The following is a 72089-nucleotide window of genomic DNA, read 5'->3' on the forward strand; positions in this document are numbered from 1 at the left end:
TTGTGAAAAGTAAGCCTAGGGACTTGTTTGATATACCTAAATAATTTGTTTACAAATTTTATAATTTATTATAGATTTGAGTTCATAAATTTTGATGGGTGTTTATTTTTATATTTCATTTAGTTATTCTAATTCATCAAAGTTTGTATTTTGTTAACTTTATTTCTGTTTTTGTTAAATGAATTCTAGAACTGAAATCAGAACTAAAATTCAAATCTGAATTTCGTTTCGATTTCAGCTCTGGATATCAGAAATGAATTCTAGAACTGAAATAAGAACTTAAATTGAAATCTAAATTCAGTTTTCTAATTCAGTTTTGAATTCAGCTCTGAACATCAGAACTGAATTGCAGCTCTGAACATCAGAACTGAATTGCAGCTCTGAACATCAGAACTTAAATCATAGGTGAAATTCAGAATGCTTGTGTGTGTGTGTGTGAGTGTGTGAAATTCAGAGCTTATGTGTGTGTATTTTCAAAATTCATGGCCTAAAGTGTTGGGTTATTTTGTAGATTTTTTCTTAAAATTTTTGTTATCTGCTTCTCTGTTAGAACATATTGTCCACTTAATGTATCATTTCTTGTGAAGTTTCAATAAAATTTATTTTTCTAAAAAAGGATGATGACTATAAAATGTGTGGGCAAACTTTGTAATGTAGAATTATTTTTTTTTTTATCCCGGTTATTTTTTTATTTTATTTATTTATATTTTGGTTATCAGCTGATAGATTATGCAAAACTGAAAAGTTGGTTGACCTTTTACTAAAGTTTGATAAATATCTTTTATCACTGTATGCCATTTGTTACTGGTAAATGAATTAATAAGTTACATTGTGGGCTTGTGGATATGTTATGTTGTTAACAGATATAACACCAATTCCTGTAATGCTATCTTCTAATTATAAAATTGAATTTCTAATCCTTGCTCTCAGCTTCACCTGCTTTAAAAGGCATCGATACAGCCAAATACTGTGCTGGCCTGCTGGGACATCTTGTGCTTTTTGTTTTTCTTTTTCATTTGTTAATCTTTCTTGATGTGTTTACATGTCTTCATGCATTTTATTTACACTTGCTTGTGCTTTATATTAAACATATGGATTATGGTATGTACTAGAAGCCTAAAAGTGCTAGAAAACTTGATTGCAATGACTACTTGGAACTTTTGGCTGAATATGATTGTTTCTTTTGTGCTTTATGGATTGTTTTAAACCTGAATTACCAACTCCGTTTCAAGTTTTCAGAACAGCTGTCTCTAATGCCCTAAATTTACAACCAGCGTACATTATGCATAGTTTTGTGTGAATCAGTTGTTTTCTAACTAGGCATGCAGTTTCTTTTGCCTGGTTAACTGATGTGTGTGTATTTACAGATGTATAGTTTAGATGTACATATATTGGCTTGTGTTTATATCAGTTTTGACATAATTATATAGCTTATCTTATGGTTTTATCAGGTAAAAGATGACTTATCTAAGCAAGAGAGCAAGGGAAATACTTGTTGCCACAGCTAAGTCGCATGATCCACTGTTAGCACAGTCACCAATTACAACTACTGCACGTGAGTCATCTACTACTGAAGTTGTTTCACAACCCACCAAAAAACATTTTGCTAAGTCTGTTAGGTCTAGGGAGAGGTGACTTTATTAATAGTTTCTGGTATCAAACTATTTTCCTATCTGAATTTTCATCATGCTTCCCTAGGTAGAGGAGCTGGTGTATTGGTGATTACTTGAATTTTGGTAATGACTTCTCTAGTTCTAGTAAAGGAATAACTTCTAACTTAGGAGACTTAATGCACTTTTCTTATTACAAAGCTTCTGAAAACTTCCTAACTACATCTATTATGTTGTGTGCTGTGATATGCTTTTCCATTCAAACATTACTAATTCTATTGTTCTTGCATAATGTTTGTGCTGTTACATTAACCTTAATAAATTTACAAATTGTGTGAAAACTAGCGAGGTGATAACCCTAAATACAATATAGGTTCTGAAATTCTGGCATTACTATGCTAAGGTACATATAATTGAGGGTGAGGCCTCTAAATTGTTTAATTACCTAGCAGGACCACTAATTAGTAAAATGATGATGTACTAATTACATATAATTGAGCCTATATTGTGTAATGTACAAATTTATACTTTGTATATATATATATTTTGAAGATTGGAAAAGGCAATGTAGGTGCAACAAGAGAATAGGCCAGGATACTTGAGCATAAACAAGCGACTATATCGTCTATAAGTCCATCATCTATCTATTTTGGTTTTTAGTCTTATATTAGTGATGTATTTATTTAGGGACAAGCTATTATAATATGCGACTTTTTTTTTTTAGTAATTGTGTTGATATTTTCATTTATAAATTTGGTAATTAACTACGTACTCTTAATATTGTTGATTAATTATTGTTTTTTTTTTTATTCTAGTTATATAAAATATTTGTTTATTTTTATTTTAATGTTATTAATTAAATTTAATTTATTAAAAATTTAAATTACTATAATGTATGTATGATGGTAATAATTTAATAAATAAAAGGAAAAAAACATAAAAAAATTCTAGACGCTTTTTAATGTCTACATATTTGCACATTTTCAAATTTCAAAGTTTTTACCACCATACCATATGCTGACATGAATAAACGCAAGACAACATAAAACGTCACTAAATTTGAGTATGTGGACATGTAAAAGAGTCGCAAAAAAACTACACAAAGTTGGGAAAGTACGCGAAATTAGTATTTTCCAACACTTCGTATATTAGTTTAGATACAGAAAAGCGTCGAAATTCTCGACGCTTTTTTTATGTCCCTAAAAAGTTCTCGACTCAAAAATCGTCGAGAATTTTTTTCGACGCTTGTTAGCGTCGAAAAAAGACCTAAAAAACGTCCAAAAACACGCTTTTTGTAGTAGTGATTCCCCTTCTTATAGTTTTTTTTTTTTTTGGAAAATAAGATTTTATTACCGAAAAGAGAAAGTTACAACTTACAAAAGCTAAGTTATAACTACCACCAGAACACCAAAAGACCTGAAAACAACAGGCCACCCCACGACCAGTTCTAGACCCAAACCTAGCCACCTTCTAGGAAGGGTTCTAGGAAAGGCCTAGAACAACTGGACTCAGATTTCCGGCCACCTTCTAGGAATGGTTCCAGAAACCAGGACCAGACAACAAAAAAAACCAGAAAACAACACAGCCAAACACCCGAAAGTCACCAAAAACTACAGCCAGAAGCAGACAAGCCTGCAAACCGACTAAAAAAAAACCAAAAGAACAAAGATAAACAACAAAGCGAGTACCAAAGAAACACTAAAAACAAACTGCAGCAACAAAGACAGCACCAAAACAGTCGTGCAAAAACAAAATCAGCAGGCCCCCTTCTTATAGTTATTCTTAGGTTGATGATGATGATGAGGTTTGTTTGCTTTTTCTTTAGCAAGATCATCTTCAATCCTAGTAGCCACAGAATAGACCTTTTGAAAAGTGCCTAAACCAAGGTAACGTAGATGTTTGTTGTAATTTTCTTGAAAGTTGTCAATGAACTTTTGTACTAACTCGAGTTCAGGCAGCCTTTAGGCAAGGTGGGCCGCCTTTTCTCGCCATCTACTACTGAAATCAAGGAAACCTTCATCGTCGCCTTGCTTAAGCATCTTGAGTTCACGTAAAGTTGACTTAAACACTACGTTACATATTGGGTAATGAAAGCCGAAACTACATATTCCCATGTTGCCTTGAATTTTGGATCTAGCCCATAGTACCACTCTCTCGCGGTTGGGTCTATAGATAAAAGGAAAGTCAAAGCATAAAGTTTAGGATCAACTCCCTTTAATGGCATGGTGCCAGTAAAACACAATAAATGGTTTTGTGGATTATTTGTCACCTTAAATATTGGCAAGTCCGCAGCTACGAACTTTTCCGGTAAAGCAAGTCCTGCGGGAGGAGCAAACTATTCTGCGTCAAAGTACTTGTTCCCCACTGTAGAACGAAGAACTAGCTTCTCCTACGATATTTCTTTGATGGATAATTGTTCCAACTTTTCCTACAAGGCTTAGTTTTCAGCATTTTTCTTGTCAGCCTTTTCCATTTTCTTAATTCTTCTCTCCTCGGCCTCTTGAGCCTTTTCCTCTCTCAAACGAAGAATCTCTTGTTGAAGTTCTTCGATGGTTGGCATTGTTGTTGGACTAGGATTAGTTGTCGAAGAAAAGTGGTTTGAAAGGGGTTGATCTTTGGGTGGTAAACGTAGAATGCGAGTGCTCAGGAGTCTTCTTTCCCAAGCTTGGAAACCGGCCCTAAAGGAGTATGAAAGGATAAGTAAATCGATACGCTTGTTTAAAAAGGGATAAAAAAAAAAATAAAAGACGCAAAATATATTCAAATGGATAACATCACCCTTGACAATTCTTCAATGAAGATATTGTTCGGACGAGTCAATTTGTTTTTTGAGAAATCAAAATTGACTCGTTCAGTAAGCACACGCAATTGACTCAGATGCGCGCGGGTATCGCGTGCAACGGAATCTCTTGCGATGGGAGGGGTCGCGCAACTCACTGAGTTGCGCGCGCCACCTGCTCGTAGGATTTTTTTTTTAAATTCGAGCATTTTTTTGTCATCTTTTTTTTTCTCTTGATTTTTTTATTGCTATCCTTTGAATATGACTCTAAATCACGAAGAGACAACTTCGTAATTGCAAACCTAGACAAAACTAAGAAGAAAAAAAGAAAACTATCCTAACACGCTGCATATAGTCATATAATCACATAAGCATGCCATAAGTCAAGATTCACGCAATGCCATTTTAAGGTTAAAAAAGGCTTGGGTGTCCAAAGGTACCATATCTTAAGAAACAACGCACAAATTAATCACTCAACATTTTGTTGGCGATATGGGTGGGATGATTGTTATTGATTTCGGGATAGAAGCTCTATCAACACGAAAACGCTCTAACAATAAGGGTTCATCCGAGATTATAAATCCACCCAAACCATGTAGTCGAGTTTGATTTCATCACAAACTCGCGGAACCGCCCGTTGGTATACACCCTCAAGAGAGGCTGCCTTGCAAACACGTCTAAACTCTTAACCATGGTACTTTTGACAACTAAATAAGCTTGACCATAATGGAACATAGAACTCGACTCTAGGTTGCAAACTTCATTGCATCGTGCGTGACAATGTGCTTATATGTGCATTTTTTTACTAACTTATAGTACTCATGGAAAATTAATAAAACACAATAATGAATTATAAAAACAATTTTATTGCTAGTACAAGTTTAGACAATCACCACTACTATTAATAAGTAATCTAACACCAAAAGCCAGCAACACATCCAAGCACCGCCCCAATCAGTGATACAACCACCTCTTATGCACCTGCGTTCTAATTTCTGCAACAACAATTCTCGCTTCTAGTATGGTATAATAATCTTATTTACCTCTATTTTACATTGTTATATCAATTTGTAGCGAAAATTTGATTATTTGATGATTGTGAATAGTATTAGTATTAATTGTGTTAAATATGTTGATTCATTGAGTAATTGAGTTGATTATATGTGTTGTTGTTGCTCAATTATGCCTTACATTGTGTTGTTGTTGATTGTGCAGCTTATTTGTGCAATTCGGTTGCAGTTTTTGGAAGGTTGATTTTGGTAGTAATTGGTAGTAAGTGGTGATTTATATACGTTGTTGGTCGAACCAAGTCTTGTGGTAGTTTTGTGATTGTGGTGATTTATGGAGTTGTGATTATGTTTTTGTTATGAATTTGGTGAAGCAAAAATGTCTAAAATCATTGAAGAACCTTCACCAACAGACACACCCTCTTCCCAAAAACAAAATGAAGAGCCTCTTCCTCTACTAAAAACCTGATTCTCCAATCCAAAACATAAGCCGCTTTGGGCTAATTTCAAGAAAAGAACCATAAAGCCCTCACGGCATTACCATTAATTAAGCATGATCAAATTAGGCATTGATGAGAACTTATGGGTTCTATTCGACAACCTTAGGTTTGGTAGATTTGTTAACAAGTGCCACCGAACCTACCTTGAGCCAAATAGAGAATTTTTGCTTCTTTGACTACTACTCCGGTTGGTACCAAGGACTTCCAAATCACCTTCTGTCTTTTCAACTTTAATCATGTCATGTCCTTAGTCGAGTTCAATGGGGCCCTTGACTTCAACCCGGGGGCGGATATTATCTTCTCCGAGCATGAGTAATTGGATGGGTATTCTTAAAATTCTTAGTGGCATGCAATCTCGTGGAAGAATTAGTTCTCTGCTCACTATTCCCTTGCAAGCAACATATTCCAGCCATGTCTAAGAGTGCTTCATCGGTTGTTGGGGTATTCGGTGTTCCCTAAAAAGATTTGGGTAAGATATCGCAAGCTGAGTTGCAAGTTTTATGGATGGCAACTAGGGAAGAGTTGCGTTGGAGGTTGAACTTCGGGCATATATTCATGAGGAATAGTATGGACATAAGGGGCAGTAGGTCAGGAGACATTCCTTGTGGTAGCATGATCACGAGGTTTGCTACTAAGCTTTGCTATGGGAGTTATCTTCTTTCTTCCACTATGGTAAGGGATCTCAACACCCTTTACCTCGACACCGCTCAAGTAAGGCAAGTGCAACTTATAACAAAGAGCGATGATGAGGAGGTGTTTGATTGGCTTATAAGGAACTCTCATCGTTGCTATCTTCCGAACCCCTTCTTGATCTCCTATCACCGACATGCCCAGAATGTATGGTTTGTGCTCGAGAGAAACCGCATTCCAGTGAGGATGAAAATATAAATGATGTGCTCAATGAGGAGCAAGAAATTCAATGAAATCATCAACAATAAAAACAACAACAACAAGAGGAGCAAGAAGTGCCTCAACCTCAACCTCGACGACATAAATTCGCCAACTCCGACATGGAGGCTTCGATTGCCTTAATGGCGGGCATTCAAGTCCGAATGGAGGGGGTGTATGGCAAAGATTTTGAGGCCATTTTCAACCAAATTAGAGGCGTCGCCAAAATGCAACATGGTTTCTTCAACAACAACAACTATATGATGCGAGTGTTAACCGTGGGGATATCACTCCCTCGTTTAACTACCCGTACTTTTGTCCTTAACTAAATCCCGTACTGTCTAGAGGAGGTGATGGGAAGCCTACTTACCCATATTCTCCAGGGCCTAAAGGATCCAACACCAAGACTAGGTCATTTCCCAATGAGCACGGTAACTAGAGGAGGTGATGGGAGCGACAGTAAGGGTGATGAAACTACCCCTATGTCGATCCCACCCATTTGTTACCTCTATAGTTGCCCGGGAAATATACTCCTTGGCCCCTTGGCAACAATATAACTTTCGGTGCCATTATTAAGAATGTCAATGGGGCGGGGCAGGGCGGATGTTGGTCTTCCTATCCCCATCTACACCTAACATTTTTCATCCTAATCCCCATTCCCATCCCCGCGGTGGTACCTATATTCATACTTATCCCCGCCCTAGCGGGTACAACTTCAAAATAATCCGCGCCTTACCTACCCACATGGATATCCATCTCCACATATTTCCCAAAAAAGACCCGCCTAAATCTTATCTAAGACCCACCTAATCTCCGTCTCTCAAATACACAATCCTACATGATTAATACGAATAATAATTAAAAAAATTCTTAATGTTATACAATTTTTTGTTTATAATATAAGTGTAGTAAAAATTATTATAACTACTATTTTATTTCACGTAATTATTTTATAAAATAGTATAAAAGTATATAATTTTGCTTTAAAAGATTATAGATGTGGGCATGAGGTTGGGTGGGGTGGGTACAACTTAAAATCCACCTCCGCCCCATAACTCATGGCGGGTATGATTTCTTCTCCCCATCCCCGCCCCACAACCCGCAAAACCGAGACCCATCCCCGCCCTAGTGGGGCGGGGATGGGGCGAATCTCCTACTTGAGCCACCCCGCTAACATGCCTAGCCATTATGGTTGGCCACCCGGCTACACTGAGGGATGGGATCCTTGTAACACCTCGACCCCAAACAAATTAGGGAGGGGCCTATTGTCACGAAATGCGCATCGAGGGCCAACAACTGTCCTCACAGACCAACACAAATCCTTCCGGCGCATTTTGTCCTCACTCATGCGCACCCCGAGAAAACTTCCCAGGAGGTCACCCATCCCAAGACTACTCCCAGCCAAGCACGCTTAACTATGGAGTATTCTTAGCATATGAGCTCCCTAAAAGGAAGATGCATCTTGTTGATATGAGTAGTATATCAAACTCCTTTAAAGCAATAATGAGGGGTATTACAATCCTTATGGTCCCCCATCCGATTTTTCATACGATAGGGATGATGATAGTGATAACTCCAGGCCTAGTGGTAACTAGTTCCCCCCTCTTTGAGCTTTTACCTTCATCCCTTTTATCATGTGATCTTTTTTTTGTATTGATGGGAAGTTGAGATGTATTTTTGTTTAGCTTGGGGGACACTAGTCTAATGAAGAGTCTCGATGGCAAATTTTGTTGTTGTTGGATATTCTTGATTTTTCTAGTCTTGATGGTGTATGATTGCCTATCTTGATCATACTTGATGTCTTTAGTGTTTTAGTTGTTATCCATGATCATATCATGTTATTCTTGTTGAGAATATTTTGTTGACTAATGCATGTGGATCCTAAATTCTTTAGTGTTTTGATTATTGATTTCCATTTGTTAGTTTGATTGAATTGATTTCAATAGCATAGACCAACCCACCGTTTTAAGATTTTGAAATAGCTTAGCTTAGACCTTAGCAATACCGTCTAACCTTGGGTTTGACCTGGACTTGCCTCTATACCTAGGGTCAGGTTTGTGTTACAAATTTTGTTTTGACCGGAAAATCTAGTTACCAACGACCTAGGTTTATCTGTCATAGTTGGCAACACACCACATGGAAACACGCCACATGGCAGTGTGCCACGTGGCATCACGCTATGGACTCGGGTGACGGTCATGGAACGCGGACTGAAGGGTGGCAATGATAAGGGAATAAACGCGTCGTAAATTGTCTATCCCTAGATCAAATACAATTTATACAACCTAAATAAACCTAATACGAGTATAAGGCAAGCATAGGGGTCGAACCACAGAGAACGGATAAACACCACCAAATGTTATTGACAATTAAGCTAGACCGGAATAAGAGATGAATAAACTAAAGTCTAAAGATACTAAAACAAGAAATAAAACATTAAGGGAAATGGTTTAAGTATAGCATTAACTTGAACATAAACAAAGGCATAGAAATTGAATTAATTATGAACTAAACATGCATGAATATCGAAGTAAAGGGTCCAATCTAGCAGCCTTCCGGGGTCAATTGGCTTCTCCTAACATAGCCTCTATGTTTCCACATTAGAACCATATACTAGGAGGTACTATTAAATAACAATCGATAGTAATGAACCTTAACAAAGTCAACTTCCGTTTCTTGTTAGCAAAGATTCACCTTTAATCAACTAACAATGTGCACTTGCAATAAGATTAAAGAATATCAAGCATATAAAGACTTTAATCACAAAAAAATCAATTCTAAACCCTAGAACATGCTCAAGATCCAACTAGACCACAACCATCCCCTAAATGGGGAAATTACTCACTAATCATGCTAATAACAAGATTAATTAACAAATAATCAAGAATAAACATGATAAATAAGCAATACCAACAACTAAAATAATAATCAAAATAAAGCAAATAAAAATAGAGGAGAGAGAGTTAGAGATTTTCATTGATTGAAGATGAAAGTCTATAAAAAAGATGATCAATTTCTTCTTCAATATCCAAGTTCATCAATGGTGAAACCATTACTTTCTCTCTCTAAACAATCCTAATTTTAACCTAAACCTAGAGAGAGAAGCTCTTCTAAAACTAATTAGAGAATAGAATAGATGTCCTTCCCCTAATTACCCCAAAAATGGGTATATATACTAAGCTAGGAAAAATAGAAAAATAAAAGAAAAGAAAATCAAATAAATTAAAAAGGAAAAGTAAAATAAGAAACTAAATTTAAAAATAAAATAAAGAAATAAGAAAAAGGGAAAAGAAAAGAAATAAATAAAAATAAAAGAAAAAGAAAACAAAAACAAAAAAAAACTAATTCCCCAAAAGCCACCTCTTCTTCTTCGACTTCTCTTAGCTTCTTTGAACTCCATTGAAGAGCCTCACCGTCACCACCGTTCATCAACCTTCATCATCAAATCGAGGCCATTCTATCTTCATTAAATATCATGTGTGAAGCTCGTGCTACGGTTCAAAATGACCCTAGAAGACCGCGCCCGCGAAAGACTAGGCCGCGCCCGCGGTGGTCTAAGCAGCGCCATCTCCCAGACATATCCTCAGCATCTACCGAAAGTTGGATAAGGGCTGGAAGGACAGGGACGCGCCCGCGGCAGAAGAAGACGCGCTCGTGGCGGCCTGGGTAGCTTCTTGCTGTGAATTTGGTTCGATTTGTTGCTTAATTGTTGCTAGTTGTTGACGGTGGTGCAGGTGTGTGGCTGGGTTGTTGTTGCGATTGGTGATTGGAGAGGCTGTCATTGCTGTTGTTGTTGGCGCTGTGTGGTGGTGTATTGGTTTTGGCGGAGAGGTGTATTGTGGTGGCTGATGAATTCGGGGCTAATGAGTTGTTGTGAAATGGTGGTGGTGCGGCTAATTGCTGGTTTGTATGGTGAAGGGGGGGCAGCAGTGGTGTTGGTTGCGAATCGGTGGTGGTGCGGCTGCTGGTGCTGTTGCAGTTGGTGTTGCGGGTTGGTGATGCGGGGAGGGTGAGTGAGTAGGAGAAAGGTGGCTGCAGCTTGTGTTGGTTGGTGATGCTGCAGGTTTGCGTGGTGAAGGGGGCAGCAGTGGTGGACATTGTGGTCATTGGTGGTAAGGTGGTTTGGGTGGCTGCTGTGGCTGTGTGGTGGTTGCTTGCAGTTGCAGTTGGGGTGGTGTAGGATAATGAGGAAGTGGTTGTGGTGGTCCTTGGTGGTGGTGCGACTACTGAGTTGGAGTGGAATTGGTGGGTGCTGGTGGTTGCAGCAGGGGTTGATGTTGGTTCAGGGGTGAAATTGGTGGTGTTTGACTTGGACCTTGAACTCGAGCCTACACACAAACAAACCCGAGGATAAAAGTGTGAAACCGAGACAAATAAAATAAAATAAATAAAAAGGAGATAAATAAAAAAAAAAAAAAGAGAAGTAACACTAAACTAATAAAAAAAATTAAAGTAAAATAGAAATAAGAGAAATAAAACTAAAACTAATAAAGACATAAAACTATACAAGTAAATAAAATAAACTTAAAACTAATTAAAACTATGAAAGTAACAAAGGAGAGAAACGAAATAAAATAAATCGAAAGCAAATAAAATACAAAGAAAATTAATTCTAATTAAATAAAGAAATTAAATTAAAACATACTAAAACTAAGAAATAAACTAGAAACTTTATTAAAAAGAAAATAAGAGAATAAAAGGGAAAATAAGGGAAAATAAACATGAAAATGACTCTAAAACTACTCCCTAAGAGTGACATAAATGTCACTCATCAAACAACCGAACCCATCTTGGGGCTCAAGGTTGGGTGCTACATGGTTAGCTCACAATGGATGTGAGTTGCCTCTAGGAGTAAGTGGGGAACTGGTCCTCACTTTACCATGTGACACTTTTCTTGTTAAATAGTTATTCCTTGGTTTATTTAACTATGAATTGAATTCAACATTCTTTCCATGTGGGATGTTTTTGAGAAAAAGACCCACATTGAAAGATGAGAGGAATTTACAAGGAAGCACTCCTTATAAATAGCCAAGTTATATCTTGGGATTGTTCACTTGAGTAGGAACTCGAAAAGGCATCTCTACTTGAGAGAAAACCTTTAATTTCATATAATACTTGAGTAGTGTTTTGGTTCGACCCCTAGCTAAACTCTAGGTAAAAGAATGGTCGGGTCTAGTTGCGGGCGGATATCGTAGGAGGTCTCTGCACTTGCAAGACTTGGCTTTGAAGTAAGAGCTCCTGGTGTGAGCGAAGCACACGACAACGGTAAGATCGTCTTTTATCTCTTTCTTGTTATTTAATTATATTAATTATGAGAGGATCTTGGGGGTCGGGCATTGTTCCGCGGTGAGTTAAACTTACCGAAACACAACAATCATAAACATTATTCAAAGTGAATTAGACAAATAGTGACAAAAGTCAAAACGTTTTATTTATTTAAACACGAAGAAAGTAATATGTATTGATTACAAAGTTACCACAAAATGATTCAATTATCCCCAATATATATAATTTATATCACTACAACAAATTAACCTTTGTGCCACGAGAAAAATTGTGGCACAAGCTAAGTTAAAAATACCCGCGGCTATGAAATCAAGTTCGCTAAGAGAATTTTTGAAATTTAAATCTCGTCGCATAGGAGGTTGTGGCTATCAATTTGCCACAAAAAAATGAATGTTATGGAATTTTTTGATTTTTATGTCACTTATATTCATGTGGAAAATAAATTTTCTGGCAACGAATACTGACATGGCTAATAAATTATTTGCCACAAATTCTACAGCGACTAACAAACTTTGGTGCCACAAACATCACCATGGCTAGTAAGTTTCTTTCCACAAATACTATCGTGGTTAATAAAGTCTATTACAAAAAAATATTATTGTGAGCGATTAAAATCTAGAGAAGGTAATGCGTCATTGCGAACTGACCAAATATTTTGTCATTCCAATAGGTTTTTGATATCTTCTATTGGATAGATGATATCCTCTACTGGCTGGATAATATCATCTATTGACTGGATGATATCCTCTAATGGATGGATTATATTCTCTATTGGCTATATAATATCATGGATGGACAATATCATATAGCCAATAGGGGATTCATCCAGCCATGATAGCATATAGCTAATAGAGGAAATCAACTAGCCAATAAAGGATATCATAGACACAATCATAAATGAAATCATATAGCCAATAGAGGATATCATCCAACCATGATATCATATAGCCTATAGAAGATATCATATACTTCCTGTGTTCTTTTTTACTTGACCTGTTTCTTTTATCACGCGTGCCAATGCAAAACTTTAACGATCAATAACTTAAATTCTCCATAAGTAAAAATGATAAAATATATTATGATAGTACTTATTGAGACGAATCCAAAATGAACATACATGAACATATTTTTCCTTAAATATTATTCACAGAATACGGTCAAAGAAGGGTTGGTGAATAGTGTAAAATTCAAAGCGGGTAAAGTAATAAAGAATGGAGGGAGTAATTAATAGCGGATATCATCCAGCCAGTAGACGATATGCATAAATTATTGGAGGTTATAAATTATTTAATGGATGATATGTATAATTTTTTTGTAGATATGTATAAATTGTTTGATGATATGTATAACAATGATGGGACCTCCATTGAAGAGGTCGTACTAAAGGTCATAGGTATAACATAACTTTCTAATTTCTCATGCAAAATACATGAATCTGTCATCAAAATACAATCATATGTGACAATCAATTTTGACAATTATACATCACATAAGAAAGCCCCAATTTGATTTTTTGAGCATTTTTCGAAAAATTCGAGAATCTCAAGCAATATCAAAATTCAATTTTTGTCCTCTCTATAGTCTTTAATTCACTGAATCTTTTTTCTATCTTTCGCCATGAATGACCTCTCTTCTCTCCTTCGTCGTAACTACCACCATGTTGTGATTGGGTGGAAACTTGTTCTTCATCGTAGGAAGATGACAATGATATATTTCTAATATATTTAGGATTTACTAGTTGTCCCATCGCGCGTAAGGCGAGCGATAGTCCAAAATGGTTAATATCGGGTGTTGATATTGTTGATCGTTTTTCTTGGTTTTAATTTCTGTATATACTTTGAGAATTTAGTGTTTTCCTTTAAATGTAGGAATAATGTGTATTGTATAATGAAATAAAGTATTGTTTTTTTAATAAAATTAAGTGGTATTACAATCTCACAATAATGATATTTTGATGTGTTGGTTAAATATATACTTCGTATTGTGTAAGTAAGTTGTGCGTATCATATATGATTACTTTAATAAAATTAAAAAAAAAAATCGAGTGATTTTAATGTGTGTAAATGTTTTGCTAGTTGTAAGTGGAAACTTTCGTGACTTTTTTTTAAAGACGAAAAAAGTTAGTTTTTGAGTGAACTATTCAAACTTAGAAGTCTATGTTGCTAAGTGATTTTTTGGCGCAATATTTTTGGGGTACGCTAATTTTGTACTAATTAGATTGTACATAGTATATTTTAAGCTTTTTTGCTATTTTTAGAATGTTCTTATTCTTATTCTTGTGTAGTACGTTTGCAGTGTTATTACAAACAGAATAAGAAGAAACATGCATTACGATTTTCAATGGCACTAATTCACTGTTGCAAATTGCAGATGAAGAGACACGAAATTTACATAATGGTTTCATTTTTCTATTTATTTCTTTTTTTAAGCGGTTTTCTTTGTGAAATTCTTCTTCCTAAAAACGATCTCAAAGAGACACACTTTGAGTTCATCTGAATTTCATCTACTGCTTAAAATGGTTGATTTAAATGGTGTTTCTTCGTCAAAGTTTCCTGTGGTTTCAAGCAAACATGAGAATTCGTATTTCAAGTCGTTTGCTAGGAGGAAAGCTAAACTCGAAGATTTCTTAGCCGTGAATTTGCATGTCCGTACAGAGGCTGATCGGAGATGTGATGTTTTACAGGGGGAGTTGGCTGAGTTGGAGGCTGAGATGTCTCAGTTTAAGTATTTTGAAAAAAATAAGATCAGGGCATAAGAGGGTTAGGGTTGATAGTGACTATGTTGGTGTAATAGAAGTTGTTAGTGGTAGTGATAGTGAGGCAGAAGTTGGTTCTAAGTCAAAGGTGTCTAGGTCCGTAGGTGTCGCAGGAGAGACGTATGGTGTGGTTGTTAATGTCAAGTGTAGGGTTGTTGACATGGAGATTTCCTCACATGATTAGGATGTTCAGTTTATTGCAGAGGTTCCTTGTCGAGTTACCGAGGAGGTGCAAGGGGAAGGTGCTGATCAGGCTGCTTTGGTGGTTCATCAGGAACAACAGAAACCACTAGTGGTTCATGAGGAAGTTTATCCTAAAGTAGAAGAGCAACAGGAAGATGATGAGGAAGAAGATGATGAGGAAGATAAGGAAGGATATGAGGATGAGGCACATGAAGAGGAAGAAAAAGTTGAAGAGGACGAGGAGGGTGAGCCTCAACAAGAGCAGGTTCAGATGGAAGTGTTTGAAGAAGAGGCAGGGGATGATGATGATGAGGGACAAGAAGTGGATCCCGGGGAGTTTAATGTAGATTCCGAGGATGATTTTGGAGATAACATATATCATTTCTCTCTCGGGGATTCTGATGTAGATTCGAAAGCATTCAAGTTTCCCTCGCCCTAGTAGTTCGGGTAGTAATTTGTTTAGGTTTTTTTTTTGGGCAAGCTTTTGAAGTTTAGATTGTAGTTTTTTGTATTAGTTTGAAGTTGTTAGTATCTTTTTCGTTTATTAGATGTAAATCTATATAGCTTTATTAGGTAGTAGGTTGTAATTGAAAATTCTAAGTAAAAGAAATATGCTTAATATTCAGATTATTGTTTTTGGAGTTGTGTTTTGTTCTGTTTCTTTGTTTTAAAAATAATATATGTATCTTTTGTAACATTGTGTGTTGTGATAGTATTTTGAGATGTGTTATTGGTTTTTTCATGGAATGCTATTATTTTTCTTCCAAAAGATTTGTTGTTTTGAACTTGTATGGCTTATTAGGATCATTTTGCATTTCAAGCAAATTTATGTTGTGATTAGCTATCTTGAAAATAATGATGAGAGTGTTGAGGTAATAAAAAATGAGGTCTAACTTAACTATTGTGGTGGAGTGGTAGAAACTTTAATAATTTTAGATTATTTGAGCACTCTTAAGTATTGGATCAGAAATTTTAGTGGTGACACAATTCAAAGTTGTCTAATGCTATACATGCTTCTAGAGAAACTATGTTATAAAAGCTTTGAAAGTTTAATATTTGTAGCATGTTTTTGTCTGACTTTTAATGCTATATCCATGAAACATGATGCTAGGTATAGAATGTCAACCTTTGAAAAAAATGGATCTTTTCCAAAATTTCAGGTCTTTTGATTAAGTATAATATCAATCTACAAAGTCTGAATAAAAAAATCCTACATTTATGCCTTTAGATGAGTGTGATTAGGTTGTATGAGCTCTTAAGTCTAATATTTATATTGAAGATGTTATTATAATTAATTGCATGTTTGACTCACGCTTAAACTCTTTCATAATTAGTTGAAATTCTGGATATAAATTGAATACTTCTATATATTTTTTTTGGTCTTGTGGTCTTTATGCGTAAGGATGGTAAAAAAGCGTGGGCGAAAGCCTCTGATTCAAGGTTCGTCGTCTTCGATGATTGAGGCGAATGCTTGGGCAAATAGTATGTCAGCTAGCTGTGAAGGGGCAAATTTTTATTTTGTATTTTCCGAGCGCTACCATTCAAATGGAATTATTGTATGTGTTGTTTGGACAATTGGATTTATAATGTAGTCTTCTTATGTTTTAGTCAATAATTTTTTTTTTCATTGACAGGTTTTCGCGATGCAGAATGTTCCATTAGATTTTGCTAGAGAGCATTTTTTTAGACTTGGGAAAACGACTGATGTTGTGCTGCAACTTTATCATACAGAGTTCAAAGCCAAATTGAAGATAAAGACTTACGAAGGAAAGAATGGTGCAATGTTTTATTAAGGATGGAGTTGATTCAGTGATTGATGAGTACGAAGTTCAGGTTGATGAAGGTGCTGTAATTGAGCTTTTGCAGCGGAATCCTATTGTTTAATATATAAATTTACAACTGAGTACTGATTCTTGATGTATCAATATTGTAGGCAAGAGTGTTGAACTTTTATATATGATGATTTAATAAATTTAAGATTTTTGATGATTTTGGTATTTTTGTTTATATAGTTTTGTAAAGCTTAAGTTTTACATGACTTGATGTTTATTGTTTTTAGTTTTGTTTGAAATTTTTCTACTTTTATTAATCAAATATTTCATTTTTCAAATTTTCACTACCTATATTGTTGTATTTGTCTTTTTGTCCATATTCAGGAGTTTTTTTAGATCTACAGATAAAGAAATATATAATTTAGTGATTTAAAGAAAAAGAAATGTATAAAGGAGGAAAAAAAAAGGTTGTGAGATAAAGTAAGGGAGGGATGTAGTGATGATTTAAGAGAAAAAAGAGGTTCTGAGATAGAGAGAGTGTGGGATATAGTGATAATTTAGAATGCAATTAAGATATCTAGGGGAAGATGTCAGAGTTAGTTAGTGATGAGTAATAACTTGGAAATGCTAAATATCAAGGTGTTTAGAGAGTATAATATCAGAAAATTGATGTCTGAATGGTATATATTGTGGCTTATTAGTTTGCTAGTTTTCAGAGTTTAAGGCTAGAAAATATGAGTAAAATCACATATAAGACAGTAATCTAAATGCATGCACAAACATATCTTGATGCTGGGTGGTCAGATTTTGTAGAGGATAATGGTGTAGCTACTGGTGATGCTTTGATATTTACTTATTTCGAGGATAGCTCATTTGATGTTGAAATCCGCAGACCCAGGGGAAGTAAGAGAACTGAGGAAAATGGATATGGTGGAAGTTCGGGTACTTCAGGTAAAAGGCGTGGGAGGAAACCTGCTATTAAAAGGCCCTCATCTAAAATGATCGAAACTAATGCTTGCAACTGCCTGTCGTTAACATCATTTCTTATTCACTTTTACCAAAGCTTATGTTGATCAAGGAGTTATAGTATGATTTTTGTTAACTATCTTCAAGTTTGTTTTTTTTTTTTCATTCTATTCTTCTTTCTCTTGGCATAATTATTTGATTTTGTGTTTTATTTTCAATGACAGAATGTTCCATTCAATTTAGCTAAACAACATTTAATTGATTTCCCTGAGACTACCGATGTCATTCTTCAGCTTGCCGATACACATTTCAATGTGCAGCTGAAAGTCTTGAAGAAACAGAGAGCTATCAGTAAATGTTCCATTAGAAATGGTGTTAGTCAGTTCATTGATTTCAATAATGTTCAAGTAGACGTAGGTGCTTTTATTAAATACCGAAAAAGAGTCCCTATTGTGTTTGACATTGATTTAGTTTTAATGTAAACCTATGGAATGACCATCTTAATTAAGGCCTTGTTGTTGTTAGGTTTCCCTTTTTTTTAATATAATAATGGTTATAAATTGTTTTTGGTGGATCTTACTTTTTTTGTTCCACACATCTGAATAACTACATGATACATATATTTATTTCAAGTGGAAAATGATATAATATAATCCAATTATATATTTTTATATAACTAAAACATGGGTTACATCTTCAAGCATAATATATACATAACTGCTGATTTTTCATATCACTAATACTTGATATTGTAGATTTCTACCTATTTATATGTATAGCATACTAGATAATTATTACATTAGTCTTAACACCAAAAAGCATTGTAGTTCCTAGCCGGTTGTAAAATATTTAAGTGCCTAGTTTAGGCTAATCCCTTAATAAGTGGTGTTATTTAGGAACAAGTAATTTTAGTATACTTGTTCCTAGTTAATGCCACACATTATAAAATATTTATAAAATATATTATAGTGACTGTTGATACTTGTTGAAGCTGCTTTTGACATGATCTTCTATGAGATTAGTTTAATGATTCTAGGAATCAACTTTATCATCATCTTGCAATATGAGTGTTCGGCGCCTGGTAACCCTCTCCTGCTTGACTTTGCGTAACATGATTTCAGATTTCACCTGCACCTTAGATTCGATAGCCTTGCCTTCCTTCACACCTAAAGAAGCCTGATCTGATTCCATTGCACTGTCAATGACTCTTTTGGTAGCGGTGTCTTGAACCGTCATTTCAATCACTTCTTTCGATGGTGTGTGGATATCTGATTCTGCTTCATTTTCAGGCCTCTTCTGTTTCTGGCATATATCTTCAACACTATCATGGTTGTTGGTATTTCCTGTAATCAAACTTTCAGCAAAAACACAAGCATCTTGTTCTTCTTGGCTGGAGCTTGTAAGATCATCATCATGTGGCGTTTCTTTCGTGTCAGTTGTTCTTGCACGTTTTGCTGACTAGAGTAGTGTCTTCAGAATTACTTCACCCTCTGCATTCATTGTGCTGGTGTCTGTTGCTGCTTTCTTGTTTTCAGAACTGGAAACAACATTTGATGCGCTCACTTGTTCATTAGTGGCTGCTGTTGGTTCCACTAACCTATGCACACCCTTAAGTCCCCATTGCAAAACCCTGTTCTTTGACAGTGCAGTTGTGGGTCCAACTTTAATTAGGAAATGCACTGTTGGTAACTTGTAAACTACCTCCTGGAATTTGTCAAGTAGCTCCTGATCACTTAGAAATCAAGAATACAGTAAGATTCACATTTGTAGTATGTAGTGAGGCTAGTGTTGTATAATGAAGTGATAATTATTGAAAAACATGTAGTATACCATTGTTTTCATTTCATAGATGTCTTGAATTGACATTCGGAAAAGCTTATCACAAACTTCGCTGAATGCAGTGAGTTCCAATGATCCAGTTCCATCAGAGACATTGAAAGTTATGGTTGTCCTGCTCATTGAAAGCAATAGTGTTAGCATGATTAGATGTATAACAACATTCTTGTAAAAAATTTATTGAATATACTATTTTAACGATTATTATACTTGTGAGAAGCATGTATATCTTTCCTTGAGCATGTACTGCAGTTGTAGACAGTTCCAAGAGAGAGATCTGTTCGCTTTCCACAGTGGGAGCATCCAATATATGCTCTTAATCTTTCAAATTCTATATCAGTAGTTACAACATTCAACAAACACTTCTTGTGGAAGTGTACCTGCTGACTGCATTGTACATATATAAATTAAGGTTGTTATGATGTTAGATGTTAACATGTTCTGAAATAGTGCTTCATGTGTTTGCTAATACCGTTTACCATTTCAAAGATATGCTGCAAAAATATACCTTCTTTGCTTTCAGGCGGCCAATAGTTGTCATAACTTTTTCTACTGTTGGATTGAAGACTTCCTTGATTCCGTGTTGTTCATTGATCAGCGTACTTTGATGTCTTTTTGCCCTATTTTACAAGAATAATAAAAAATTGTAAGAAGTTTATGGTCTTGTAAATTACTGTATGTTCAATATTGAGAGAAAGTTCGACATTTAAGCTATTATTAGTAAATCAAATTAACAGGTAAAATATTAATGTGTGTTTTATACAAATCACAAAAATTGTAATTTGGATTTCTCTTAAAATTCTGAATTCATGTTCAAGATATTATTATGCTGACACTTTCAATATTAAGAAAAGACATTTATTCAAAACTTTACCATTCAGCTAAAGCTTCTGCCTTTTCACCTTGAGGGTCCTTAAGAATGAAAGTTGACATGCTTGATTAAAGTTAAAATCCTGACATTTAAAGAATACCAAAGCTCATGTTATGATTCTGATATTCACTACTACAAAAATGGTCAAAGAGACCCAACCTAAGAGACTCGTTAACTACATAAGTGGTCTTTGTGAAAACAGAGACCCGTTATCTTCATTAACAGGTCTCTCAAAATATCTAAAGACTCGTCATTTACGATAACTGGTCTCAAGGTACAAAGAGAGACCCGTCCTTTTAAATAACAGGTCTCTTGATTTTTAATTTTTTTAATTTTAGATATCAGAGAGACCTGTCATCATGATGGACGGGTCTCCGAAAATTCCCAAAATGTGCACGTGGTGTGGGCGTGTGGCAGTTCAAAACCCTAACCCTTTAAAAAAACTCATTCTTCTCACTCCGCCTCTCATCTCTTTTTACTCCGTATTTTACTTTTGGGATGGAGTACTCATCTCTTTCTCCTTCCTCCTTTAATCTCTTATCATTTTCACCCTAATTTTAATTCCCTTCAAGTTTTTCTCAATTTCAAGAAGTAATCTTCACTCCGGCATGTCAAAAAAATTAAAGGATTAAAGGAGTGGTTTTGAAAGCAGAAGTTTCCTCTTAGTTCCCCATTGAAGCGGTTGTAAGCTTGTTCTCTTCTCCTCTAAAGCGATTGTTGGGTTTCATCATCTCCATTTTAGCATTCAAAGGTAAAAGCTTCAATTTTGGGTTTAAATTTCCGATATCTTTGTTTAGATCTTAGATACTTATCTATGCTCACAAAATTTATAGATCTGAAATTTTTGTTCAATTTTTGTTTTTTTTTTTTTTTGTTTTCATTTAAAGTATTTTAAATATCGTTTTCATGAAATTTTGATGAAGATCTGTTCATCTAATTTTTTATTTGGTTTTTGTTTTTGGTTTTGGTGTTTTTCGTAAACAAAACAGATTTAGATCTATTTTACATTTTTGTGTTTAGATTGTACTCCGTATAATTTTTGTATTCTTCAATTTTTATTCTTGAGTTTAAATATCAATATTTGTTTTTTCGTTTGAATTTTCATATATGAGTGTTGAGTCTAAATTTTATTACATCTTTTACTTTCAATTTTATTTCTAATTATTTTCAGTTCATTTCAAATAAAAAAAAATTAAGTTTTCTTTTCAGTTTTCTATTCAGTTTTTTTTTTTTTAAGTTTAGATCTAAGTTCCGGTTTAATTTTATTTCTTTTTCTTCGGTTTTTTTTCTTTCTTTTGTTTTTCTATTTTATCTGTATAGTAAAATTTGGTATTATTTCTAACTGTAAAAACTGGGTATTTTTGGTTAATTTTTTCCATTTTTGCTATTGAATTTCATTATTTATCGCTCTCTACATTTTTTATTTTATCAATTTGATTTTTTTTTTTTTTTTAACTTTGTATAACTTCTATTTAGTGTATGCGTAATTTTTTTTTTTTTTTTTTTTTTTTTTTTTTTTTTTTTTTTTGCTTCTGTTCAATGTAAATCTAAATTGATTATTGTTTCTTTCATTATAGGTTATCTACTTCGTATGAGCTAAAATTCAATGGAGTTGGTGATATGAAGTTGGCGATGATGATGATAGATGATATGATTACATCAAATTGTACTCATTCTAGTACCTAATACTAATACTATAAATTATCTAATACTTGTATGAAAATGTTGCTTGTATATATATAAATTGTATTTTATTTAATGAAATTAAAATTGTAATTTACGTATTTGTTTTCGTAATTATTTTTTTTTAATAAAATGTACCAAGAGACCGCCTATCTAACAAAAGCGGTTTCTCTTAAACCCACAAAAGAGACTGCTTTTCTAAGTTCACGGGTCTTAACTTTTAGAACGAGAGCCCACTTTTCTAACAAAAATGATCTTTTATGCTTCTTTAATTTAAATATTTCAGCCCTCGAAAGAGACTGTTTTTCTTTGATAACAGGTCTCAAGTTTTGAAACTTCAGACCGCCTCTATAGAAGCGGTCTCTTAGCCAAAGAGACCGCTTAGCTAGAGACCGCCTCTAAGGCGTCTCTTTGGCTAATTTGGACGGGTCTCTTTGGCCAATTTTGTAGTAGTGATTTTTAGATATGTTTGTCATTTGAAGATTTTAATATGATTTAAGTTGTTATATCACCTTGTCGAGTAACAGGTCGTAGAGCTGTGATAGTGTAGGGAATATTTTAAGCATTACCCCTAGCTTGAATTCCACTGTCATCAAACACTTAAGCATGGCGGCGTCCAAAGGGAAAGAAGATAGAGCAAAAGAGTGGCCAAAAAGTTTAAGGAACTTGTAAACCGTTCACGAGGTGAATATTACACCCCTTAACGATCTAGGAGATCGTCAACTCTAATAGGTCTGGAACCATGACTGGTAGTTTGGGGATGAAGGTACAAATCTAACCTAAAAGAGATTGTACCTACCCTAATAATAGACCTCTACTTTATTCTGATCGTATTCATGTGCGCTTTCTGACTAACATGCAATGAATAGGTTTACCCTAAACCGGTTTATCTATGTTGGTTAAATATCAATGCAAACACAAAACTATTATTGGCGATCACTTGAATTATAATAAAATTAATCCTAAACAAGATTATTAATTATCTTATTAAGCGTGATTACAAGTACAAATTTCCTTTAAACATGCATAAAAGGTGTGATCGAGCAATATCAATAAATATCAAACAACATAATAATAATCATCATAATAATAATCTACATAATAAGAATCATCATAATAATAATAATCATAATCATAATCATCATCATAATAATAATCATAATCATGTTCATGTTAAAGCATAATAATAGAAAGATCCTAGGCATGATACTAACAAGATTAATAACAAGCCCTAACATGTCACTAAGCATCAAAGATCAAATGTTTAGCCCTAACATAATACTAACATGAATATTAGGAAATAAAATAGTATGCATCATATATACTTTTAATCATACTTGATATTAGGAATATTTGGTTTTTACCCTAAACATGATACTAGGAAGATCAAAACAACCTAACATGATACTAGGAATTAAAATAACGACCTAGACATGATTTCTATATCATAATATTAATAAAGCCATTAAAGCACTTACTTGAATTCCTCGTATCTCTTTCTAACAACAAAATACACGCGTTAGTAATTTCAAGGAAAATAATAAACAAACAATTAAATTAAATAATGGAAATAAAGATTTGGGACCAAACCCTCAGAAATTAAAACCTTTCACGTCTAGGGCGAAGGCAACTTCGAATTATGCTAGGTGTTTCTTGGTCTTGTGAATGCGGGATTTTGTATGCAAAAGGGTTAGTTTAGAAAAGAGAGAGAGAGAATAAGATTTAGCTTAGAGAGAGGAGAGAATTAGAGAGTTGTTGATGAAAAATGGAGGTTTTAGGAGGCTATTTATAGAGAAAATCAGCCAAACGGATAGAAAAAAAAAATCAGAGTTTCGACGAGGATAAAACAGATTAGCGCTAGGCGCTAACGCTAGCGCTAGGCACTAATGTCTGTCGTCAGGCGCTAATTATTATTTTCACACGTTTTCTTAATTAAGATAAAGTCTGGCCGTACAGAAGGGCAAAATCGTATTTTCCTAAAAAATACTTTTTTATTCTGATTAAAACTGTAAAAAGTCAACCGAAGTAAATTTATCAATGCTAATTGAATTAGGAATAAAAAGAACCTTCTAGAAGAATCTAGAAGACTAAAATCAATGCTAATTGCATTAGGAATGATAAATCCATATTAGGCCCTCCTCTAGATCATTGGGCCGCATATAAGTATCAAACTGGGCCTAGTTTAGTAATTTGGCCATAACTTCCTCATTATTCATCGGAATTAGGCTTATAATATATCGATGGAAAGCTCTTTTCAACCCCTTCCAACTACACCATTATTGGACCCTAGCTACGGAAAAAACCAAACTTCATTGACTATTTTCTTAAAATAGGTTTTCCAAAACAGAGAGAAAAGAAAAGAAATTAAAACTATCCGTAACACTAGACTTTCCACACTTTAACTTCATTCGATTATGATTCGACATGAAAGGTACTCATCATCGGGATTGTTTTTTGGGAGACACAAATGGGTGTCTACAAAAGCCCCCACTTTGACTGAGTTTGGAGAAACGCAAGTTTCGAAAACAAAAGTCAAAGTATCGATAGGGAAAGAGAATGATTCAGAACGTTCTGCGATCCTAGATCACTCTTGTAACGCCGATACCTGCAAACTAGCGTTAGTTAAACATATAAATGAGTTAAGAAACGCGTATCTTGCACCGTCGAGCACACATCTCTGAAGGTAACCGATTTGCTGCTGTATTTTTGTATTTTTGACGATCTCCTGCAAGCTAGAGAATGCCGCCTGAAGACTGCTATGCTTGTAACTGCCTCCAATTTTTCCATGATAGATTTCTGCAATTTAGAGAACCCCATCGAAGATTGCTTCGCTTGAAACCACCTTCTAGCACTTTGTGACCATCTTCCGCAAGCCAGGGAACACGATCGAAGACAACTTCGCTTGAAATCACCTCCAATTGTTTGTGGACAACTCTCCACAAGCTAGGGAACGCTGCCGAAGATATCCTCGCCTGAAGCTATCCTCATTTGTTGTGATAATATTCCGAGGAAAATTACCGAAGACCCACGCTTGTCGATCTTTAAAATATTGCTAGAACTTTGCTCCCGCTATGCCAGTACGTCGGCGCTTTTGCTGCTTTTAAACCTGTACGTCGATACCTTTTGCTGAATTTTGAACCAGTATGTCGGTGCCTTTTGTTGTAGGAACCAATATGTCGGTGCCTTACGATGAGCCAATGCTTAGGTGCTTTAAGTTAAGTGAGACGATCATTCATCAAGTCGATCACTTCATGCTATTCTAATCGAGCCAATTACAAAATCATGTCAAATTTCTTAGAGGGGCTAACTTGCGTACCAAGGAACCCAAAATTTTGTAAGGGGTCGAAATAACCGTACTGAGTGGCTGAACATTCTGTCGCTGTAGAAATATTGTTGGCGCCACATATATGGCTATAGCGCCAGGCGCTAAGCCTTATAATCTAGCGCCAAGGCTTATCGCTTGGCGCTAGAGTCGGGATTTCCATATATACCCCTTTCTTCTTCATGTACGCTACTGCTGTGCATTTTGCTCGAGAAATCGCTGCAGAACTTCTATTCACTAGTTCTTGCTCGTTTCTCAACAGAATTCGCTCAAATTTGTTGCAAATCAAAGCTTGTTCCATCTATTTTCTCGATCTATGTAAGTTTTCTCAAAACTCACTCCGGTTTTAATGAATTTTGCACATGTTTGTTCACAAATTTCTTGAAAATTCAAAACTTGAATTGCTTAATTCACTTTGTTTGTCAAATTTTATGCAATGAGATTGCTTTATTATATTTATATATTGCCTTGGGAGTAATTTGAGGCTTGTTTGAATTAATTAATTTGGTGAAGAACGAATAAATCACCATTGTTGGACCTCTTAAGGTTGGGAATACAATGTGGCTGTTCTTGATGTTTTTTCTAGCAATTCTTATCCAATTTGTCACAATAATTACCATAGTATTGCAAGAAATTGTCTGAATGTTTGAAAAATGTTGTATATGCTCAATTTGAATTTGTGCTCTGTTTTAGTACTACGTTCTCTGTTTTTTTTTTGTTGCGAACATAGTATCATGCGGCTAGGTTAACTTTAGATACTATAGAACCTTAATTTATGATGATTTTGCACTATGTAGCATTGCTAGACATCGAGGTTCGGGTTCCCGGTCCCGAGACGCGCGACGGGTTCATGAGCCCGTTGAAGACGACGCCGACCCGTCCACTTCTCTTGGTCCCCTCCCTGAGCAGACTCTGTACTTCTCCCCCATCCATCACATTTTTGAAAGGGTGCAACATGGGATCACAGTTGGTAGGACGCGCTACCACGGTTAAGGCTGCGACACCTTGGGCGACTTGTATAAGATGTACATCGGCATTGACAAAGAGGTGAGACTTCTTTGGAAGTCTTGCAGGTTGACTGCGCTGTTTGAGACCTCGAAGGCCTTGATTGCCTCTAGCGGGGGTCATCACGTGGCTCGTGCCCTGGTGGAGTTCTTTTGGGACACCACCAACACTTTCAACTTTCCCTAGGGTGAGATTATGGTCACCCCGACCGAATTCAGTCCTATTACGGGACTGGAGTTTAGCTGTGTTGCGCTGCCATTCGACAACGAGATTAGCGTCTTTTCTCCAAAGGTCGAGGAGCTATTGGTTCTGATTGTTGTTTGGGCTCGTGCCGAGGTAGAGTTGACTCAGTTCAGTGCCAAGGAGATTCGCCGCTCGACTCTAGAGGCGGCTTTCGAGGATGATGCGACCACCCGAGAGTAGCGGGTGCGCATCTTTGTGCTTATCTTGCTATCAGGGACGTTTCCCCTGATAAGAGTAGTAGAGTACTGCTTACTAGCTACCTGCAGTCCCTGATCTACATTTGATCAGGACTTATGACTTGGCCAGCTTAGCCTATGCTGACTTTGTTCGAGCGTTACGAGACTCGTGTCGACATCGGTCCTTCACGGGGAACGTCGCTCTGTCCGGATTCCGGAGGGTCGTAGAGGTATACTTTATCTCCCATAAAGTTTAGCCCTGAGCTTTAGTTATCACTTGCTGATGCTTTTGCCTTTTGTAGATCTGGTTCTACGAGTACTTTCCCTCGGTTGCGCTGGCGAGGCCGTCGCCGCGCAGATTTCCAGTGAGTGCCTCTTGGGGAGGCCGCCGTGCTGGGATGTCTACTGCTTTTGTCTGAGATTATATCATCTCGGTATGGTTCTTTGCATATTTGAACACTTTCGTATTACCTTTGATGGATTCTTATCTAATAGGCGTTCTTTGTAGGAGCCTGAAGTGCAGTACCGGCCGTGGATCGGCTTGGTTGTCCCTGGGTTAGCCGCGCAGTATACTGCTGAGCGTCACTATTTCTTAGGGACATATGGAGCAGTCGCATATCTTGGAGAGCGGGTTGCTATTCAGCATTCCTCGGACACTTTTGTCGATCCTGCGCCTCCACCGCGTCACATGTTTAACACCGCGAGGTTCGTGAGCATGTCATAGAGAGCTGGTACCCCTTGGCGATCTTATACAATCCTTGGGCAGTACTATGAGGAGGAGCTACTGCCGTTGTTAGCTCTAGTCCCTGTAATGGCTGAGGAGGTGGCGGTATGATTTTCATCTTTTACCTTTCGTTAAGTAGCTCCCAAGTAATGTTTTACTTACTTTGATTTGCTTTCGTCAGGCTGGACCTAATGAGTTCGTGCCACCTCGTATGTCCATCCATTATCAGGGGACATACATGCCGATCGAGGAGATGATTCCTCCGGCTCCTAAGGGTGAGCGCTTCATAGAGCGGTAAATTCCTTGTCACCAGACTCGGGTAAGCTTTATTTATTTGCAATTTTTTCCATATATGTTATGCATTATCACTGACTTCATTTCCTTGACAGTTCTCGCGCGAGGTGGTCACGGCATATAGATGTCTTCCGGAGCGAGCTCGTTCGGATGAGGAATGTGGCTACATGTCGTCGCGACGACGCCGTTCAGGAGGTAGTTTTCTTTCTTATTTTTGCATTACTGCTTCTATTTTGATTGTTACTAATTTAGTTTCTTCTTGCAGGGTTAGCCCATTCCTTCTCGTACTCGGGCGAGACCTGAGGTGTGGAGAGAACCGGCGAGGTCTACCTCCAGACGTCGTCGTACAGGTTCTTGCGGTCGGGATGGTCGTTCTGAGGCTGCTTTGACCGAGGAAGTGGAGTGCTCAGGCTCTTCATCTGAGGGTGCGCACGCTGCGCCGGTAGGCTAGGGAGAGGCTACCTCGGCTCTTAGAGGTGGTGGGATGTACGAGGTTGGCTCGTCATCGCAGCAGCCTCCGCAGCCTCAGCCTCAGGTTGATCTTGGGTGGACGAGTCCTAAGCTGAGTTTTCCGCCTCACGAGGAGACCGGAGCTGGAGCTGGAGCTAGTTGAGAGGTTACTCCTCATACTGCGCAGTTTTATGACATGATGGGTGTACGTCCTCCGGCGCCATAGTTTATTCTTGTGCTTTTTTATTATTTTGACTTTTTATAGAACTTTTCCTTTATTAGACTCATTATTTAGACATATTTGTATATACATATTACTATGAGTTTATTTAAATGAACATATTATTTTTTCATTTTTATGTGCATGTTTGTGTGTGCAAAGAATTGTGATAATTAATTTTGTGCAAAAATTCCATCATTTTTATTATTGATGGAGGGTATCTGACTTTCTCCCCAAAAAGAAAAATTAAAAAAATAAAAATATTGGATTTACAAAAACTTAAAAGTTAAGTCTAAATTGAATCCAAAAAAAAAAAAAAATAGAAATTAAAAATTAAATATTAAAAATATAATTAATATGATTGATATATTAATTAAGAAAAAAGGGAAAATATAATTAGAAAAAGGGTATAAAAAGAATAAAAGATCGTAAAGTCACTGGTTAGACTTGAGTCAAGAAAAAAAACGCGGTTTTGAAAAGCTTGTATGATAAGACACGTCAGCGCCATCTAGCGACACGTGTTTCGGGCTGGCGCCAAATGCTAAGGGTTAGCGTTTGGCGCCAGGCTCTAGCGTCAGGCGCCAATGTTTGGCGTCTGGCGCTGATGAGCGCTGATTCTGAATCCTTTCCGGATTGAAACTGTGCCGATTTGGTGCATAAATAGCCCCCTGCCTAGCCGATTTTATTCACAATATCTGCAGATTAAATATAACCTTAGCTTTTGAAAAAATAAAAAAATCATTTCTTTGGTCTCTAAAAGTTTTACCAACTTCACTCATGAATGGTGTCGGCCTTTAACTGCCTAGGAGAGAAAAGAATTAGACTTTTTTCATATGGTGGTAGTTATGGTGTCAAGGGGGTAGATCTTGATGTAGACTTTATTCATACCGCCTTAGAATATTGGGATATGGATACCCATTGTTTTAGATTAGGGTGTGATGAAATTAGCCCTTTGCTAAAAGAATTCGGTGCTATATTAGGCTTCCCTGCATTAGATCTTGCAGTAATCCCTAGAATAAATGAATATTATTATAAGGATTTTGAGCGCTTCTTTAATTTAAAAGACAAAGATCTAAAAAATATAGTAGACAGAAGCATAGTCAAGTTGAAAGAATTTGCTCGCCATTATTTTGATAGACCTTATTCTGTGTCTTTTCATGTTTATAGAAGAAGGGCTTTTCTTTTTTGCATGCTTAATCAATATCTTCTCACTAGTGGTAGAACTAATGAGGGTCAAGCAATCATGTCAACTGTTTTGGAGCAGATTGAATCTGGGAGAAATCCAATGCCATTAATTGTTGGACTAATGTGCATCTTCTCACTAATGATGAATTAAATAAAAATCCAAAAGCACCTTTTCGGGGCTGTCCAATTTGATTACAAGTAGAAAAATAATATTTTTAATCACAGAAATCAAAAACATATTTTTGTATAGTAATATTAATTTATTTGCATTGATTTTTTTTACAGATGTGGCTAATGGAAAGACTAGAATTAATTAGTCATCCGGACGATGTTGAAAAATATACTCCAAATTGATTTGTGAGAAGGAAGAACGCTTCTCTAAGATGGGGCGCCATGAATGGAAGAAGGTCTTCGGCTCTTGCAATTTTACCATCAATTGGGTTATCCCTTGGTGGAAAAAAGAAAAGATGATTGGTGTCAACAAGCAACCCTTCTGCCGTCTTCCAAGCTTATCCAGGTTGACTTTTTATTATCCCTGCAGGGTAAAACGACAGTACAACCTACTTCAAACAATTCCTTCTGGGGATCTTCGTCGTCCCTATGAATTTCTTGTCTCTCAGGAAGTAGACAAATTTGATGCTTATTGGAGCGCTAGACCTCTATCGGAAGTGATTACCCAAAAGGTTCCTCCTTCCTTGCCCAATGATGTGAAGAAGTGGCTTCTGAAGAAACCTTCAAAGGATAGAAGAAAAATCAGAGTAAAACTGATGTGAAGAGTCGTCTAGGTGACAAAGTGATTCCCGTTAAGGAACGCTAAGGTAAAAGAGTTGAGTTCAAAACACCTACATTGCCTAGGAAGAAAAGCTCTACGAAGGATAAAGGAAAGAGAAAAGCTGTCACTTCAGAGAAGAAGGCTTGGGTAGAGAAGAAACATGGAGTCCTAGCTAAGGGAGAAACTATTTACTCCAAAATTGAATTTAGGTCCTCTAAAGGATGCCTACTAGCTAAAGTTATGGATGAAGAAGAGGATACAGACAAAAATTTGAAGAGAGCAAAGAAAAAGAAAAAAGATTAAAGCATTGCTTAACTTTCAATTATTAGACTTATTTTTAAATTTAAATTTAATTTATTTAAGCTTTATTTAAATTCCATCAATAATGTAATTGTTAGTTTATTTTATTAATGAAATTGCAACTTTTTATTAAATCATTCCTTTAAATTTAATTTATTAAAGCGATGAAAACTGAAAATTTAATTTTCCAAAAAAAATATTCGAGTACGGAGGTCGAAAATTTTCCGAAAAACACCGAAATATTCCCAAGTACTCTGCAGAAATATGGCGCTGCATTTTTACGACTGGTGCCAGCTGCGGCAGTCTGGTGTCGGGCGACAGACATTGTCGTCTGGCGCTAAGGTTAATCGACAGACATTGGGTTAGATGTTAGACTTGATAATCTTTCCAATTATATATTATATGCCTTATTCCAAGTTATGTATAAAGAGTTATAATAGTTTTAAATACGCGTAAAAAACCTGGAATTACCGCACATTAGCTAAATTGTCGAGTCGCGGGGGTTGATGGCGTGGCACGGGGCCCAGTACCGTGACACAACGTTTTTTTTATGTCTTTTCCATTCTTCTTTTCCCACGCGTTTAAGAACCTGGACGCAAATTTTACACCGTGACACGACGCAGCTTGCTGTGCCATGGTGAACATTGTCGTGTCACGGTACACATGCAATCTATACCGTGTTGCGGCACCCTCTGACCGTATCACGACAGATACTGACCGTGTCACAATTCCACAAATTAGGGTTTTTAACTTTTCTAGGATTCCGTGTGATCCCCTACTCATTTCCTCTATAAATACCCCCCTCTTTTTTCCTGTTCAGGGCAACAAAAAATCACTCACTCTCTCTCTCCCTACACCAAAAATCATTGTCTTCTCCCTCTTAACCTAAATTCTAGCCTTTTTATTCTACATCATTCCTTCTTTAAGCACTCCAAGGAGTTCGTACGTAACCTGAGGTTCCGTCCTTGAACCAAGGCGTGAAAGATATAATTAAATGAGGATTTGGACCAAATCAAATCTACCTTTATTTAATTTAGTTTCCATTTGATTTATATTTTTTATTGAAGTTATTAACAATTTATTCATGATGTAGCAATTTAAAGGAACACATGAAATGTGAGTTATTAATTAATTTAATTACTCATATTTTATTTTATATTGCTAATATCATGATTAGTTTTATTTATTATTTGATTTGACTAACAATTAATTGTTGATTGCTTCCAATATTAATTTTTATTCTACTATATTTTTTATTATCACCATCATATTACATGTTTAAAGAGAATATGTAATTGAAAATCAAGACTAAAAAGATTATTTGGACAACCGTTTTAGGTTCCTTTTTACTGTTAATACTAATTCAAGTGATCTCTAATATTTTAGAATAATGTGTTGCATTTATATCCAACCAATTTAGCATAGTAATAGGTTGGAGAAAATTGAATATTTTGTTTGCATGCCTTTGAGATCGCAGGAATCACTTTTCACAATAAGAATCGAGTAGAGGCCAATACGTGTGAATGTGACTCCATGACACATTTCGTACCATCATTCCCGATCCTCTTTTCGTGGTTTCGAATCATATGTAGTTAGTAATCTCATAGATTATAAATGGGGTGTAACCTTCACGGGTCAATCGTTGTTGCCTTCGTTGTCCCTTATTCGTGGTCGCCTTTAATGATCAGTGAACAATTTACAAGTTCCTTAAAAACTTGTTTGCGGCTCCCTAATTACCTTGTCCCTAATCGTATAAGTCAATTCCCACTTACTTTGAGTGCCAAGCATATTAACACATGCTTTAACGTAGGCGCACTTCAAACGATGCGTACAATTGGCGTCTCCACGGGGGGGGGGGGGGATTCTTGGTTATTTATTGATTTGAGTGATCGGTATGTATTTAATTGAGATGAGTGGATGAAACTTAAAAGATTCATGAATTGTATTCCTGCGATTCATTCCGCATTGTCACATATGCATATGCATTTTACCTTACCTATTTTGCCACAATAGTACGTGTTCAACTTATGTGGCTAGCCCGAGGGATTTAAGCTCTATCAACACGAAAACGCTCTGGCAATAAGGGTTCATCCGAGATTATAAATCCACCCAAACCATGTAGTCGAGTTTGATTTCATCATAAACTCGCGGAACCGCCCGTTGGTATACACCCTCAAGAGAGGCTGCCTTGCAAACACGTCTAAACTCTTAACCATGGTACTTTTGACAACTAAATAAGCTTGACCATAATGGAACATAGAACTCGACTCTAGGTTGCAAACTTCATTGCATCGTGCGTGACAATGTGCTTATATGTGCATTTTTTTTACTAACTTTTTTTTTTTATTTTTATTTTTCTCTTATTAAACCTTTTTTTTAGAGTCAAGTCATAGCTTTGTTTTTTTTAGTCATATTGGATTTTTATTCCTGTATACTGCACAAGAGTCTAATTTTATTGGTCATAGACAGAGTTCTAGAAAGAGTTACGTGTCTTCCCTACCACAAAATAAGAAAAGAAAACGCCTGATATAGGAAATATAAAACAATTTAGAGGCGTTTTTCAACTAGGGTGCCTTATAAAGTAGACGCATATTTGAGGCGTTCTGTATACATTACAATACAAAACTCCTATCTTGAATAGGCGATTCTTATAATATGTACAAAATATATAAACATAGAAAGTAGTATTGTTATCTTAGGAAAATTGTTCTCTATTTGTATAGTTTCAGAACGCCTATAGTAGATGACAGTTTTGTTTTCCTTATTTTTTTATTAAAAAGAATATTATTATTATTATTATTATTATTATTATTATTATTATTATTATTAATATTATTATTATTATTATTTTATTTTTTGTTAATTAATTAATAATTAGTAATAATAATAATAACTCCATTCTGTGATAAATAAAAGACTAGTACTTAGTATGTACGAAGTATGATACTCAAATCGCATTGGATTACATCGATCGTTTATTAAAAAAACATACGAAATATTGATTACATTAAATTAAAAAAAAGGAATATTAATACAATTAAGTTATAGTACACATGGAAAATTAATAAAACACCATAATGAATTATAAAAACAATTTTATTGCTAGTACAAGTTTAAACAACCACCACTGCTATTAATAATTAATCTAACACCAAAAGCGAGCAACACATCCAAGCACCGCCCCAATCAGTGATACAACCACCTCTTATGCACCCGCGTTCTAATTTCTGCAGCAACAATTCTCGCTTCTAGTATGGTATAATAATCTTCTTTACCTCTATTTTACATTATTATATCAATTTGTAGCGAAAATTTGATTATTTGATGATTGTGAATAGTATTAGTATTAATTGTGTTAAATATGTTGATTCATTGAGTAATTGAGTTGATTATATGTGTTGTTGTTGCTCAATTATGCCTTACATTGTCTTGTTGTTGATTGTGCAGCTTATTTGTGCAATTCGGTTGCAATTTGTGGAAGGTTGATTTTGGTAGTAATTGGTAGTAAGTGGTGATTTATATACGTTGTTGGTCGAACCAAGTCTTGTGGTAGTTTTGTGATTGTGGTGATTTATGGAGTTGTGATGATGTTTTTGTTGTGAATTTGGTGAAGCAAAAATGTCTAAAATCATGAAAGTCCTCACTTCAAAAAATAAAAAGACAAACATAACCATTGAAGAACCTTCACCATCAGACACACCCTCTTCCCAAAAACAAAATGAAGAGCCTCTTCCTCTACTAAAAACCTGATTCTCCAATCCAAAACATAAGCCGCTTTGGGCTAATTTCAAGAAAAGAACCATAAAGCCCACACGGCATTACCATCAATCAAGCATGATCAAATTAGGCATTGATGAGAACTTATGGGTTCTATTCGACAACCTTAGGTTTGGTATATTTGTAAACAAGTGCCACCGAACCTACCTTGAGCCAAATAGAGAGTTTTTGCTTCTTTGACTACTACTCCGGTTGGTACCAAAGACTTCCAAATCACCTTCTGTCTTTTCAACTTTAATCATGTCATGTCCTTAGTCGAGTTCAATGGGGCCCTTGACTTCAACCCGGGGGCGGATATTATCTTCTCCGAGCATGACTACTTGGATGGGTATTCTTAAAATTCTTAGTGGCATGCAATCTCGTGGAAGAATTAGTTCTCTGCTCACTATTCCCTTGCAAGAAACATATTCCAGCCATGTCTAAGAGTGCTTCATCGGTTGTTGGGGTACTCGGTGTTCCCTAAAAAGATTTGGGTAAGATATCGCAAGCTGAGTTGCAAGTTTTATGGATGGAAACTAGGGAAGAGTTGCGTGGGAGGTTGAACTTCGGGCATATATTCATGAGGAATAGTATGGACATAAGGGGCAGTGGGTCAGGAGACATTCCTTGTGGTAGCATGATCACGAGGTTTGCTACTAAGCTTTGCTATGGGAGCTATCTTCTTTCTTCCACTACGGTAAGGGATCTCAACACCCTTTACCTCGGCACCGCTCAAGTAAGGCAAGTGCAACTTATAACAAAGAGCGATGATGAGGAGGTGTTTGATTGGCTTGTAAGGAACTCTCATCGTTGCTATCTTCCGAACCCCTTCTTGATCTCCTATCACCGGCATGCCCAGAATGTATGGTTTGTGCTCGAGAGCAACCGCATTCCAGTGAGGATGAAAATATAGATGATGTGCTCAATGAGGAGCAAGAAATTCAATGAAATCATCAACAACAAAAACAACAACAACAAGAGGAGCAAGAAGTGCCTCAACCTTAACCTCGACGACATAAATTCGCCAACTCCGACATGGAGGCTTCGATTGCCTTAATGGCGGGCATTCAAGTCCGAATGGAGGGGGTGTATGGCAAAGATTTTGAGGCCATTTTCAACCAAATTAGAGGCGTCGCCAAAATGCAACATGGTTTCTTCAACAACAACAACTATATGATGCGAGTGTTAACCGTGGGGATATCACTCCCTCGTTTAACTACCCGTACTTTTGTCCTTAACTAAATCCCGTACTGTCTAGAGGAGGTGATGGGAAGCCTACTTACCCATATTGTCAAGGGCCTAAAGGATCCAACACCAAGACTAGGTCATTTTCAAATGAGCACGGTAACTAGAGGAGGTGATGGGAGCGACAGTAAGGGTGATCAAACTACCCCTATGTCGATCCCACCCATTTGTTACCTCTATAGTTGCCCGAGCAATATACTCCTTGGCCCCCTGGAAACAATATAACTTTCGGTGCCATTATTAAGAATGTCAATGGGGCGGGGCAGGGCGGATGTTGGTCTTCCTATCCCCATCTACACCTAACATTTTTCATCCTAATCCCCATTCCCATCCCCGCGGTGGTACCTATATTCATACTTATCCCCGCCCTGGCAGGTACAACTCCAAAATAATCCGCGCCCTACCTACCCTTAGGATATCCATCTCCACATATTTCCCAAAAAAGACCCGCCTAAATCCTATCCAAGACCCACCTAATCTCCGTCTCTCAAATACACAATCCTACATGATTAATACGAATAATAATTAAAAAAATTCTTAATGTTTTACAATTTTTTGTTTATAATATAAGTGTAGTAAAAATTATTATAACTACTATTTTATTTTACTTATTATTGTTTCTTTCATTATAGGTTATCTACTTCGTATGAGCTAAAATTCAATGGAGTTGGTGATATGAAGTTGGCGATGTATATGAAGTTGGCGATAGATGATATGATTACATCAAATTGTACTCATTGTATTACCTTATACTAATACTATAAACTATCTAATACTCGTATGAAAATGTTTCTTGTATATATATAAATTGTATTTTATTTAATGAAATTGAAATTGTAATTTACGTATTTATTTTCGTAATTATTTTTTTTTTTAATAAAATGTACCAAGAGACCGCCTATCTAACAAAAGCGGTTTCTCTTAAACCCACAAAAGAGACTGCTTTTCTAAGTTCACGGGTCTTAAATTTTAGAACGAGAGCCCGCTTTTCTAACAAAAATGGTCTTTTATGCTTCTTTAATTTAAATATTTCAGCCCCCGAAAGAGACTGTTTTTCTTTGATAACATGTCTCAAGTTTTGAAAATTTAGACCGCCTCTATAGAAGCGGTCTCTTAGCCAAAGAGACCGCTTAGCTAAAGACCGCCTCTAAGGCGTCTCTTTGGCTAATTAGGACGGGTCTCTTTGGCCAATTTTGTAGTAGTGATTTTTAGATATGTTTGTCATTTGAAGATTTTAATATGATCTAAGTTGTTATATCACCTTGTCAAGTAACAGGTCGTAGAGCTGTGATACTATAGGGAATATTTCAAGCATTACCTCTAGCTTGAATTCCACTGTCATCATACACTTAAGCATGGTGGCGTCCAAAGGGAAAGAAGATAGAGCAAAAGAGTCGCCAAAAAGTTTAAGGAACTTGTAAACCGTTCACGAGGTGAATGTTACACCCTTAACGATCCAGGAGATCGTCAACTCCAATAGGTCTGGAACCATGACTGGTAGTTTGGGGATGAAGGTACAAATCCAACCTAAAAGAGATTGTACCTACCCTAATAATAGGCCTCTTCTTTATTCTGATCGTATTCAAATGCGCTTTCTGACTAACATGCAATCAATAGGTTTACCCTAAAGCGGTTTATCTATGTTGGTTAAATATCAATGCAAAAATAAAACTATTATTAGCGATCACTTGAATTATAATAAAATTAATCCTAAACAAGATTATTAATTATCTTATTAAGCGTGATTACAAGTACAAATTCCCTTTAAACATGCATAAAAGGTGTGATCGAGCAATATAAATAAATATCAAGCAACATAATAATAATCATCATAATAATAATCTACATAATAAGAATCATCATAATAATAATAATCATAATCATAATCATCATAATAATAATAATAATCATAATCATGTTCATGTTAAAGCATAATAATAGCAAGATCCTAGGCATGATACTAACAAGATTAATAACAAGCCCTAACATGTCACTAAGCATCAAAGATCAAATGTTTAGCCCTAACATAATACTAACTTGAATATTAGGAAATAAAATAGGAAGCATCATACTTTTAATCATACTTGATATTAGAAATTTTTGGTTGTTACCCTAAACATGATACTAGGAAGATCAAAACAACCTAACATGATACTAGGAATTAAAATAACAACCTAGACATGATTTCTATATCATAATATTAATAAAGCCATTAAAGCACTTACTTGAATTCCTCATATCTCTTTCTAATAACAAAATACACGCGTTAGTAATTTCAAGGAAAATAATAAACAAACAATTAAATTAAATAATGGAAATAAAGATTTGGGACCAAACCCTCAGAAATTAAAACCTTTCACGTCTAGGGCGAAGGCAACTTCGAATTATGCTAGGTGTTTCTTGGTCTTGTGAATGCGGAATTTTGTATGCAAAAGGGTTAGTTTAGAAAAGAGAGAGAGAGAATAAGATTTAGCTTAGAGAGAGGAGAGAATTAGAGAGTTGTTGATGAAAAATGGAGGTTTTAAGAGGCTATTTATAGAGAAAATCAGACAAAACAGATAGAAAAAAAAAATCAGAGTTTCGACGAGGATAAAACAGATTAGCGCTAGGCGCTAACGCTAGCGCTAGGCACTAATGTCTGTCGTCAGGCGCTAATTATTATATTCACACGTTTTCTTAATTAAGATAAAGTTTGGCCGTATAGAGGGGCAAAATCGTATTTTCCTAAAAAACACTTTTTTATTCTGATTAAAACTGTAAAAAGTCAACCGAAGTAAATTTATCAATGCTAATTGAATTAGGAATAAAAAGAATCTTCTAGAAGAATCTAGAAGACTAAAATCAATGCTAATTGTATTTGGAATGATAAATCCATATTAAGCCCTCCTCTAGATCATTAGGCCGCATATAAGTATCAAACTGGGCCTAGTTTAGTAATTTGGCCATAACTTCCTCATTATTCATCGGAATTAGGCTTATAATATATCGTTGGAAAGCTCTTTTCAACCCCTTCCAACTACACCATTATTGGACCCTAGCTACGGAAAAAACCAAACTTCATTGACTATTTTCTTAAAATAGGTTTTCAAAAACAAAGAGAAATGAAAAGAAATTAAAACTATCCGTAACACTAGACTTTCCACACTTTCACTTCATTCGATTATGATTCGACGTGAAAGGTACTCATCATCGGGATTGGTTTTGGGGAGACACAAATGGGTGTCTACAAAAGCCCCCACTTTGAGTGAGTTTGGAGAAACGCAAGTTTCAAAAACAAAAGTCAAAGTATCGATAGGGAAAGAGAATGATTCAGAACGTTCTGCGATCCTAGATCACTCTTGTAACGCCGATACCTGCAAACTAGTGTTAGTTAAACATATAAATGAGTTAAGAAACGCGTATCTTGCACCGTCGAGCACACGTCTCTGAAGGTAACCGATTTGCTGCTGTATTTTTGTATTTTTGACGATCTCCTGCAAGCTAGAGAATACCGCCGGAAGACTGCTATGCTTATAACTGCCACCAATTTTTCCATGATAGATTTCTGCAATTTAGAGAACCCCATCGAAGATTGCTTCGCTTGAAACCACCTTCTAGCACTTTGTGACCATCTTCCGCAAGCCAGGGAACACGATCGAAGACAACTTCGCTTGAAATCACCTCCAATTGTTTGTGGACAACTTTCCACAAGCTAGGGAACGCTGCCGAACATATCCTCGCCTGAAGCTATCCTCATTCGTTGTGATAATATTCCGAGGAAAATTACCGAAGACCCACGCTTGTCGATCTTTAAAATATTGCTAGAACTTTTCTCCCGCTATGCCAGTACGTCGGCGCTTTTGCTGCTTTTAAACCTGTACGTCAGTGCCTTTTGCTGAATTTTGAACTAGTATGTCGGTGCCTTTGGTTGCAGGAACCAATATGTCGGTGCCTTACGATGAGCCAATGCTTAGGTGCTTTAAGCTAAGTGAGACGATCATTCATCAGGTCGATCACTTCATGCTATTCTTATTGAGCCAATTACTAAATCATGTCAAATTTCTTAGAGGGGCTAACTTGCGTACCAAGGAACCCAAAATTTTGTAAGGGGTCGAAATAACCGTACTGAGTGGCTGAACATTCTGTCGCTGTAGAAATATTGTTGGCGCCACGTATATGGCTATAGCGCCAGGCGCTAAGCCTTATCCTCTAGCGCCAAGGCTTATCGCTTGGCGCTTGAGTCGGGATTTCCATATATACCCCTTTCTTCTTCATGTACGCTACTGCTGTGCATTTTGCTCGAGAAATCGCCGCAAAACTTCTATTCACTAGTTCTTGCTCGTTTCTCAACAGAATTCGCTAAAATTTGTTGCAAATCAAATCTTGTTCCATCTATTTTCTCGATCTATGTAAGTTTTCTCAAAACTCACTCCGGTTTTAATGAATTTTGCACATGTTTGTTCACAAATTTCTTGAAAATTCAAAACTTGAATTGCTTAATTCACTTTGTTTGTCAAATTTTATGCAATGAGATTGCTTTATTATGTTTATATATTGCCTTGGGAGTAATTTGAGGCTTTTTTGACTTAATTTGGTGAAGAACGAATAAATCACCATTGTTGGACCTCTTAAGGTTGGGAATACAATGTGGCCTGTTCTTGATGTTTTTGCTAGCAATTCTTATCCAATTTGTCACAATAATTACCATAGTATTGCAAGAAATTGTCTGAATGTTTGAAAAATGTTGTATATGCTCAATTTGAATTTGTTATCTGTTTTAGTACTACGTTCTTTGTTTTTTTTTTTTTTTTTTTGCGAACATAGTATCATGCGGCTAGGTGAACTTTAGATACTATAGAACCTTAATTTATGATGATTTTGCACAATGTAGCATTGCTAGACAGCGAGGTTCGGGTTCCCGGTCCCGAGACGCGCGACGGGTTCATGAGCCCGTAGAAGACGACGCCGACCCGTCCACTTCTCTTGGTCCCCTCCCTGAGCGGACTCTGTACTTCTCCCCCATCCATCACATTTCTGAAAGGGTGCGACATGGGATCACAGTTGGTAGGACGCGCTACCACGGTTAAGGCTGCGACACCTTGGGCGACCTGTATAAGATGTACATCGGCGTTGACAAAGAGGTGAGACTTCTTTGGAAGACCAACACTTTCAACTTTCCCTAGGGTGAGATTATGGTCACCCCGACCGAATTCAGTCTTAATAAGGGACTGGAATTTAGCTGTGTTGCGCTGCCGTTCGACAACGAGATTAGCGTCTTTTCTCCTGAGGTCGAGGAGCTATTGGTTCCGATCGCTGTTCGGGCTCGTGCCGAGGTAGATTTTACTCAGTTCAGTGCCAAGGAGATTCGCCGCTCGACTCTAGAGGTGGCTTTCGAGGATGATGCGACCACCCGAGAGTAGCGGGTGTGCATCTTTGTGCTTATCTTGCTGTCAGGGACGTTTCCCCTGACAAGAGTAGTAGAGTACTGCTTACTAACTACCTGCGGTCCCTGATCTACATTTGATCGGGACTCATGACTGGGCCAGCTTAGCCTATGCTGGATTTGTTCGAGCGTTACGAGACTCGTGTCGACATCGGTCCTTCACGGGGAACGTCGCTCTGTCCGGATTCCGGAGGGTCGTAGAGGTATAATTTATCTCCCATAAAGTTTAGCCTTGAGCTTTAGTTATCACTTGCTGATGCTTTTGCCTTTTGTAGATCTGGTTGTACGAGTACTTTCCCTCGGTTGCGCTGGCGAGACCGTCGCCGCGCAGATTTCCAGTGAGTGCCTCTTGGGGAGGCCGCCGTGCTGGGATGTCTACTGCTTTTGTCCGAGATTAGATCATCTCGGTATGGTTCTTTGCATATTTGAACACTTTCGTATTACCTTTGATGGATTCTTATCTAATAGGCGTTCATTGTAGGAGCCTGAAGTGCAGTACCGGCCGTAGATCGGCTTGGTTGTCCCTGGGTTAGCCGCGCAGTATACTGCTGAGCGTCACTATTTCTTAGGGACATATGGAGCAGTCGCATATCTTGGAGAGCGGGTTGCTATTCAGCATTCCTCGGACACTTTTGTCGATCCTGCGCCTCCACCGCGTCACATGTTCAACACAGCGAGGTTGGTGAGCATGTCATAGAGAGCTGGTACCCCTTGGCGATCTTATACAATCCTTGGGCGGTACTATGAGGAGGAGCTACTGCCGTTGTTAGTTCTAGTCCCTGTACTGGCTGAGGAGGTGGCGGTATGATTTTCATCTTTTACCTTTCGTTAAGTAGCTCCCAAGTAATGTTTTACTGACTTTGATTTGCTTTCGTCAGGCTGGAGTTCGTGCCACCTCGTAGGTCCATCCATTATCAGGGGATATACATGCCGATCGAGGAGATGATTCCTCTGGCTCCTAAGGGTGAGCGCTTCGTGGAGCGATAAATTCCTTGTCACCAGACTCGGGTAAGCTTTATTTATTTGCAATTTTTGTCCATATATGTTATGCATTATCACTGACTTCATTTCCTTGACAGTTCTCGCACGAGGTGGTCACGGCGATGGCACGGTATATAGATGTCTTCCTGAGCGAGCTCGTTCGGATGAGGAATGTGGCTACATGTCGTCGCGACGACGCCGTTCAGGAGGTAGTTTTCTTTCTTATTTTTGCATTACTGCTTCTATTTTATTGTTACTAATTTAGTTTCTTCTTGTAGGGTCAGCCCATTCCTTCTCGTACCCGGGCGAGACCTGAGGTGCGAAGAGAACCGGCGAGGTCTAGCTCCAGACGTCGTCGTACAGGTTCTTGCGGTCGGGATGGTCGTTCTGAGGCTGCCTAGACCGAGGTAGTGGATGGCTCAGGCTCTTCAACTAAGGGTGCGCACGCTGCGCCGGTAGGCCAGGGAGAGGCTACCTTTGCTCTTAGAGGTGGTGGGATGTACGAGGTTGGCTCGTCATTGCAGCAGCCTCCGCAGCCTCAGCCTCAGGTTGATCTTGGGTGGACGGGTCCTAAATGAGTTTTCCGCCTCACGAGGAGACCGGAGCTGGAGCTGGAGCTAGTGGAGAGGTTACTCCTCATACTGCACAATTTTATGACATGATGGGTGTACGTCCTCCGGCGCTGTAGTTTATTCCTGTGCTTTTTTATTATTTTGACTTTTTATAGAACTTTTTCTTTATTAGACTCATTATTTAGACATATTTGTATATACATATTACTATGAGTTTATTTAAATTAACATATTATTTTTTCATTTTTATGTGCATGTTTGTGTGTGCAAAGAACTGTGATAATTAATTTTCTACAAAAACTCCATCATTTTTATTATTGATGGAGGGTATCCGACTTTCTCCCCAAAAAGAAAAATTAAAAAAATAAAAATATTGGATTTACAAACACTTAAAAGTTAAGTCTAAATTGAATCCAAAAAAAAAAATTAGAAATTAAAAATTAAATATTAAAAATATAATTAATATGATTGATATATTAATTAAGAAAATAGGAAAATATAATTAGAAAAAGGGTATAAAAAGAATAAAAGATCGTAAAGTCACTGGTTAGACTCGAGTCAAGAAAAAAAACGCGGTTTTGAAAAGCTCGTATGATAAGACACGTCAGCGCCATCTAGCGCCACATGTTTCGGGCTAGTGCCAGACGTTAACCCTTAGCGTTTGGCGCCAGGCTCTAGCGTCAGGCGCCAATGTTTGGCGTCTGGCGCTGATGAGCGCTAATTCTGAAACCTTTCCGGATTGAAACTGTGCCGATTTAGTGCATAAATAGCCCCCTGCCTAGCCGATTTTATTCACAATATCAGCAGATTAAATATAATCTTAGCTTTTGAAAAAATAAAAAAATCATTTCTTTGGTCTCTAAAAGTTTTACCAACTTCACTCATGAATGGTGTCGGCCTTTAACTTCCTAGGAGAGAAAATAATTAGACTTTTTTCATATGGGGGTAGTTATGGTGTCCAGGGGGTAGATGTTGATGTAGACTTTATTCATACCGCCTTAGAATATTGGGATATGGAAACCAATTGTTTTAGATTAGGGTGTGATGAAATTAGCCCTTTGCTTAAAGAATTCGGTGCTATATTAGGCTTCCTTGCATTAGATCTTGCAGTAATCCCTAGAATAAATGAATATTATTATAAGGATTTTGAGCGCTTCTTTAATTTAAAAGACAAAGATCTAACAAATATAGTAGACAGAAGCATAGTCAAGTTGAAAGAATTTGCTCGCCATTATTTTGATAGACCTTATTCTGTGTCTTTTCATGTTTATAGAAGAAGGGCTTTTCTTTTTTGCATGCTTAATCAATATCTTCTCACTAGTTGTAGAACTAATGAGGGTCAAGCAATCATATCAACTGTTTTGGAGCAGTTTGAATATGGGAGAAATCCAATGCCATTAATTGTTGGAGAGACTATGCTTAGTCTTGATGAATTAAAGAAAAATCCAAAAGCACCTTTTCGGGGCTGTCCAATTTTATTATAGGTAGAAAAATAATATTTTTAATCACAGAAATCAAAAACATATTTTTGTATAGTAATATTAATTTATTTGCATTGATTTTTTTTTACAGATGTGGCTAATGGAAAGACTAGAATTAATTAGTCCTCCGGACAATGTTGAAAAATATACTCCAAATTGCTTTGTGAGAAGGAAGAACGCTTCTCTAAGATGGGGCGCCATGAATGGAAGAAGGTCTTCGGCTCTTGCAATTTTACCATCAATTGGGTTATCCCTTGGTGGAAAATAGAAAAGATGATTGGTGTCAACAAGCAATCCTTCTGCCGTCTTCCAAGCTTATCCTGGTTGACTTTTTATTATCCCTGCAGGGTAAAACGACAGTACAGCCTACTTCAAACAATTCCTTCTAGGGATCTTCGTCGTCCCTATGAATTTCCTTTCTCTCAGAAAGTAGACAAATTTGATGCTTATTGGAGCGCTAGACCTCTATCAGAAGTGATTACCCAAAAGGTTCCTCCTTCCTTGCCCTATGATGTGAAGAAGTGGCTTCTGAAGAAACCTTCAAAGGATAGAAGAAAAATCAGAGTAAAACTGATGTGAAGAGTCGTCTAGGTGACAAAGTGATTCCCGTTACGGAACGCTTAGGTAAAAGAGTTGAGTTCAAAACACTTACATTACCTAGGAAGAAAAGCTCTACGAAGGATAAAGGAAAGAGAAAAGCTGACACTTCAGAGAAGAAGGCTTGGGTAGAGAAGAAACATGGAGTCCTAGCTAAGGGAGAAGCTATTTACTCCAAAATTGAATTTAGGTCCTCTAAAGGATGCCTACTAGCTAAAGTTATGGATGAAGAAGAGGATACAGACAAAAATTTGAAGAGAGCAAAGAAAAAGAAAACAGATTAAAGTATTGCTTAACTTTCAATTATTAGACTTATTTTTAAATTTAAATTTAATTTATTTAAGCTTTATTTAAATTCCATCAATAATGTAATTGTTAGTTTATTTTATTAATGAAATTGCAAATTTTTAATTAAATCATTCCTTTAAATTAAATTTATTAAAGCAATGAAAACTGAAAATTTAATTTTCCAAAAAAAAATTTGAGTACGGAGGTCGAAAATTTTCCGAAAAACACCGAAATATTCCCAAGTACTCTGCAGAAATATGGCGCTGCATTTTTACGACTGGTGCCAGCTGCGGCAGTCTGGTGTCGGGCGATAGACATTGTCGTCTGGCGCTAAGGTTAATCGGCTAGCGTCGATATTTTTTCCGTGACGCCGATATTTCGTCGATTTTCTGTCGAATTTATTTTTAAGTCTGGATGCGAGGTTTGAAAAAAAATAAAATGGCCGCACCTGTAAAGGGTTGCCTACGTATCCTTTCTTAAGGAATCAGGCCAAACGTAGCTCTCTTGAGTACCTTACTCAAGAAATTATGGGTAGTATTTTTTAAGCTGGTCAAGATTTGTCATTTTCGAGAACTCATTGCCATCCATATCAGTTAATTTTGCAGCACCTCCTAATAGAATTTTTTTCACAATATAGGGTCCAAACCAATTAGGCCTAAATTTTCCCCTTGGATCTAGAACATTCTTCCTTAATGCTTTTAACACCAAGTCTTGACCTTCTTATTAAAATGTCTAGCCATACGAGTTTGATAGCATTGAGTATGATGTAGAGTTTCTAGGCGTTTTTCATCAAGTAGAATTACCTCCTCATATCTCGCCCTAGTCCATTCAACTTAATCGAGTTTGCTTTCTAATGCAATGCGTAGAGATGGTATCTCTAGCTCAACAGGTTGAACGACATCCATTCCATAAACCAAAGAAAATGGCGTATTTCTTGTTGATGTGCGAATTGACGTGCGATAACCCCACAATGCAAAGTGGAGCTTGTCAGGCCAATCCTTGTAATTTTCTGTCATTTTCTCAATGACAGTCTTTAAATTTTTATTAGCCGCCTCGACTGCTCCGTTTTCCCGAGGTCTATAAGGAGAAGAATGATGATGTTGAATGCCATATTTTTGTAACAATTCTTCACACTCAGCTTAAAAGGGAGTTCCATTATCACTTATCATTTCATGTGGGACTCTATATCGACAAATAATATTTCTTTCGATAAAGAGTGCCACATGTATTGCAGTGAGTTTAGCGTGTGATTGTTCTTCAACTTACTTTGTGAAGTAATCAATTGCTACAAAGATATATTCGTGACCTCCTGTTCCTGGGGGAGTGATTTTACCAATAATGTCAATTCCCCATGTAGAGAATGGCCATGGCAAAGTGTAGGTGTCGAGTAGATTGGCGTAAATTTGGCATTTAGGGCATCTTTTTACGTATTGATGACAATCACTATTCATGGTCGTCCAATAGTATCCTTCTCGCATTATCTTTTGTACTAGCATCTTGTCTTTTACGTGAGTTCCACAAATGTCTTCGTGGACTATCCTCATTGCTCTTTGAGCATCCTTTTTTCCTACACATATGAGAGCTCGACCCTTAGGTACCCTTTTGTGTAACTCGTTGTCTATGAGTACGTATTGGGAAGCCAAGTGTCTTAATGCTCGTTTTGCTCTTCTGTCAGCATAGGGAGGGTATTCTCCTTTGGTGACATAATTAAGTATATCTGTATACCACGGTTTTTCTTCTTCTTCTTCTTCTTCTTGGATCACTTCATCATCTTCTATAGCTTGAATATAAGCTGGTTTATGCCTTTTTTCTTTAGTTAGAGGCATTTGCTCGATTTCCGTAAGAATCCTAACCATTGAGGCTAGTCTTGCTAAGGCATCAGTAAATTGATTTTCCTCTCTAGGTAGATACGTGTATTCCACCTTCTCTAACTGATTAGTGAGAGTTTCCAAATAAGTTTGGCAAGGGGCTAGACTTTCACTCCTCACTTTCCATCTCTTATAGATTTGATTGATGATCAATGAAGAGTCTCCAAATATTCGTAATTTTTTCACTCCCAATGCCAAAGCCATTTCAAGGCCTACCACGCATGTTTTGTATTCAGCAGCGTTGTTGGTAACGTCAAAATCAAGCTTTATGGAGATTGGAACATGCTCTTCTTTAGGTGATACTAGTAATACTCCAACGCCCCATCCTTTTTGGTTTAAGGCTCCATCGAGGTATAAGGTCCAAGTATCATCCTCCGTAACCATCAAGTCTTTGTCTAGAAATTCATTCTCGTGTATTGGCGTCGATTCTTCTATTGGAAAGTCCGCTAGAAAATCTGAAACCACATATCCTTTGATAGCTTTTTAAGGCATGAATCTTACATCGAACTGGGCTAAGTTGACTATCCATCTTGATATGCGCCCATTGAGTGTAGATTTCTCGAATAAATACTTGAGTGGATCCAATCGGGAAACTACAAAGACTGTATGCACGAGCATTTAATGTCTTAACTTGGTTGTGGCCCACACTAATGCTAGGCACAATTTCTCAAGTGGTATATAGCGTACTTTATACTCGAGCATCTTTTTGCTTAGATAGTAGATCGCATTTTCTTTGCCTTCTACTTCTTGCGTTAGCATGGCTCCCATTGTTTCTTTGGTGACTGTTAAGTACAACCTAAGAGGTATTTCCAGAAGTGCTGGTGCCAATACGGGAGGATTTGCGAGACAAGCTTTGGCCTTTTCAAAGGCTTTTTTACACTCTTCATCCCATATTAATGGTACATTCTTTTTAAGCTTTTTAAAAATTGGTTCACATATTGTTGTCAATTTTAATATGAACCTGCTTATGTATTGCAACCGACCAATAAATCCTTGAATTTGCTTCTCGGTTTTGGTGGGTGGCATTGACATGATTGTCTTGATCTATGTTGGGTCTATCTCTATCCCTCTAGAGCTTATGACATAACCTAAAAGCTTGTCTGAGGTGACTCCAAAAGCACACTTGGATGGATTCAACCTCATATTGTATATTCTTATCCTTTCGAAGAATTTTCTCAAGGCTATTTGATGGCCTGGCGATCTTTTGATTTCACAATCATATCGTCCACATATACTTCAACTTCTTTATGCATCATGTCATGGAGCAAAGCAGTCGCTGCTCGTTGGTAAGTAGCACCCGCGTTTTTCAACACGAATGGCATTACCGTGTAGCAGTAAGTACCCCATGGTGTTATGAAGGTTGTTTTCTCCATGTCTTCTTCTTCCATGAGAATTTTATTGTACCCCGTGTATCCATCTATGAACGAGAGAAGTGCATGATTCGCTGTGTCATCTACTAGAATATCGATGTGTGGTAAAGGGAAGTCGTCCTTTGGACTTGCCTTATTTAGATCTCAATAGTTGACACACATTCTTACCCTTCCATCCTTTTTCGGAACTGGGACGACGTTGGCGACCCATTCGAGTATTTGGATACCTTGATAAAACCTGCAGTTATTTGTTTTTGAACTTATTCTTTTATTTTAAGAGCTACGTAGGGTTTCATTCGACGCAACTTTTGTTTTACAGGTTTCATTCCTGGAATTAGCGGTACGGTGTGTTGAGCTATTTATCTATTAATGCCTGGCATATCTTCATATGACCAAGCGAATACATCGATGAATTCTTTAAGTAGATTGATTAAATCGGTTCTTTCTTGTTCATTAAGTATTAATTCGATTTTAACTTTTCTTTTATTGGTTGAATCATTTGAGATATCAACCGTCTCAGTTTCCTCAATTATCGGTGTTTTCATTTCATGTGTTTCCATTGCTTTAATAAGTTCTTTGTCATTTTCATTGTTAGTTAAGCAATGCTTGTCATCTTGGGTTAAAGAAAAACATGAGGAGTAAGAAGAAGAAGACATATTATTAAATTCGGAAATCATTACATCGAAGAGAGATATGTCCTCGGGGGAAGAGATAGGAGAAGGGGGTGCTACAACTAAGGATTTAGATGAGTTTACGGGAAAAGACTCTGACTCTGACTCTCACTCAGACGACTCTTCGAACATCGGTCCTTGCCCCATCGTAATGGAGATTTTCCTTCCGCTTGGAGTAGTCACCTTGACCGTCTTGCACCACCCTTGTAGTGATCCTTCCGCTGGAGTGATGAGCTTTGAGAAATCAAAGCTTTCGCTTTGTAGGACTGTTTGGATGAGCGAGGAGTTTTCCTCTATGTACGTTGGCTCATCTTTCTCTTGCCAAAATAGTAATCCCATGACATTAAAGTCAAACCATGGGGGTGCTTTCTCCTTGTGGATAGATGTTGGGATTTCATATAAAAAATAGCAATCTAGGAAAATTTCTAATCCCGGTTTCCTTATGCCATTTACGACAAAAGGTTCGGGAAATTCTTAGCATGGATAGTCCTCTCCTTCTTTTATGAATTATCCATTGAGGGTAAGAGGATATTTATCCATTGGTATTGCTTTTTTTTTTTTATGCGAGCGTTCCTACATGCTTTTGACATTTCCTGGGCTCGCTTGAGATCTTCCCGAGTCGGTTTAAAACCAAGTCCGAAAGTGTCTAATTTAGGGAGGCCAGGTGATTCCAGCGATTTTGATATTCCTTTCTTATTACCTAGGGTCCTCCTAGGAAATTGTCCTTGTTTTTTCAGAATAACGTTCACTATCATATTGGAGTGGGGGTCGTGGCAGAGAGGGGTCCTTTCATCCTCCTCGATTAAGGATACCTCTTCATTAAAGCCCCACAAATCTTCATCATCTTCATCGTGCTCCACATTAATTATTGGATTTTCAATGACTTTAATCCTTATGGGTGAAGCATCGATTGTAATGGGAATTCCTCCAACTGTGGCCTTTACCTGTTGGTGGAGAGATGAAGGGATGGCCTTCAGGTCATGAAGCCAAGGGCGTCCCAACAATAAATTGAATGAAGCCTTAATATATACTACTTGGAATGTAGTAGCGTGTTCTATTGCTCCCGTCGTTATATTCATAGTAATCATGCCAAGAGCTTGACGACGAGTGTTAACATAAGATCTTATTCCTTGCGTTAACGCGGTTAGGTCTTCATCCTTTATGCCTAGCATCCTCGCAGTTCTGAGTGGAAAGACATTAATGGCCGATCCATTGTCTACAAGAGTCATAGGGACGTTCATTCTCTTGCAGACTACTGTGAGGTTTAAAGCCTTATAATGCTTGTCACCTTCTTGAGGTAAATCCTTGTCAGAAGAGGTGATCAAGTTGATAGGACTAGGGAGATCACTCGTAAGGAAGTTAGCCAACCCCTCAGGAGTGGTGTCATATTATATCCCTATCTTATACAAGGCATTCATCACTGCTAACTTATGTTCTCGAGATGTTGCTACAAGCTTCCATACATCACTAGTGGAAAAAAGGTCATCCGTAACGGGCAAAAAATGCCCATCCGTAACGGGCAGCGTCCGTTACGTATGCGGCCATTACGGATGGCCTTTGTTATTTGTAACGGGCACCACCCGTTACGAATAATAGGTTATTTATAACAGGCACCTGAAAAGCCCGTTACGAATAACAAGTTATTCGTAACGGGCACCTGAAAAGCCCGTTACAAATAACAAGTTATTCGTTACAAATAACTCTGTTATTCATAACGGGCTTTTCAAGTACCCGTTACGAATAACCCCGTTATCCATAACAGGATATGGTTTTCCCATTACGAATACTGTATAATCAAATTTTAAAAAAAATCCAGCAAAATGCTGGATTTTCCACACCATTTTATCATTGAATGATAGATGTAGATATTTTTATACAAATATAGTATACAATTTATATTTCTTTAAAAAACAATACAATTAATATTAATAAACTAATAACTAAAACTTTAAAAGAACAGCTAAATTAAACCAAATCTAAATTACACTTGTTTTATTGATTTGAAAAAAAAAAATTACACTTGTTTCCTCTAAAGGCGTTATGTTTTACTTATTTGACATTGTACACTTAAGCTACTTTCACCCAAACTTAAATCCACGAGAAGGGCCTTATTAGCCTTTATAGCGGTTGAGTTGTCCAGGAAAGTTCCATCCAAATGAACAGGGAATAACATGTACGCTTCATGTTTCCAAGATTGCTCTTGAGTGGCCTAATTAATGCAAACATATTAAATTATAAGATACTTTTAGATATAAATATACAGATTCACAATCTCTAAAATTGAGAGACCACTACACTGCTACAAGGTTGTTATCATGATCAGCAACTTTACTATACAGCAACCAAGAACAAGAATAGAAAGCTGATGATAAAGATACTTAAGTTTGAATACTCAAGCATATCAACATGCACTAGACAAAGATAGAGATATCCTTTTGAATTTCTGAAACAACACTAGATTAAAACAACTTCCGGGAAGTATTGAAAAAGCCTTACACTGAGATTAATAATTGATTGTGGATTGAAAATAATTGATTTATTTATGTACATGCATACATGCATTCAAGTTTCAACACCTTGTAATCCGGATTTATAACATACATAAAGCTCAGGAAGGGGAAAAGAGAAGGACCTAAACACAGTCGATTACCTTGACTTTGATGATAGCATGATCAAGAAGGGGAAGTAGATTGGGATACTTAAACAGGGAGGAAACTCGGATCTCCTCCCTCACCAAGTCCAACTGCTCATTGTTTTGAATCAATACTTTCTTCATAACATAAGTCTCATCATCTAAAAAAAGGTTCATTTTGAATTTACATCACATATTAACAAATCGAAATCAAACAGACAAAAAATTACAAATGATCACAATTTCAATACAACTCATACATTATTAACCATATTAAGATCAAAATTTCTCATAAGTCATAAACCCACAAATAAAAATTCAAATCAATCAAAAAATCACAATAGATATGATAACTGCCTCTAATTCACCTTGTTTACAGGTTGAACTAGAGAAGACCTCCTCTCTATGATTCCTAATGACAGGAAGAGATTCTCCAGGAAGAGATTCCACATGAAGCTAAGAAACTTCAAGAGTTTGCTCTCCTGTTAATTCTAGATCAACGGTATCATATCTAAAAAAAGCTTGATTAGATCGACTGGAAGTTAATGAACATAGTTAATACTTAATTTTCTTCAAGAGTGAAAGAACAATGGATAAACCTTTTTTTTCTTCTAGCTTGTTATGTCCAAAAAATTGAAGACGGTTGGTTGCATCGTCTTAAGTCAGACCTTCTCTTGAGCATCTCAAAATCTCAAACACCTCCTCTATAGGAATTTTCTCCTGCAAAGCACACATATTTACTCATTGAAAACATGAGCCCCTCATAAATCATTATTAGATAGTGTCAAAACCATTTTTTTACAGAACGAATTAGCATAAGTTTAAGAAGAAAAGGGGGAATAAATCAATAAAGTATCCAACAGATCAGTTCTCTATCTTACACCAGGCAGTGCTCCACAATGGACTCTCTTTACCTCATACTTAGTGATACAAACTAACAGCTTTAAGGCATATAGAATTTTAACTTTCATTGGAACCCACACCATCTTATCCTATAACACGAGCCAGACAACTTTTTTAAATAAGACTTGAACTTAAAATCAAAAACTAACACAACATTGCAGAACCTACATCACAATATGCAGGAAGTGGAATCCATAGTCCATATTCATGAGACAAGACCCTCTAATTAGAAATTATTGTAGTAATGCTTATGTATTTATATTATTAAGGTACTTAATTCTACCTGTCTTCAAAGCCTTGACTGAAGTACTATCATACCAGTGTTCTACCTAAAGGCTACTTAGCATCAAAATTTGACCGCGAATTAAATCCTTCATTTGACCTTCAAGCACACCAAAGCAGGAACTAGCTATTACTCTATTAGCCTTCATCAATGATGGCATCACAATAGTTTGTTTTATTCCCAAAATCACGTAATTCATACAATATCAACCTCACACAGTAGGAGGGGCATTGCTACTGGCCATATGACCTGTAAAGCCAGAACAAATCGATCCGTGAAATTGATTCCTATTATTTTTCACCAATTCATCGAATAAGGGTGAGTAACAAAAGCAAGCACTCATTACCTTAGAGACAAAAGGCATTTACTATTGTCACCTAAAAAATATGCAACCAAACACTTCCTGATTTCATAGCTCTGTATATATACTAGTTGCTTTAAACGACTAATGACATTTCCTCTCCCTTCTTCCCACTCCTTCCAGCATAAGAACACCACCATTCATTCATCCAGAAATAAGTACTTTCTAATTCTCATAATTATTTTTATATCACACCTCCAATTCATTTTTCACAATCACAATAATAGCGCATTTGTTCAATTTTTCAAAGTACTCAAATTCTATTAAAAGCTCATCACATCAACCAAATAAAAAAAATATATCACAGAGTAACAAAACACAATTTTGAATTTCAGATTCTACAAAATCTACTTAAATGAATTTTCAGCCAAAAATAAACAATTATTCAAATGAAAACTAAACCACAAACATTAGAAAAATCAGTTAATGCAAAAAAACTACTCAAAATGAAAATTCAGCCGAAAAAAAAACAATAATTATAACAAATATTAGAAAATTAGTTTACACAAAATAGACACAAAATGTGATGAAATATCAGCCAAAAATACAATTAGTCAAACGCAAATTAAGCCACAAATGTTAGAAAATTTAGATTATACAAAATTTACTAATTCAGCCAAAAAAATATCAATAGAAACGAAAATTAAGCCACAAAAAGTAGAAAAATTAGATGATTCAAAAACTAATTAAAATAAAAAGCAAAATAAAAATAGAAACCGAGTACCGTGATTAGGGTCATCAGGAACAAAGGCGATATCAAGTAGAAAAACACCAGGATTAATCGAAAGATAAACTCTCTACCATTCAGAAAGCAAGTCATCGGACTTCGCCGGAAGAGTAGTTAACAACGGCGACATTGACAACGACAAAGCGCAATAGTTCAAAAATGGAGGCTGTGAAACTGAAGACAACTCGCAATTCAAATTTGACATTGACAACGACAATGAAAGCGCAGTAGTTTTTTTCTCTAAGATTGATGGAGGAGAGGAGAGGAGAGGAGAGGAGAGAACGACGGGGAGGAGAGAGAGGAGGAGGATAGGAGAGGAGAGAGAGAGAGGAGAGAGGAGAAGATGAGAAATGACGGCTATTAGGTGAAACCGTAAAAAGCCAAGTAATGGGCTCCTCTATAAGTTGGGCCAAGTTACGTGTAATATAGTATTTGTAACGGGCAAAATAGTGTCCGTTACAAATACTTATTTATTTGTAACAGGCACTTCTTTGTCCGTTAAAAATACATACGTATTCGTAACAAACATTATTTCGCCCGTTACAAATAAATAAGTATTCGTAACTGACACTATTTTGCCCGTTACGAATATCTTAATTGTAACGGGCAAAGCTTTTCCCGTTACAAATAGCCTGTTACGAATGAGATTTTTTCCACTAGTGCATTCATTTTAACCTTGGTTTCTTTAACTGTTTGACAATATCATTGTCTTCTATGATAAGTATGGGAACTTGCTGCGTAATTGGTATAGGTTGTGTCGAAATAGGAGGTTGCATTCTTCCAGATCTTGTGAGGACGTCTATGGATGAATCTTCATCAACCCAGAAGTCATCCATGGCATATGACACTGAAGGTGGAGGTCCTACCATATCTTTTAAGTAAACATCTTCTTCATCACTTTCTCAAACTCCATTAATACTTATGTCTTCCTCTTGTGGAATTTGGACTAGCTTTTTGTCATCAATCATTTTCTAAATTAAGTCCATAAATTTAAAACAGTTTTCAATAGTGTGACCCCTTGATTGATGATATTGACAGTAGAATCTATATGTCCTGTTTAATTATTCAAATGGTCTCTGTTCGAGAGGTTTGACCTTGCCACTCTTGGAGAGCATATTGAACATTTGAGCATATGGAATCCTTGAGTATAGAGTTAATTACTCTTCTTGGGTCTGTCAATTACTTGTAGAGAAAAGGGTTTCTTCTTTGCGGATGGGACCTTGTCACACGTCTTCTAAAGCTCTTCTAATTGTTTTTTCGCAACTTCAAGAGCTTCACGTAGCAAGTTTTATCCTTCCAACATGGATAGTGTAAGCAATTGTATATCCTCTTTACTTGCTAGTTCAGGAAAGTCATCCATGGCGTCGAAAAAGATCTCCTCCTCTTCTTCAATAGCATGGATTTCTTCGATAGGTTTGATGAGAGATGAGCTCGGCTTCTTACTGGCAAGAGGCAATGGCGCTTTGTTATTGTCGATTAAATCTTGGATACCTTCCTTAAGCTTCCAACAATTTTTGGTAAGATGGCCCCTACCTTGGTGATACTTGCAATGTGCATTAGGGTTCCAATTAGCCGTTCTCTTCTTGACCATTGGGTCCCCAATTGGTCCAATAGGAGTTATAAGACCTTTGCATTTAATCGGTCAAATGCGGTGTCATAACTCATACCTATAGGAGTAAAGTTCCTCCTAAATGGTTTCTTTTGTCCTTGATAATTCATGGCGAGGACTTCACTTAAGTTAAAGGTACTAACATTGTTTGAGTGGGTGGTTTTGGAAGCAGAAGGATTGTCGTTCTTCTTGCCTTTCCAGCCACTGTTGGAGTTACTGTTAGCAGCTTTCACCTTAGCCAGGTCGTCTTCAATATTGATTCAAATGTCATAGACAGCCTTGAAGGTATGGAGATTATTCTAGTATTTGAGATGTTTGGAATACTTCTCTTGAAGGTTTTTGATGAATAAACTCACATATTCTTTTTCGCTTGGCACCTCAATCATCTTAGCAGAGGTTTCTCTCCATTTGTTGAAGAAAGAGGTAAAACCTTCATTCTCCTTCTGCTTGAGGATTTTAAGTTCCCTATAGTCAGTCTTAACTTGAACGTTGCACTTGTATCTATCAATGAAAGCGTTTACTATAGACTCCCAACTAGATGTTCTTTCTTTCTCAAGGGATAAGAACCATTGTTGGCAAACGGTTTCGAGAGATAGGGAGAATAAAGAGGGAAACACCTTCTTGTCAATACCCTTAATACTCATTATTGTTTCGAAGGCTCTTAGATGAAAGTAAGGATTGTCAGTTGCTTTGAATTTCGGGATGTCGTTGGCATTGAACTTCTGCGGAAGAATATCTTTATCCACCGAGACCCCTTGTGAGCGAATTCCTTGAAACTTATAGTCACTAGACAGTTTGGTCAGAGTCTCTTGCATGACGTCCATCTGTTGTTGCTTCACAGGATCATCGATTTTGAGGGTTAAAACCTTTAACGCCTCAGTCACGGTAATCAATTGGTTCCTAAGCTCATTAACTTCCTCTTGAGTTGCCATTATTGTCTTAGCTTTCCTTTTACGAGCGATCAAACGCCCTTCCATTCTTGACCACGCGCTGTAAATCAAACCAATTTTGTTTTAATGACTTGACTCAAATTGACTTTGACTTTACGGTTTTGAAAAAGAAAAAGAGCAAAAATAGGGTGCATATTTTTGGCAAAAATAAGGTCTACATTTTTGGGAGTTAAGTATAGGGTTCAAACAAGTGGTTTAATTGGAGGATTAATATCCGACTTACCCCCCTAAAAAAAATGACGGAAAATATGCGCATACAAGACTCCCTTAGACATGGTGCTTTATATGGGTAGTGTAAGTGACATGCTTCGACCCTTGTGTAAAACCATGGGACTTAGTGCTAAGGCTCAATTAATGACTTGACAAGGTATTATTGCCAGTGAAAATGAACTGAACCGACTAGAAAACTGTTCAATTAGACATAAGGTGATGACTCGAGCAACAAACCGAACAGTCGTCAAAACGACAGGACTGGCGCCTCTCTTTGCAGTGTAGCACCAGACGACAGGATCGTTGCCAGGTGCTACGCTCCACAGAGTGGCGCTGCAGTTTTAATCTTGGCGCCATTGCTGGAACGTCGATCTGGAATTGCGTTCAGTATTATTACTCTACAGTGTATGCCTAAAGTCGTACTAAGTCAACACTGATTAAATTATTAGACTTTAATTACTCTAATTAATTAATAAGGCAAATTTCTTTTAGTCATAAATCAGTTTATTTAATCTTAACACAAGTCAAACAAACGGTTAGGAAAAACACATAGAGTATGCACAACCAATAATGCACAAGTAGTCAAGTAGGCACAACATGATGCAATGAGTTTGCAACCTAACTATGGCCCTAATTCTCTAAAGTTCGGGTATAGGTTAGTTAATAGAGGGTCCACGGTTAATTATCCGAATGCCGCAGAAGCCTTACCATGAAGGGTTGGCGCGAGTGGATGGGACACCGCGAGTTTAGAAAAACTCACTTCCATGGTTTGGTGAATTCAACATTCTCAGATGTACCCTTTATTGCTCAGAGCATTCAATCAGGTAGATGGAGCATGAATTCCCAGAGGGTTATGTCCATATGTAGAACACATATGGGTTTCAGAAAAGTGAGAAAAACTCAATCAGGATGTAGGATCGAGCAAACAGTGCTAAAAACTGATTGAAATTAGAACGCATATTTCTAGCTCGTTATTGGAAGAACTTGGCGCCAGCAAACAGAGGCCAGCGCCAAAATTTGGCTTTAGCTTCTGGCAGAAGAAGATTGCGCCTAGCGCTAACACAAATTGTTGGCGCTAGACTTTGTTCCCTGACGATAGTTCCTACATGCCTCAGCAGCTTTCTATGCTCGATAAAATTTTCCAGTTTTGCGCAGCATTATTTCGTCCTAGTTGTGAAAGATATTCCTCAAATTTCCTACGTGTAAAAATCCTATCATTTAACTCATTACGGATGGTCTTTCCAATGAGATCTTTTTTATTAATATGACAATAATGTTAATCAAAATTATGCACATGAAATACTTAGAACTTTTTGAGTCTCATCCACTTATTCTAAATCATTGCCGAAATAAATTTCAGGAATTAAAATAGAAATCCTCCCCAGCGGAGTCGCCAAAAAACTGTAGGGAATATTTCATGCATTACCCCTAGCTTGAACCCCATTGTGATCATACACTTAAGAATGGTGGAGTCCAAAGGGAAAGAAGATAGAGCAAAACAGTCGCCAACAAGTTTTAGGAACTTGTAAACCGTTCACGAGGTGAAGGTTAAACCCCTTAACGATCCAGGAGATCGTCAACTCCAATAGGTCTGGAACCATGACTGGTAGTTCGGGGATGAAGGTACAAATCCAACCTAAAAGAGATTGAACCTGTCCTAATAATAGGCCTCTACTTTATTCTGATCGTATTCATGTGCGCTTTCTGACTAACATGCAATCAATAGGTTTACCCTAAACCTGTTTATCTATGTTGGTTGAATATTAATGCACAAACAAAACTATTATTGGCGATCACTTGAATTATAATCAAATTAATCCTAAACAAGATTATTAATTATCTTATTAAGCGTGATTACAAGTACAAATTCCCTTTAAACATGCATAAAAGGTGTGATCAAGCAATAACAATAAATATCAAGCAACATAATAATAATCATAACAATAATCATCATCATAATAATAATAATCATAATCATAATCATCATAATAATAATAATCATAATCATGTTCATGTTACAGAATAATAGTAGCAAGATCCTAGGCATGATACTAACAAGATTAACATATCACTAAACATCAAAGATCAAATATTTAGCCCTAACATGAATATTAGGAAAGAAAATAGGAAGCATCATACTTTTAATCATACTTGATATTAGGAATTTTTAGTTGTTACCCTAAACATGATACTAGGAAGATCAAAACAACCTAACATGATACTAGGAATCAAAATAACGAGAGAATTTCGAATTATGCTAGGTGTTTCTTGGTCTTGTGAATAACATGATACTAGGAAGATCACGTCTAAGGCGAAGGCAATTTCGAATTATGCTAGGTGTTTCTTGGTCTTGTGAATGCGGAATTTTATATGCAAAAGGGTTGGTTTAGAAAAGAGAGATAGAGAATAAGCTTTAGCTTAGAGAGAGGAGAGAATTAGAGAGTTGTTGATGAAAAACAGAGGTTTTAGGAGGCTATTTATAGAAAAAATCAGCCAAATGGATAGAAAAACAAATAACAGTTTTTACGAGGATAAAACAGATTAGCGTCAGGCGTTAACGCTAGCGCCAACCGCCAAGCATTAGCGCCAGGCGCTAATGTCACTCGTCAAGCGCTAATTATTATTTTCACGCGTTTTCTTAATTCAGATGAAATTTAGCCGTATAGAAGGGTAAAATCGTATTTTCCTTAAAAACACTCTTTTATTTTAATTAAAACTCTAAAAAGTCAACCAAAGTCAATTTATCAATGCTAATTAAATTAAGAATGAAAAGAACCTTCTAGAAGAATCTAGAAGACTAAAATCAATTCTATTTGCATTAGGAATGATAAATCCATATTAGGCCCTCCTCTAGATCATTGGGCCGCATATAAGTATCAAACCGGGCCTAGTTTTGTAATTTGGCCATAACTTCCTCATTATTCCTCGGAATTAGGCTTATAACTTATCGTTGGAAAGCTCTTTTCAAGCCCCATCCCACTACACCATTATTGAACCCTTGCTACGCACTAAACCAAACTGGATTGGTTATTTTCTTAAAATAGGTTTTCAAAAACAGAGTGAAAAGAAAAGAAATTAAAACTATCCGCAACACTAGACTTTTCACACTTTCAATTCATTCGATTATGATTCAACGTGAAAGGTCTTTAGGGTATTTTTACCCTAGACACGTGAACCAATGAGAGGTCGCCACGTGTCGAGCTCATGATGGCCCATGTGGCTCAACATCCTCTTGAGTTGTGGACCAATGAGAGGTTCCCATGTGTCAAGCTCAGGATGGCCCATGTGGCTCAACATCCTCTTGACACTTGGCGCCCTCATATATGTTTTCTGAAATGGCGGCTTTCAAAGGCCCAAACTCCTAGGAGCGCCGTAAAACGGTGCAGCCCATTAGAATCTACGTCAAGTGACCTAGGTAGGGGCACATTTTCCAACGACCCTATAAATAGGGAGATATTTCCCCATTTTGGGGACAGATTGAATCATTTATTACACCCTTATTCTCTTACATCAAAGAAAGACCTGAGCTTGGAATCCGAGTAGATACCCACCTAAATTTCCGTTCTCTTTATTCCGTTTCAAGTTACTAACTTGATCGTCGGAGGCGGAGCTCCAACCACCCGGAGTCTCCGTTGTTTTGCAGGTACAACTCAGCCAGATCAGACTTCGTGACGTAACTCTCCCAAGGGACAAAAACACCCAAAACATTTGGCGCCGTCTGTGGGGAGAGTACCTCGAAGATGGTTCAAGAGTCTGTACCACCCCCTAACCGTCTGGGCGAAGACCCAGAAGTCTTTACAGACCATGAGGATGAAGATCCTCAGGTCAAAACCTTTACAGCCGAAGACGACTTTCTCAGAATCAAGCGCATCCGGCCCAGAGAGACTCTGGAGCGGGGTGCCTCCCAGGCGGGTCCAAGCAGACCCACTGGGCAGCCGGAAGGGGAAACCCAAACGGCAGCTGGATCAGCCCCTGTCACTCGAGACGAACTCATGAGATTCATGACAAGTTTCAAGGGTGAAATTAGAGAGCTGATCACCAAAAGCCGAGCTGGCCCAAGTAAAGGTCAGTCGGCGAAGAAGACTCCTCCAAGGAAGGGGAAGTCAGTCAGAAACCGGCAGCCCACACCTCATCCAAAGGAGAAGGCAGCCGGGACCATTAATTGGTCAAGAATTCTCCTTCCTGGGAAGAATAACAATAACACTCGCCGGACTCAGCAGCCGGTGAGAAGTAAAAAATCAACTCTTGATGCCCGGGAGATCATCAACCGGAAGAGAAATCAATCGCTGCATGAGAGTCAGACAGGCGGTAATACCGTCCTTTCTGGCCCTCATATGATTGGAGCTGTCCCGTATGTGCCTACTTAGGCTTACGGGCAGTACTCCCCTCACTTCATGCAGCCGACCTTCTTTGGGGGTCAGGCGGCATATCCAAATGTCCAGCCATTGGAATGGCAGCTTCGTCTGCTACGCCTGGGTGAACAGCCTTCTGCGTTCACCCGGGAGATAACCGAGGCGGCCCAGCCGGCCAAGGTTAAAAATGTATTGGTTGGACCTATGATGGTACCACTAATCCGGAAGACCACCTCATGGCTTACACCAACCTCATGTATCTGCAGGGGTTGGATGATGCCACTTGGTGTCGATGCTTCCCGGCTACATTGAAGGGCATTGCCCAACAATGGTTTGGCAATCTGCCAGCCGGGTCCATCGATAGTTTCAAGAAGCTTGCCTTCCTGTTTGCTTCCAACTTCTCAATGAACATCCCTGCTAAGAAAACAAGCCTTGATTTGAGCACTGTTAAACAGGGAGAGAGAGAAGGGTTGCGCTCATATGTCAGGCAGTTCAACCTGATCAGAATTCAGATTTAGGGGTTGTCTAATGAGGTAGCTTTTACAGACATTTTCAAAGGTCTGAGAGACGGGTCGACCTTTAAGTTCGACCTAGTCAGAAAAGGGGCTTTCACCCTGTAGGCGGCCCTGAGGGAGGCGGAAAGCTACATTCAAGCTACCGACCTCTGCTCGCCTGGAGGCCAGTCGGACTCTAAGAAGTCTGACAAGCAGAAAGACAACCGGTCTGCTCAGCCGGCTAAAAAGAAAGAGGAGAGCAAGAAGAGAAAAGAAGTCTGGGCGGTTACTAACGCTGACCAGCCGTCCCAGAAGAAAAATAAAGAGTTTAAACCATACGTCCCTAGGTACGAGTTTAACAAACACTGCAACTCCATCCTCATGGAGGTAAAGGACCGGCTGTCCATTGAGAAGCCGAATCCTATGAAGAGTTCTGTCTAGTCACGGAACAAAAATAAATTTTGTCAGTTCCATGAGGAGGTTGGCCATGACACCAACGACTGCTTTAGTCTTCAGCGGGCATTGGACCGTCTGGCTGACAAAGGGCTGTTGAAGTCCTACATTTCTAAGTCCCCAGCCGGGGCAAAAAAGAAAAACAAGGGTCAGTCCTCCAAGACTACCCCCCAGCCTGCTAGTAGCTCGGATACCGACAAGGAGCCGGTCTACACTATAGCAGGCGGGTTCTCATGTGGTGGCCCTACCATCCGGGGCACCAAGAGCCATCTTCGAAAGATGGACAAAGATGATGATGAGCAGGCGTCTGCCAGCTCTTCCTTCCCAGACGTCTTGATCACTGAGAAGGATAGGGGCAGCGTCCGCCGCCCTCATGATGACCCGGTGGTCATTGAATGTAAGGTTGCCAACCAGCTGGTTAGACGGATCCTTATAGACACCGGCAGCTCATCAGACATCATCAGCATCCGGTGCCTGCAAAAGCTGAAATACAATGTCAGCAGCATGCACCCGGTCACCCACCCCTTGGTTGGTTTTAGGGATGGGATGGTCTACCCAGCCGGTAGAATTGACTTACTCATCCGACTGGGGGAGAAAGGCCAGGGACGACATATTGTCGTCAGATTCTTGGTCGTTGAGGAGTTGACTGCCTACAACATCATCCTTGGCCGGCCAACTCTCAACGTAGCCAAGGCAGTAATCATCCCATCTCTCATGCTCATCAAGTATGAGAGGGATGACGGCACTGTGGGTTCCCTGAATGGGGATCAGAAGACGGCCCGAGAGTATTGTCTCTCATCCGTCCGAGATACCGTGGCCCTAGGCGGTCAGGAACCCATAGACCTTGACAATGTCAAGGATGCCGACCCAGCTCCTGCCCCACCAGCAGCCGGAAAGAAAAGAAAAGCACCTCTGCTGGTGGGGGTGAAAAAAGAGAAAAAATAGCAATCACTGGCCGGTGAACGGTCAGATGAGCTCTGTCCCCAACCGGCTGGCGAAAGCATTGATCTCATTCTAGATGACACCCGTCCAGAACGTACTGTTAAGGTTGGGACGGTTGCTCATGCTACATTGGGTGCAAGCTTGCACCTTCTGCTGAAGGAATTCAAAGACATTTTTGCCTTTAAAGTGGAAGAGATGCCAGGCGTCAGCCCGGATCTCGCTGTCCACAAACTCGCCGTGGACCCCAAAAAGAAGCCCATCCGGCAAAAGAAAAGAAACCACGGCGAGGAAAGAAGTTATGCGACAGCTGCCGAAGTCAAAAAGCTGCTAGACGCCAGGTTCATTCGGCCTTGTAATTTTCCCGACTGGGTGGCCAATGTGGTCCTTGTTAAGAAACCGAATGGGACCTGGCGCATGTGTGTTGATTACACAGACCTCAACAGGGCGTGTCCTAAGGACAGTTATCCGCTTCCGAAGATCGACAGTCTGGTCGACTCTACAGCCGGTCACGCCTTGATGAGTTTTATGGATGCCTACTCCGGCTTCCATCAGATACCCCTGTTGAAGAAAGATCAAGAAAAGACGGCCCTCGTCACTGATCAGGGGCTATTCTGTTACACGGTGATGTCGTTTGGCTTAAAAAATGCGCTGGCTACATTCCAACGAATGATTAATACTGTCTTTGTTAATCAAATAGGGAGGAATGTAGAGGCATACATTGATGACATGATAGTCAAATCCAAACAGCAGGCGGATCACCTTGTTGATCTCCGAGAAACCTTCACCACACTTAGGCGGCATAAGGTCATGTTAAATCCTAAGAAATGCGTCTTTGGTGTTGAGTCTGGGAAGTTTCTCGGATTCCTGATTGATCAAAGGGGGATAGAGGCTAACCCAGAGAAGATACAGGCGGTGATTGACATGAAGTCACCCCGCACTATCAAGGAAGAGACTGGGGTACGTGAGGAATTCCGTCTAAATCAAGTGCCCAGGTCAGATTGGCTTCATCCGCCTGCTGTGATACCCCTCGGTCAGTCTTTTGGGAAGTTCTTGAAAAGAGAAGCATACATGAACAGCCCATTGGAACCTTAGACCGAAGCTCTACCTCGATGGATGCCATCCGGGCCTATCTTTCAAATGGTACACTTCCTGATTCACCACAGGAAGCAGCCGTCCTAAAGAAGCGAGCTGCAAGCTTCGAGTTGAAAAATGGAGAACTCTTCAAGGCAGGATTTCTTAAGCCCCTGTTGAAGTGTGTTACTCCGGAAAACGGGAAGGAAGTTCTCGAAGACTTGCACTCGGGATTCTGCGCCTCTCATATAGGCGGCAGGTCCCTAGCCGTCAGAGCCAGACGACATTACTTTTGGCCCACTCTTGAGGCAGACGCCAAGGAATTGGTGAAGAAATGTGACAAGTGCCAAAAGTTTGGTAAACTCATTCACCGTCCGGCTACTGATCTGACGGCCATCCACAGCCCAATCACGTTTGCAAAATGGGGTATGGACATTCTAGGTCCTTACACGCCTGCTCCAGGCGTAAAGCGTTACATCTTGGTGGCTGTGGACTATTTCACCAAGTGGGTGGAGGCTGAGACGGTTAAAAACATCAAGACCTGAGACGTAATTTCCTTCATTTGGAAGAACATCATCACCCGGTATGGGGTACCTATGTTTATGGTGTTTGATAATGGTCCTCAGTTTGAGACGCCTCAGCTAAAAACATGGTTGGGAGATCAGGGGTTCTCAAGCTATTTTGCATCTGTTGGCCGGCCCCAAGCAAACGGCTAAGTTGAAGCCTTCAACAAACTCATCTCAGACGGTATTAAAAAGAAAATAGAAAGAGCCGGTGGCTTATGGGCAGAAGAATTAATCCATGTCCTATGGGCCATCCGGACAACCGCGAAAGGGGCAACCGGTGAAACCCCATTTCTCATGGTTTACGGTGTTGAAGCCGTCTTGCCCATCGAACATTACGAGCCGACTCTCAGAGTCATGCTGTATAATGAAGAGGCAAACTGGGAAGCAATGCGCCTGGCATTGGATTCACTCCCAGAACGCAGGGGCAATGCCGCCTTGCGTCATGAGATTTACCGTCTGAGAATGACTAGAGCCTACAACAAAAAAGTACACAAGCGTCCTTTGAAAGTAGACGACTTAGTGTTACGAAAAATGGAGGCAACCGGTAGGGCCAATGAGCTGGGAAAGCTAACCCCAAATTGGGAAGGCCCCTACCGGATCTATAAAGAAGTAAGGGATGGCACCTTCTGCCTGGAAACCCCAGACGTCAGGCGTCTGCCTAGAACTTGGAATGTAGACAACCTAAAAAAGTACTACTTCTGAGATTGTAAACTTTTTGTAAATAGTGAGTCAATTAATGAAGATTCAGACTTTGTTTGCAAAATCGAGTTATTGTTTAATTGTCCATCCGGGTAATACCCAGGCGGATTCTTCCTTAACTAACTAAGTTTGACACTTAGTAAAGGTTATATTCGTTGGACCGCCTGGGTACTACTCGGATCCCTTGTTTATTTAAGTTTGATACTTTGTTTATTAAACTGCCTGATTATCTGCCTGGGTAATACCCAGACTGACCCGCTTGTTTAAAAAACTAAGTTTGATACTTAGTATAAATTCAATACTGACTAAAAATTAAGCACAAAAACGTTTAGTGGCTATACAACCGGTCCCAAACAAGACCATAGGCTAAAATAGCCGGATGGTTGCTCATTTTATAAAATCGCATGTCCCAGCATGGACAAAGGCGTCCGGCGACACCCCTCCGGGTGCAATCGTCGCAAAGAATAGACTACTTGTCGGTTCTACTTACCCATGCAGACGACAAAAATTGAACGACCAAGTTGGCCAACTCATAACCGTCTGACCAAAATAACCTATGAAGAACGAATAAGTTTCCAGATACCGGATGCCCACAGGAATCAGTCGGTCATTGATAGAAATTCTTACTTGGGTTATTTATTCCAAAGTTGCACTCACTTCCCCTATTGGGGCAAAGGGTTGTGTAATGGCTACGCGTTAACCCCAGACGGAATATAACTGCCCGGGTAAGAAGCTCAAAGCACCCGTTTTAATGGCCGGCTGTGCACTTGGTTTGGGGCAATCACCATTGTGATTGATTGGCCTAAAAACACTCCATACTTCTTCAAGTATCAAGTGTTTTCAAGCCAATCAATCAGCTTGACATAAAACCAACCACACAGCCGCCCAGGGGTAAGAGCACCCGGATTGCAAATTGCCGTATTTTTTTTTAAAGTTAGGCAAAATACTAAAGAATTACATACACATGAAAAATTCAAATTGAAAACAAACATATATAAAATCCGACTGAGTCGGAATACTTCATTTATATTTGAATGGCACAAAGGCAAGAATAATTGTTAACCGGACACATCCGGTGAGGAAAGAAAGTAAAAATGTTAACCCAACCCCATGGTTGGTAAAAAGATACAACAAAACACGGCATGCAAGCCGGTAAATACCATTGATTGGCATACTGCCGCAGAAAGGTGGGAGGCTCGCCTGGGCTGAGGCGGAGTCTTCTCCAGCTGAGTTTGGCTGGCTTGGCCCTCTTAATGATCATCCGCCGGCTCCTCATCATCAGAGACTTCCTATCCCTGCTCAGTAGCCCAGTCTTGGAAGCGAGGCGGAGGAGCATCACCCAGTTGCTGGGCATCATACACCTCAGTGGCGTAATCATACCTCAGCTTATAGACCTCAAAGTCTATTTCTGGGTAGAGGAGGCCCCAGGTGATCTTTAGCCGGGCCAAGTTGTCCCGTTCATTCTCCTCAGTCAGCCGGGTCTGCTCCCGGGCCAGCTCATCCGACTGCTTGTTGCGCTAGGTCATGAGCTCAAGCCTCAGGCGGTCATTGGCAATCCGGAGTTGGGCATTCTCCTTGTTAGCATCTTCTAATGCCTTGAGATCAGATTTGGCATCTTTCAGCTGCTTATCAAGGTCATCAGCCCGGCTGTTAGCTTCATCGTTTGCAGCCGTCAAATTCCGGATCAGCTCCTCCTGTTTCAACTCTACTTCTTTAATCTTTAAATTACACATATAATCAGAATGTTCAGCAAAGTTGAGGTTTTCTAGGGCCCTCCGTGTGGCGTCATTTACCTCTTCTTGCTTCCGCCTGAAGGGACCCCGGAGATTGTCCACTCTCACCATAGCTTGAGTCAATAACAACCGGTTTATGAGTTACTTAGTCAAAATAAAGATTAAAGACATCAAGATAGAGGAATTATGTACCTCAGCCAGAGAGCTCATTATCCGGTCGAAGTCCACGACCTGCAGATCAGGTATGGAGGCCTTCTCAGACCGGGTGAGGGTCCTCACCATCCGCTTCGCGAAGCCTGCGAGATCCGGCAGGTCAGGAGTCAGATCTGCATCAAAAGTAGTTCTTTGTGAGATAGAAGCAGCGTAGCTGGCATTCATCCGTTGCCGGCTGCTGACTGACCCTTTTGAAGAATCAACCTTAGTCTTGATTCTCATAAAATCAAGTGGCCAAGGTATTTCACTTTGTTCCTTACCGTGAACTTCCGAATGGGTCTCCGGCTTGTTCTCTTCCCCAGTGGTTGCCGCACCGCCTGCAACCTTAGGTGGCTCGCCACCCTTCGATGTTGTAGAGGCTTCCGGCGCTTTCTGCTGTTCTGAGCTTTCACTCAGTTTCTTCAGAACAGCAGGGGATTTGCCCCCAGTCGTTGGACGACCGGATTGGGCAGAACTTTGCTTCTGGGGGGGGATCCTTCCTTGCGGCTTTGGCAGCCGGAGCCTTCTCCAGATCATCTCCCTGCCTTTTGAGAAGCTTGGAGAATGATCGAGGGATTCTCTTGGCGGACTCCTGAGAAAGAAGCAAAATATAAGTATACCCAACCGGTATATATAAAAAATAATAATAATAAAAAAAATGCAAACATAAAGTCAGGCGGTCTTACCCCGCCTTTCTTCGTGTCTTTAGCCTCGACGGCTGCCTTTTTGACAAGGGCCGCCTCCTTGCGCAGTTGCGCCGCAGATTTAGCAGGAGTCTTATCCTGGTCAACCATCCTCAGGGCTTCTTCTGCAAAAACAAGAATTTTAAAGTTAGAAAGAATCAAGGCAAGTTTGCAATAAGAATAAAATGACAATCATTCCGGATGAGAAGTATTCTACCCCTGGGAAACATCGTACTCAGTCTGCAGGCGGACAAGAAGCATTCATCTTTGAAGAAGTCCGGATGGGGGATCCAGTTCTTGGGAACAATAATGTGAGTCCCATCCCCCATGGGCTCAGTTGTGGTTTCAAAAAATCCCGGCTCAATGATTTGCTCCCGGGCTTTAGTAGATAGTGCCGGGAGAGGGCATTTACGTCCAAGAAGAGTCGGCTCAGTATTGTGCCGGCGCAGTGTCCGGTTGTGTCTTAGGGTTGGAGAGGAAATCAAATAGAACTTGTCCTTCCACCCTGATCACTTGGACACTTTGTCCAAAGTCATTAGATATTGGGGCAAGGTAGTCAGCGTATACCATGCCCCATGGCCGCCTGGGGCCTTGCTCAGGTAGTGCATATGAGCGAAGGCGGAAAAGCTGGGGTTCAAGTTTTGGAACTCGTAGGCGGCCATGTAACTTAATATGTTCACCCACAAATTAGGGGTGAGTTGCCAAACTCCCAGATCATACCCCTTGAGGATTTTCCTAATCCCGAGGTGGAGGGGGAACCGGAGGCCGGCTTCTATAACCGCCTCATAGCAGATGAAGTAGTCATCTACGTGGTCAATGTCGTCCCCCCAGGCTATCCCAACATCGGCCGGAGGGACAATAACTTCCCAACCCCTTCCAAATGGATGTTTCTCTTTAAAAGCCCTGAACCCGCTATTAAGAAGGGCAATGTTACTCGGCAGCATCCGGGTTCTTTTGGGGTTGGGATGGTCGGCAACTTTGGGCGGCTGCTGATAGTCAGCCGCAAAATCTCCCTGGTCAGAGCCGGAGGATTCCGCCCTTGATCCCTGGCCGGCTTCAGCATCGCCGGCTTCATTTGAGGAGGCGGCTCCTTCGCCGTCTGCCTCTCTTACTCCAGAGCTCCCCGGAGGTAGAGGGAGCCTCTTCGTCAGATCCACTCTCCTCCCAATTCCTCGGATCCCCTTCCGGGAAAACCTCATCGGTTGGCACTCTCATGGTGCGCCGGCTTTTAGACCGCTTGGCCGTTTGTTTCGTTCTGGCCATTGTGTCCTGCATAGACACAGAGAGGGAGGAATTAGGAGATGAGCATATTGGTTCTGACAGTCCAGAAGAGGCACCTCCTGTTCTAATTCATCCGTTCTGGGGGATCGGCTGAGTGTCCTAGGAAGTGCCGAGTGGGTGGATTGGGAACTCATTTATATTTTCTATTTTCTAAAAGAAGCCGGGCATACAGGCGGAAAAAATGGTATGTAAATTGAAGGGGAGAAAAGCTAAAATGGTACAGGCGGTTACGTTGCTTTGACTTTGGAAAATCTGAAAACCGCTTCAGCCGGTGAACCGGGTGATGTACTGCTAGCACTCAGAAGCTTGAAACTTGCTGTTATGTAGGCGGGAGCAGAGGAAACTCTCTCTAGAAATCTCTTTTTCTCTCTCTAAAAAGTTAATATGAACGTAAGGTGTGAAAAGGAGGGGGGGTAACTTTCTATTTATAGAAAGTAAAAGTTGGGGGAAAATTTTGATTTGAAATTCAAAATTTTACCCGTTACTGTTCACCTATGAAAGGTGGACACGTGTCACAGGCCCCACGTGACATGCACGTGCGACCTATGAGGGGCAAATGTTTAGGGTATTTTTACCCTAGACACGTGGACCAATGAGAGGTCGCCACGTGTCGAGCTCAAGATGGCCCATGTGGCTCAACATCCTCTTGAGACGTGGACCAATGAGAGGTTGCCATGTGTCAAGCTCAGGATGGCCCATGTGGCTCAACATCCTCTTGACATTTGGCGCCCTCAGATATGTTTTCTGAAATGGCGGCTTTCAAAGGCCCAAACTCCTAGGAGCGCCGTAAAACGGCGCAGCCCACTAGAATCTAGGTCAAGTGACCTAGGTAGGGGCACATTTTCCAACGACCCTATTAATAGGGAGATATTTCCCCATTTTGGGGACAAATTGAATCATTTATTACACCCTTATTTTCTTACATCAGAGAAAGACCTGAGCTTGGAATCCGAGCAGATACCCACCTAAATTTCCGTTCTCTTTATTCCGTTTCAATTTACTAACTTGATCGTCGGAGGCGGAGCTCCAACCACCCGGAGTCTCCGTTGTTTTGCAGGTACAGCTCAACCGGATCAGACTTCGTGACGTAACTCTCCCAAGGGACAAAAACACCCAAAACAAAAGGTACTTATCACCGGGTTTGGTTTTGGGGAGACACAAATGGGTGTCTAAAGATACCAATTACTTTGAAAGAGTCACTGTTTGAAACAATAGATTCAGATTATTCTCCAGCAAGGTCGTTCCAAGTGCATACTTTGATTGGCTGATTAGTGCTAGAATTAGAAAATTTAAAATATTCACTTTGTGTTAGTATAACATGTATTGAAATGAATGCAAAGATATTAGTCCGTCTTTAACAACAATTACATGTGATCTATCACCATAAGATCTCGAATTGATGTCTCTTTGTTAGCTGTTGTCACTATTCTTCTTGGTTCTTCTAATGCATAGTGAACTATCGCGAGAATATCTGAAACAGAAAAATAGAAAAACTAAATATTTATATTCTGTATTATGCCACTCTAGTATAATTTACAGATTTTATGGTTGTATATGTAATTTATATAGTCTGTTTACCATGTTTGTCATCGTCTACAGGTATGCTTGGAATAGAAGCAAGTGTTTGATATCTAGGGTAAATTGTTTCTCCTTTAGAATCAAAAGACCGAATGACAGTCTTGCTTCCTAATAACAAATGGAAAGGAAGATCATCTTCTCTAGCTCTCCATTGTGCATCCAAGTTCCGTACTACAACATCAAAAATTTCATAATTTCCTCTGAAAAAAATAACATCCCATTATGCTTGAATTTGGTCACCAAAAAGTGTCATCTTCATTCTGTTATTCTGTAAAAAGAAAGAAAATGTTCATTTTTTCAGTGTTTTCATTAACTTGTGAAAAATGAGTGTTGAGTTTGAAAATGTTTGTAGAATCAAACTGATATACCTTGTCATCATTGAAAAATATACACTGATATCGTGAATTTTTTTTCTGATGTCTATGGACGACCTTTTTCTGCAACTCTTACTTTGACCTTAAAATTTTTTTTAATAGTATCAATTTCATCTAGGAATTTTTGATGTGGCGCCATGAAACTGATCTCTGTGTAACAATTTTTAAATAACATGATCAAAGTAAATATATTTAAATACTACTAACATGTCTCATATGGCATGCCTTAAGTGGATGAAATCTGAATTTAAATTAACAATCTTTATGCATGCAAAATTTTAGAAATATAAATATCATCAGTCTTTTGTTTTTTATTGAAAAATATTTAATGTAAATGATTTTTAAATCATTCTACATGCCTTAACTTGATGTTCAAAAAGAAGAAATCAAAGATAATAATGCACGCAATATGTACAGGTTTAAAATACATTTATAATTCTGTAGGTTTTTTAAGTTTTTTTTTTGGATTTTTTATATTTTAAATGTATGAGTATTACATTGTATCTCTTAAGTGTATGTTTTGCAAAATTAAATTAACAATTGTTGTGCATGCAAAATGTTAGACATGAAAATATCATCAATCCACTGCTCTTATTGTACAATATCTGATACTGATTTATAAATCAGTTTGCTTGCCTTGAATTATTGTTTATAAGGCATAAATGTAAGATAACTGTGCATGAACTTGTAGGTATTAAGATATATTACTTATTATGCAAAATCTGTAAAATTTTTAAAGCATGTTGTGATTTAAAAATAAAAGTTTTATACTGCATGCTTAAAATAGATGCTTTGCAAATTTAAATTAGTAATTATCAGCATGCAGAATGTTTATAACAAAGAAAATTAAGAGGTCATATACTAAAAAATAACAACACATGCAGATCTATCTAAATTCATGAAGTAAAAAAAGATTTT

The sequence above is a fragment of the Chenopodium album genome, chromosome 8 (assembly GCF_948465745.1).
Source record: "Chenopodium album chromosome 8, dcCheAlbu1.1, whole genome shotgun sequence".
NCBI lineage: Eukaryota > Viridiplantae > Streptophyta > Magnoliopsida > Caryophyllales > Amaranthaceae > Chenopodium > Chenopodium album.